Raw genomic sequence first — 72089 nt, forward strand, 5'->3', positions numbered from 1 at the left:
ATGGTGTGTTGATGATGAACTCCTTGCTCTTGTGCTTAAAATGATAGTCTCCCCAACACTCAACTCTCTCTCATAGGATTTGGATTTGGTGGAAAGAAGATTTGAGTGTAAAGCAACTTGGGGAAGGCTAGAGATCAAGATTCATATGGTAGGAATGGAATATCTTGACCTCAACACAAGTGTAGGTGGTTCTCTCTCAGAAAATGTATGTTGGAAGTGTAGGCATCTTCTGATGGCTCTCTCCACGAATGAAGAGTGGGTGGAGGGGGTATATATAGCCTCCACACAAAATCTAACCATTACACACAACTTACCAATCTCGGTGGGACCGAATAGTGAAACTCAGTTGGACCGATTTAGCAAATAATGTGACCGTTAGGATTTTCGGTGGGACCGACATGCAACTCGGTAGGACCAATATGGTTAGGGTTAGGGCATAACCTAATCTCGGTGAAACCGATTACACAAACTTGGTGGGACCGATTTTGGTAATAAGCTAACTAGAGAGTTGGTTAGGCAAACTCGGTGGGACCAATTCGCTCATCTCAGTTGGACCAAAACATTACGAAAGGGAAACAGAGAGTTTGCATTACAATCTCGGTTGGACCGATCGCTCATCTCGGTTGGACCGAAACGTTACGAAGGGAAACAGAGAGATTACAATCCCATCTTGGTGAGACCGAGATCCCTATCGGTGAGACTGATTTGCCTAGGGTTTGTGGCAGTGGCTATGACATCTGAACTCGGTGGCGCCGGATAGGAAGAATCGGTGGGGCCGAGTTTGACTTTTGGTTTAGGTCATATGTGGATATGAGAAAGTAGTTGAGGGCTTTGGAGCATATCACTAAGCATTTTGAGCAAGCAAGCCATTAAGCAACACCTCATCCCCTCTTGATAGTATTGGCTTTTCCTATAGACTCAATGTGATCTTGGATCACTAAAATAGAAAATGTAGAGTCTTGTGCTTTGAGCTTGAGCCAATCCTTTTGTCCTTAGCATTTTGAGGGATCCACTTTTCTCATCCATGCCATGCCAATCATCGAGATTTCCTAAAATATTTATCTTGAAGTAGCATTAGCTCAATGAGATATATGTTGTTAGGAATTACCAAAACCACCCAAGGATAGTTGTACTTTCACCAAGCAATTGCAATTCAACTTATTCAATAGAGTTTAAGTAAGAGCTCCACATACTCAATCATCATATAGTCTTCTATGATTGCTAACACTCACCACATACACATGAGCAAAACATATCAACCGGACACATAGAAGATAGGGGCGTATTGTTTTACCTCCCAACGTATTAACCTCAAGGGTGATGTCAACAATAATAACTCATGCTACCCATATTCAACTGGACATATGTGCCTAGATCTTTCCTCACCACATGATGCTTGCCAAAAGAGAAAAATAAAAAGGAATAGAGAGAAAAACTTTGACTCTTTGCATAAAAGTAAATACTGAAAAGTAAAAGATAGGCCCTTCATAGAGGGAAGCAGAGGTTGCCATGCGCTATTTGTTTTTATGCTCAATCCCTTAGTGCAAAATAATGTCATGTTATATTGCCCCTTATGATGGCAACCTTTATTATGCAGTCCGTCGCTTTTATTGCTTTGCCATCATAAGTTCGTACAACACTCAATTTTCTCTTACACTAAACGATCTAACACTTTTAGAAGCAATTTTTATTGCCTTAGACAACTTACTTGAAAGATCTTGCTCAATCCTTAGGTAGTTATGGTGGACTCTTGACAATAAGATTTGGGTTTAAGGGTTTTTGGATGCACAAGTAGTATCTCCACTTGGTGCGGAATTTTTGGCTAGCAAAGATAGGGGGCAAGCACCACATGTTGAAGGATCTATCACAATATAACTTCTATTTGAATATGAACAAACATAAATCATTACGTTATCTTCCTTGTCCAACGTCAAAATTTTTGGCATATATTATTTCGATGGGGGCTCACAATCAAAAAAGATTTCTAGGATAGTGTATTTGCATGTGAAAGTTCTCTTCCTTATACTAATTATTCGTGAATTGCTTGTATGACCAATATTGTGATTGTCAAGACTCAAAAGATTTCACTTTCTAAACCCAATGTGAAGCTACCACTAGGCATGATATGATTTCAACTTCATGACATTCAATTCATTCAACAATTTACTCATAGGATATAAGTGAAGCAAAAGAGCAAATGACAAGCTACTCCGAAAAGATATAAATGAAGATCATGAGTATAATATTTATTTCTCTCAAATTAATTTAAGTGAAGCAAGAGAGAATTTCTTCAAAAATACTAAAGCACACCATGCTCAAAAAGATTTAAGTTAAGCACTAGAGCAATTCCATAGAAAAGAGCTTCATTGACGGATGTGAGTATCGCTTACCTAGCCTCCCTGGCAACTATTTGAGGACTCTATTTTATTTAAAAACTTTCAGTTTTAAGTATTTTATTAAAACAGCAAGCAAAACAAAATAAAATGACATTCCAAGGATAGCATACATCATGTGAAGAAGCAAAAACTTGGGCCCAACCGATACTAACCGATAATTGTTGAAGAAGAACAGTGGAATGCCTACCGGGGCATCCCCAAGCTTAGATGCTTGAGACTTCTTGAAATATTATCTTGGGATGCCTTGGGCATCCCCAAGCTCGAGCTTTTGTGTCTCCTTAATTATTCTCATATCACAGTTTTCGTAAATCTCAAAAGCTTCATCCACACAAAACTCAACAAGAACTCATGAGATAAGTTAGTATAAACCAATGCAAAAACCTTATCATTCCCTACTGTAGCAAATCACAAAAATTGTTATTCAACATTGCATACTAAATGCCTCTACATATTTAATACTCCTATCCTCAAATAGAATCATTAAAGAAGAAAACATATGCAAGCAATGCAAACATAACAGCAATCTGCCAAAACAGTACAGTCTGTAAAGAATGCAAGAGTATCAATACTTCCCTAACTCCAAAAATTATGAAATTTTACCACAATGTAGAAAATTTATCAGAGATTATTATGCAAAAAGTTTCAACATTATATCACATTCTAACTTTTCTAGGGAATTTTTTTGCAACAATGATAAACTTTCTGTTTTCAAACAGCAACATGTAGACTTGTATAATAAGCAATGTAAAGGCTATCCTTGACATTTTTATTGAAAAGAAAGATGCAAAACATTATTCTAAATAACAGAAAGCAAATATTAACAAAGAAAATGATGCTCCAAGCAAAACACATATCATGTGACGAATGAAAACAAAGCTCCATGTGAGGTTACCGATAAAGTTGGAGACGAAAGAGGGGATGCCTTCCGGGGCATCCCTAAGCTTAGTTGCTTGGATCTTCCTTGGATATTAACTTGGGGTTCCTTGGGAATCCCCAAGCTTAGGGTTTTGTCACCCCCTATTCTTTTCATATCGACATCTCACCCAAAAATTGAAAACTTCAATCACACAAAACTTAACGAAACTTCGTGAGATAAGTTAGTATGATAAAGAGCAAACCACTCATTTTTGGTACTGCCAAATACATGATTCATAATTGTTCTCAAACAATTCCTACTGTACCATATCATTTCCACAATTTATATTGAGCGATATAAGCCATAGAAACTAGGAAACAAGCAAACTATGCATTGAAAACAGAATCTATCAAAAACAGAACAGTCTGTAGTTATCTGTACTCCAACCATACTTCTGCTACTCCAAAAAATTTGAAAAATTAGGAAACCTGAGAAATTTGTATATCTATCACATGCAAAAAATTCAGATCAATAGCACGTTCTAGTGAATTTCCAAATTTCCTGGACTGAGCGCAAAAGTTTCTGTTTTTGCACAGATTCAAGTCAACTATCATCCACACTATCCCAAAGGCTTTACTTGGCACTTTATTGAAACAGAAGCAATAAAACATGATTAATACAGTAGCATAATAATGTGAACACACAAAAACATTAGGTAAAAGTGTTGGGCTGTCTCCCAACATGCGCCTTTCTTTTATGCCTTTTACCTAGGCATGGTGATTTAAATGATGCTCACATAAAAGATAAGAGTTGAAACATAATAAGAGCATCATGAATCACATGGCAAGCACATTTAAGTCTAACACACTTCCTATGCATAGGGATTTTTTGATCAAATAACTTTTGGGAGAAAGAATCAACTAGCATAGGAAGGCAAAACAAACATAACTGCAAGATTTTCAACACATAGAGAGGAAACTTGATATTATTGCAATTCCTACAAGCATATGTTCCTCCCTCATAATAATTTTCAGTGGAACCATGAATGAATTCAACAATGTAACTATCACATAAAGCATTCTTTTCATGATACATAAGCATAGAAATTTTATTACTCCCCACATAAGCAAATTTATTCTCATGAATAGCAGTGGGAGCAAACTCAACAAAGTAACTATCATGGGAGTGAAAATTAAAATCATGATGACAATTTTCATGGTTATCATTATTCTTTATAGCATACATGTCATCACCGTAATCATCATAGATAGCAACTTTGTTCTCATAATCAATTTAAACCTCTTCCAAAATAGTGGATGTATCACTAAATAAAGTCATGACCTCTCCAAATCCACTTTCATCAATATTGTAATAAGATTCAACACCCTCCAAAATAGTGGGATCACTACTACCTAGAGTTGACACTCTTCCAAACCCACTTTCATCATTGTAATCATCATAAATAGGAGGCATGCTATCATCATAATAAATTTTCTTATGGAAAGTAGAAGGAATCAAAGGATCATATTCATTATGCAAAGCATCCCCAAGCTTAGGATAAGTATTATTTCCAGCAAATAAATCTTCAAACATGTCATACTCATTAAACATAGCATCCCCAAGCTTGTGGTTTTCCATATCATCACAATCATTCTTATTAATAGCATGAATGGCACCAATAGTATAGCAAACATTATTATCATATTCTTCCAAGCAAGTGCCAAAAAGATTTCCAAGATTATAAGAAGTATCATTATCTTCCCAATCATAATCATCACAACAAGCAATAGGTATCACAAAATCATACTCAATATCATCATCCTCCATCAACATATTTGATTCACTTTCATGAGGCACAATAGTGGTAGTAACAACATTTTTTGAAAGAGATGACTTTTTACCTCTACTCTTTCTTCTTTTCTTCTTCTTCACCACATCATGTGTGGGTTCAATTTTTTTTAAGCTTCTTGCTGAAGAGATTGATTGGATAGGAAGCTCCTCCTCGTTACCTGATTCATCATAATAAACACTAGGAGGGTAATGGGAAACATTTTCCCTTTCATTAGTACTCTCTTCATATTCCATTTGTTTTCTTGTCTTTAGGTAGTTTGCAATATAAGGATTCTCAATGCAATTTACCGCACAAAACATATAAAATTCTTCTAGATCAAAATCAAGAATTCTCTCAAGATTAAATTTTGGAATACCCTTAGTTATACGTTTCATTTCTTCATACCCCAAAATAAGACGAAGCTCTTTATGATGCTCAAGGGTAATCAAGTTATCACAATTTTTGGACAAGATTTGATCATGAAATAATTTGCATTGGAGATTTAAATGACCACGTGATACGTCTCCAACATATTTATAATTTTTGATTGTTCCATGCTATTATATTACCCGTTTTGGATGTTTATGGGCTTTACTTTACACATTTATATCATTTTTGGGACTAACCTACTAACCGGAGGCCCAGCCCGTATTGTTGTTTTTTTTCCTATTTCATTGTTTCAAAGAAAAGGAATATCAAACGGAGTCCAAACGGAATGGAACCTTCGGGGGCATGATTTTTGGAACGAACGTGATCCAGAGGACTTGGAGTGCAAGTCAAGAAGCAGTCAAGGCGGCCATGAGGGTGGAGGGCACGCCCCCTACTAGGCGTGCCCCCTATCTCGTGGGCCCCTCAGACGGCCATTGACCTACTTCTTCCTCCTATATATACCCACATACCCCGAGAACATCAAAGGCGACCACGAAAAACTATTTCCACCACCATAACCTTCTGTATCCACAAGATCCCATCTTGGAGCCTTTGTCGGCGCTCCGTCGAAGGGGGAATCGACCATGGAGGGCTTCTACATCTACACCATAGCCCCTCCGAGGAGTTGTGAGTAGTTTACCACAGACCTTCGGGTCCATAGTTATTAGCTAGATGGCTTCTTCTCTCTTTTTGGATCTCAATACCATGTTCTCCTCGATCTTCTTGGAGATCTATTCGATGTAACTCTTTTGCGGTGTGTTTGTCGAGATCCGATGAATTGTGGGTTTATGATCAAGTTTATCTATGAGAAATATTTGAATCTCCTTTGAATTCTTTTATGTGTGATTAAGTTATCTTTGCAAGTCTCTTCGAATTATCAGTTTGGTTTGGCCTACTAGATTGATATTTCTTGCAATGGGAGAAGTGATTAGCTTTGGGTTCAATCTTGCGGTGTCCTTTTCCAGTGACAGCAGGGGCAGCAAGGCACGTATTGTATTGTTGCCATCGAGGATACAAAGATGGGGTTTATATCATATTGCATGAGTTTATCCCTCTACATCATGTCATCTTTCTTAATGCGTTGCTCTGTTCTTTATGAACTTAATACTCTAGATGCATGCTGGATAGCGGTCGATGTGTGGAGTAATAGTAGTAGATGCAGGCAGGAGTCGGTCTACTTGTCACGGACGTGATGCCCATATACATGATCATGCCTAGATAATTTCATAATTATTCGCTTTTCTTTCAATTGCTCGACAGTAATTTGTTCACTCACCGTAATACTTATGCTATCTCGAGAGAAGCCACTAGTGAAACCTATGGCCCCGGGTCTAACTTTTATCACATAAGCTTTCAATCTACTTTTATTTGCATCTTTACTTTTCCTATCTATATTATAAAATACCAAAAATATATTTATCTTATCATATATCTCTATCAGATCTCACTTTCGCAAGTGGCCGTGAAGGGATTGACAACCCCTTTATTGCGTTGGTTGCGAGTTCTTTGTTTGTTTGTGTAGGTGCGTGGGACTTTTGAGGAGCCTCCTACTGGATTGATACCTTGGTTCTCAAAAACTGAGGGAAATACTTACGCTACTATTGCTGCATCACCCTTTCCTCTTCAAGGAAAACCAACGCAAGCTCAAGACGTAGCAAGAAGGATTCTGGCGCCGTTAGCGGGGAGGTCTTCTCTCAAGTCAAGACATACCAAGTACCCATCACAAACTCATCTCCCTCGCATTTATATTATTTGCCATTTTCCTCTCGTTTTCCTCTCCCCCACTTCACCCTTGTCGTTTTATTCGCCCTCTCTTTCCCAATCTTCTCCTCTCTCTTTCGTTTGCCTTTTTGTTTGCTTGTGTGTTGGATTACTTGTCGCCATGGCGCAAGATAATACCAAATTGTGTGATTTCTCCAATACCAATAATAATGATTTCCTTAGTACTCCTATTGCTCCTCTTAATGATGTTGAGTCTTGTGAAATCAATACTGCTTTGCTGAATCTTGTTATGAAAGATCAATTCGCCGGCCTTCCTAGTGAAGATGCCGCTACCCATCTAAACAACTTTGTTGATTTGTGTGAGATGCAAAATAAGAAAGATACGGATAATGATATTGTTAAATTGAAGTTATTTCCGTTTTCACTTAGAGATCGTGCTAAAGTTTGGTTTTTGTCTTTGCCTAAAAATAGTATTGATTCATGGAACAAGTGCAAAGATGCTTTTATCTCTAAGTATTTTCCTCCCGCTAGGATCATCACTCTTAGGAACGATATTATGAATTTTAAACAACTTGATCATGAGCATGTTGCCCAATCTTGGGAAAGAATGAAATTGATGATTCGCAATTGCCCTACTCATGGTTTGAATTTATGGATGATCATACAAAAAATTTATGCCGGATTGAATTTTGCTTCTAGAAATCTTTTAGATTCGGCCGCGGGAGGCACGTTTATGGAAATCACTTTAGGAGATGCTACAAAACTCCTTGATAATATTATGGCTAATTATTCTCAATGACACACCGAAAGATCTACTAGTAAAAAAGTGCATGCTATAGAAGAAATCAATGTTTTGAGTGGAAAGATGGATGAACTTATGAAATTGTTTGCTACTAAGAATTCTCCTCTTGATCCCAATGATATGCCTTTGTCTACTTTGATTGAGAATAATAATGAATCTATGGATGTGAATTTTGTTGGTAGGAATAGTTTTGGAAACAATGCTTATAGAGGAAACTTTAATCCTAGACCGTTCCCTAGTAATTCCTCTAATAATTATGGAAATTCCTACAATAATTCTTATGGTAATTTTAATAAGATGCCCTCTGATTTTGAGACTAGTGTGAAATAATTTATGATCTCTCAAAAGAATTTTAATGCTTGCTTGAAGAAAAATTGCTTAAAGTTGATGATTTGGCTAGGAACGTTGATAGACCTTCGCTTGATGTTGATTCTCTGAAACTTAGATCTACTCCTCCTAAGCATGATATCAATGAGTCTCTCAAAGCTATGAGAATTTCCATTGATGAGTGCAAAGAAAGAACCGCTAGATTGCGTGCTAAGAAAGATTGCTTTGTAAAGGCGTGTTCTTCTAGTTTCCATGAAAATAATGATGAAGATCTCAAAGTTATTGATGTATCCCCTATTAGATCTTTGTTTTGCAATATGAATCTTAATAATGATGGGACTGGAGATGAGTCAACTTTAGTAAAAAAGGCGTCCCAATGATTCAGAGTTTTTAGATCTTGATGCTAAATTTGGTAAAAGTGGGATTGGAGAGGTCAAGACTTTAAATAGCATTGAACCCACTATCTTGGATTTCAAGGAATTTAATTATGATAATTGTTCTTTAGAAGGTTGTATTTCCTTGTTGCAATCCATTGTGAATTCTCCTCATGCTTATAGTCAAAATAAAGCTTTTACCAAACATATTGTTGATGCCTTGATGCAATCTTTTGATGAAAAACTTAATTTGGAAGTTTCTATACCTAGAAAACTTAATGATGAGTGGGAACCTACTATAAAGATTAAAATTAAAGATCATGAGTGTTATGCTTTATGTGATTTGGGTGCTAGTGTTTCCACGATTCCGAAAACTTTATGTGATATTCTAGGTTTCCATGATCTTGATGATTGCTCTTTAAATTTGCACCTTGCGGATTCCACCATTAAAAAGCCAATGGGAAGGATCAATGATGTTCTCATTGTTGCAAATAGAAATTTGGTGCCCGTAGATTTTATCGTTCTTGATATAGATTGCAATCTTTCTTGCCCTATTATTCTTGGTAGACCTTTCCTTAGAATGATTGGTGCGACTATTGATATGAAGGAAGGGAATATTAGATTCCAATTTCCATTAAGAAAAGGCATGGAGCACTTTACAAGAAAGAAAGTTAAATTACCTTATGAATCTATCATGCGAGCTACTTATGAATTGAGTGCCAAAGATGGCACTACTTAGATCTATCCTCGCTTTTATGCCTAGCTAGGGGCGTTAAACGATAGCGCTAGTTGGGAGGCAACCCAATTTTATTTGTATTTTTTGTTTTTGTTTCTGTTTAGTAATAAATTTTGCATCTACCTTCTGTTTAGATGTGTTTTTATGTTTTAATTAGTGTTTGTGTCAAGTAGAACCTATAGGATAACCTATGGTGATAGTTAATTTGATTTCGCTGAAAAACAGAAACTTTGCACGCACTCAATTAGTTTTGTTAATTCACAGAAACGTGATTTTGCATTGATTCTTTTTGCTGTAGATCAATAGCCAAATTTCCAAGCACTTCCTATTTTGGTAGGATTTTTAGAGTTCCATAAGTATTCGAGGGTTACAGATTTCTACAGACTGTTCTGTTTTTGACAGATTCTGTTTTCCGTGTGTTGTTTGCTTATTTTGATGCATCTATGGCTAATATTAAGTGGTATGAACCATCGAGAACTTGAAATACAGTAGGTTTAACACCAATATAAATAAAGAATGAGTTCATTACAGTACCTTATGTGGTGGTTTTTCTTTCTTTCACTAACGGAGCTTATGAGATTTCCTGTCGAGTTTTGTGTTCTAAAGTTTTCAAGTTTTGGGTAAAGATTTGATGGAATATGGAATAAGGAGTGGCAAGAGACTAAGATTGGGATGCCCATGGCACCCCAAGATATTCAATAATAGCCAACAGCCTAAGCTTGGGGATGCCCCCGGAAGGCATCCCCTCTTTCGTCTTCGTTTATCGGTAACTTTACTTGGAGCTATATTTTTATTCGCCACATGATATGTGTTTTGCTTAGAGTTTCTTGTATGATATTAGTATTTGCTTTTAGTTTTCCACAGTCATCCTTGATATACACACCTTTTGGTAGAAGCCCGCTTGATTGGAATTTATTAGAATACTCTATGTGCTTCACTTATATCTTTTGAGCTAGATAGTTTTTGCTCTAGTGCTTCACTTATATCTTTTAGAGCACGGCGGTGGCTTAATTTTGTAGAAATTGCTAGTCTATCATGCTTCACTTATATTATTTTGAGAGTCTCTTAGAACAGCATGGTATTTGCTATGGTTATAAAATTGGTCCTAGAATGGTAGGCATCCAAGTTGGGTATAATAAAAACTATCATAGGAAGTGAATTGGATGCTATGATCAGTTTGATACTTGATAATTGTTTTAAGATATGGAGGTAGTGATATTAAAGTCATGCTAGTTGGGTGATTATGAATTTAAAGAATGCTTGTGTTGAAGTTAACAAGTCCTGTAGCATGCACGTATGGTTAAAGTTGTGTAACAAATTTGAAACATGAGGTGTTCTTAGATTGTGCATCCTTATGAGTGCCGGTCGGGGACGAGCGATGGTCTTTTCCTACCAATCTATCCCTCTAGGAGCATGCGCATAGTGCTTGGTTTTTGGTGACTTGTATATTTTTGCAATAAGTATATGAGTTCTTTTGACTAATGTTGAGTCCATGGATTATACGCACTTTCACCCTTCCATCATTGCTAGCCTCTTCGGTACCGTGCATTGCCCTTTCTCACCTTGAGAGTTGGTGCAAACTTCGCCGGTGCATCCAAACCCTGTGATATGATACACTCTATCACACATAAACCTCCTTATATCTTCCTCGAAACAGCCACCATACCTACCTATTATGGCATTTCCATAGCCATTCCGAGATATATTGCCATGCAACTTTACACCGTTCCATTTATCATCATGACACGCATTACTATTGTCATATTGCCTTGCATGATCATGTAGTTGACATCGTGTTTGTGGCAAAGCCACCTTGCATAATTTTTCATACATGTCACTCTTGATTCATTGCCCATCCCAGCACACCGCCGAAGGCATTCATATAGAGTCATATCTTGTTCTAGTTTTGAGTTGTAATTCATGAGTTGTAAATCAATAGAAGTGTGATGGTCATCATTATTAGAGCATTGTCCCCAAAAAAAGGCCAAAGAAAAAGGCCAAAGAAAAAAAGAAAGGCCAAAGAAAAAAAAAAGAAAAAAAGGGGGCAATGTTACTATCTCTTTTTCCACACTTGTGCTTCAAAGTAGCACCATGTTCTTCATATAGTGAGTCTCATATGTTGTCACTTTCATATACTAGTGGGAATTTTTCATTATAGAACTTGGCTTGTATATTCCTACGATGGGCTTCCTCAAAATGCCCTAGGTCTTTTTGAGCAAGCAAGTTGGATGCACACCCACTAGTTTTTCTTTTGTTGAGCTTTCATACATTTATAGCTCTAGTGCATCTGTTGCATGGCAATCCCTACTCCTCATGTTGACATCAATTGATGGGCATCTCCATAGCCCGTTGATTATCCTTGTCAATGTGAGACTTTCTCCTTTTTTGTCTTCTCCACACAATCCCCATCATCATATTCTATTCCACCCATAGTGCTATATCCATGGCTCACGCTCATGTATTGCGTGAAAGTTGAAAAAGTTTGAGATTATTTAAGTACGAAACAATTGCTTGGCTTGTCATCGGGGGTGTATAATTTGGGAGCATTTTTGTTTGACAAAAATGAAGCATAGCCTAACTATATGATTTTTGTAGGGATGAACTTTCTTTAGACATGTTATTTTTAGAAGACATGATTGCTTTGATAAGTATGCTTGAAGTATTACTATTTCTTATGTCAATATGAACTTTTATTTTGAATCATTTGGATCTGAACATTCATGCCACAATAAAGAAAATTACATTGAGAATTATGCTAGGTAGCATTCCACATCAAAAATTCTGTTTTTATCATTTACCTACTCGAGGATGAGCAGGAATTAAGCTTGGGGATGCTTGATATGTCTCCAACGTATCTATAATTTTTGATTTTTCCATGCTATTATATTACCCGTTTTGGATGTTTATGGGCTTTACTTTACACATTTATATCATTTTTGGGACTAACCTACTAATCGGAGGCCCAGCCTGTATTGCTGTTTTTTTGCCTATTTCAGTGTTCCGAAGAAAAGGAATATCAAACGGAGTCCAAGCGGAATGAAACCTTTGGGAGCGTGATTTTTGGAACGAACGTGATCTAGAGGACTTGGAGTGCAAGTCAAGAAGCAGTCGAGGCAGCCACGAGGGTGGAGGGCGCCACCCCCCTACTAGGCGCGCCCCCTATCTTGTGGGCCCCTCAGGCGGCCACCGACCTACTTCTTCCTCCTATATGTACCCACGTACCCCGAGAACATCAAAGGCGACCACGAAAAACTATTTCCACCATTGTAACCTTCTGTATCCGCAAGATCCCATCTTGGAGCCTTCGACGGCGCTCCACTGGAGGGGGGAATCGACCATGGAGGGCTTCTACATCAACACCATAGCCCCTCCTATGAGTTGTGAGTAGTTTACCACAGACCTTCGGGTCCATAGTTATTAGCTAGATGGCTTCTTCTCTCTTTTTGGATCTCAATACCATGTTCTCCTCAATCTTCTTGGAGATCTATTCGATGTAACTCTTTTTGTGGTGTGTTTGTCGAGATCCGATGAATTGTGGGTTTATGATCAAGTTTATCTATGAGAAATATTTGAATCTCCTCTGAATTCTTTTATGTGTGATTAAGTTATCTTTGCAAGTCTCTTCGAATTATCAGTTTGGTTTGGCCTACTAGATTGATCTTTCTTGCAGTGGGAGAAGTGCTTAGCTTTGGGTTCAATCTTGCGGTGTCCTTTCCCAGTGACAGCAGGAGCAGCAAGGCACATATTGTATTGTTGCCATCGAGGATAAAAAGATGGGGTTTATATCATATTGCATGAGTTTATCCCTCTACATCATGTCATCTTTCTTAATGCGTTACTCTGTTCTTTATGAACTTAATACTCTAGATGCATGCTGGATAGCGGTCGATGTGTGGAGTAATAGTAGTAGATGCGGGCAGGAGTCGGTCTACTTGTCACGGACGTGATGCCTATATACATGATCATGCCTAGATAATTTCATAATTATTCGCTTTTCTATCAATTGCTCTACAGTAATTTGTTCACCCACCGTAATACTTATGCTATCTCGAGAGAAGCCACTAGTGAAACCTATGGCGCCTAGGTCTATCTTTTATCATATAAGCTTTCATTCTACTTTTATTTGCATCTTTACTTTTCCTATCTATATTATAAAATACCAAAAATATATTTATCTTATCATATTATCTCTATCAGATCTCACTTTTGCAAGTGGCTGTGAAGGGATTGACAACCCCTTTATTGCGTTGGTTGTGAGTTCTTTGTTTGTTTGTGTAGGTGCGTGGGACTTTTGAGGAGCCTCCTACTGGATTGATACCTTGGTTCATAAAAACTTAGGGAAATACTTATGGTACTATTGCTGTATCACCCTTTCCTCTTCAAGGAAAACCAACGCAAGCTCAAGACGTAGCACCATGTTCATTGCAAAGTTCACAAGGATGGCAAAAAAAATTACATCTTTCAGCACAATCATCTAGCCTCTCTTGCAACATTTTTGTTTCTAAATATTTATGCTTCTTACAAAATCTATCTTCCCTTTTTGGTGTGCAAAGGCACGCCCAATTCAATCCGCAAAAAGTGACATGCTTATAAGAAACATTTTTGTCACGACTTGTGCAATTATCATTAGTATTTTGGATATTCAAAGAATTCACACTAACAACATTGCAATCATGCTCATCATTCAAATATTTTGTGCCAAGCATTTTATTGACTTCTTCTAACATTTGAGCACAATTTTCCGAACCATCATTTTCAAGAAAGACATTATAAATATGATCAATAATATGATGCAACATCAATTCCATTTTTTTGTAGTTTTCTTTTTATAAACCAAACTAGTGATAAAACAAGAAACTAAAAGATTCAATTGCAAGATCTAAAGATATACCTTCAAGCACTCACCTCCCCGGCAACGGCGCCAGAAAATATCTTGATGTCTACTACGCAACTTTATGCTTGTAGACTCGTGTTGGGCCTCCAAGCGCAGAGTTCTGTAGGACAGTAGCAATTTTCCTTCAAGTGGATGACCTAAGGTTTATCAATCCGTGGGAGGTGTAGGATGAAGATGGTCACCCTCAAGCAACCCTGCAACCAAATACAAGAAATCTCTTGTGTCCCCAACACACCCAATACAATGGCAAATTGTATAGGTGCACTAGTTCGGCGAAGAGATGGTGATAAAAGTGTAATATTGATGGTAGAAATATATTTTTATAATCTTAACAAATAAAAACAGCACGGTAGCAAATAGTAAACGGGCACAAAAACGGTATTGCAATACTTAAAAACAAAGCCTAGGTTTGTACTTTCGCTAGTGCAACCCCTCAACAATGCTAACATAGTTGGATCATATGATTATCCCTCAGAGTGCAGTAAAGAATCACTCCCGAGTTTCTATTAGCGGAAAACAAAAGATAGGAATTATTTGTAGGGCACGAAACTACCTCAAAGCTATTCTTCCCGTTCGATCTATTCAAGAGTTCGTACTAAAATAACACAAAAGTATTTTTTCCATTCGATCTATCCTAGAGTTCGTACTAAAATAACACCAAAGCAAATTCATCTATATCTATACTACTATTAACAGAGCAAACATAAACTCCCCTAAAGTCACACAACAAACTGTACACGAGATATCTAGGACCCTCCGATCAAATCAACTTAAACATATCCTACTGTCCACGTTATATCAATGGTCTGCCATCCAGATTAACGACTGAGATCAAATGTTCTGCCGATCAGACGCCGCGGTCTGCCAAATAGTGCCCCGCGTCCCCCGCCCACAACAAGCGGATAGATTCCACCAGCACTCATTGTTCCCCGCCTCCCTCTCCCTCCTCTCCCATCCTCGCCGCTGCCAGGGTTGCTCCCCTCCCTCGAGCAGCATCGACGGTGCGGGATGCAGCGGACTCGGCCTGCATCAGCGTTGCTGGTGTCCCTCTCTATTGTCAAGCAGCGGCGGTAGTGCGGGACGCAGCGGCTCGGCCGCAGCGATGGATTTCTCTGACGTGGCCAGCGGGGGCTCGCCTCGCTGCCCATGTCCTCCTCCTACTCCACCTCAGTGGCACTCCTCAGTGCGGTGGAGCCATCGGGCGCCAAGGGCATGTGGACGGAGGTGGCGCAGATCCAGGGTGGTAACAACGACGGGCGCCCCACATCCCCTTCACGTGCCGAAGTCCAATCCTCCTCTGCCTCCATGGCCTGCAGCAAGGGATCCCAATCATATCTGTGGGTCATCGCATGGTCCATCGTCGCCGTTCCCTTAGCACGCCGCCTGCACTTCCTCTTGGTCGTCGCAATCGTTGGGTCATCGGTTCATCTGTTCGTGCCTAGATTGTCGCCGTTCATCTTTACTTATGTTTCTCTTTGATGATGTCCAGGTGCCGCAGTACCGGCAGCGAAGCTGAAGGCCCCAGTGCAGGAGGAAGCAGGCGGGTGCTCGGCGACATCAGCAACATCGTCCCTGCCCACGTCCTCGAGGGGTAAGAAAATCAGCGCAAGGGTCGAATCCCAGTCCTGCTTTTCTTTCTTCTGTTCTTTTTCCTGAACTGAACCCGGTCTTGTTCATTGCAATAGCAATATCCAGCTACCTACGGGGATCACTCCAATCACCAGGAGCTTCAGAGCTGAGCTCTGAAGAAGGCCTAGGCTGATCCATCCAAGGTGCGGACGCTCTGCGGTATACACCACCTACTATCTCGTCTGTTGGAATTCGTGGCCTGGCACTCCTGTCCTCACAGTGTAGGCAAGTGATCAATTATCCTGAAATCTTTGCCCTATTGTACAGCCCATTCAAGCAGTCACAGAAGCCTCTTTATAAATTACATTAATCCCTAATGTTTGATCAAGAAAAATTGGTACTATTGGTGTCCATCTACCAGCACTACTCATGATCATATCATGCAAATACAGGAGCGAGGGGAACCAACAGGGGTGGTGTCCTGTGTGCATCTCCTACAGCATCCTGAATCCCTGCAGTACACCAGCTTTGCGATGTACCTATAAGCTACATGTGCTTTCAAATTCGATCTCTTGTGTGGCTTAAGACTTTGAAATAAATTTTGATTAGATAAATCTTCAGTAGTTTTAGTTATGCTCTCTATACAATTAGTAATTTTTAGGTGATAATTCCGAACAATGTTAGTGCTAGAGACTTATAGATTATTTTTAACAAGCAGTTTCAGTTCTCCCATCGCCAATTGATACAAATAATCTATGAATTATCAACTATTAGGCTAACTATGCACATATTAGATTCTTTGTTCCAGCTGTCTCCTGCTGCACTGATATAAATTTACGTTTCAGATTATGTAGTCTTCTGCAGGTTATCAGATAAACTCTTCCAGAGATTGAGATCTACACAACTGCTTTGAGTCCTTTACCTTTTATTTTGCAAAATGCAATCAGAAGTAGTTGTCATCTCTAATGTTAATGAATAGATTCTCAGAAAAGGAAATTAATTGGAATGATCTACTCAGCATGTCCCATGACATCAAAAGGAAGAATTTGACTAAATTGAGATGTTGATATGTAGTGTAAAGATAGACAAAATCAAAGACTGGCCTATTGTCCAGTAACTCCCTTAGTCAACACCCAAGAGCATAAGTGGGAGCAAAATCAATGGTAGCACCAAGTATTGAGCAAAAGCACTTCGCATTTTCATGGTACGGTCTGAGCTTAAAAATTGAATTGAACAGTGACAGTTAGTGTTATGCTTATAAGTTGGTAGCCCCCAACACAGTCTGTTGTAGATGGTGCGTATTATTACCTCCTTCAAATTAAAATGCCGTTCTAATAAAAATACAACATGTTCTGGTCAACTCAGGTGCGTTCCACTGGGTGATTTTATTTCTTAATAATTTTTTGGTGGTGCTAAATAACTATAGGCTTAGGATCAATGTTGTACTTGTTATTGCCAATGAGTTATTGCTTTGTATTTTTACATGCCGGCGGTTGGAATGTGATAATAATTTCTGCATGTCTACACATAGTTTATTCATCCCACTAGAAAAAGAACCAAGAATGTTGTGTGCAGAGATGTCTTGGAAGGACAACACATGTTTGTTTTCCGTACATGCCAATCCACCTTATTATATTAGGACATGTTACTCATCTCTAATATTGATTTTTTTCTAATTTATGTGCATATTATGCATACAATGATGAGCTGTTCTGTTAGGATAATTTGAATTAGGGAGCCTTACTAAATAATGTATAAAGATGGTACTGAAGGAGACTATGCAACTAACAAGGTACTCTGTTTATAATCTGACTGATATTTCTTAAAAGATGTATGGCCGTTGTGTTCTCTCAGACAATATAAATCATGGTTCTATATGCTCTGCTAAATTTGCAACTTTCAATGCTTTGTGGGGCCTTTCCCATCAACTCTAGGGATTTTACCTAAAGGTTCTTCTCTGATTTTTTGTGTGTGTGACTCTAGCTATTTTACTTACTGGACGTCTATATCATGCATGTTTAGGGCCTTGTCTCTATATTTTTCATGTGAATCACAGAGTAATATGTGAATAATATTTGCACTGAGCAAGGCAGACTTAGTATAGCATCATTAGTTTCTTTTTTGATATACTAACAAGTTACCCTATGCGAATTCTCAACTGTTTGGAGCCTTGTCTGCGCGCAAGATTATGAGGAGCGCCCTGTGCAATTCCTCGACTGTTTGACACGGCGAGCGTCAAACGGGAGGGCTCCCATGGGAGAGACACGGCGGCCAGGGGCATCTCCTTTGTTTATCCACCGCTTCCCTTCATCACTAGTGAATAGAAATCACGACACCGCATCATTCACTTGCCTACCATAGATTGACCGCTGATGCGGGCGCTCCGCTCCACTACTCCATCTCATGCGGTATATTTTCTCTCTTTATATCTAGATAAAGTATAGCATGTAAATATGTCTAAATTCAGAAATAACGGTTTCCCTTCTATCTTCACTTATACTATTTTGGTTAGTAAAAATGTAACTAAATTCAGTGGATGGTGTTATTTGAAGCCATATTATAGGATTATTCCGCTGGTGTTATTAATGTATTTGGATTAAACTTATGAACATGATTCCTTTATATTATTCCTCTATAATTTGGTATGATGTATAACCACCAGTTCAGTAGATGATTCCTTTATATTATTCCAAAGGCTTGGCAATGAATTTGGATTAAAGTTATGAACATGATTCACTGGAAATTGGAGAAGGACGTCATGAATTTGTAAGTATAGGAAAATGTACTTTCTAGGTTTTTTATGGTCTTGCTTCTAAATTCGATTTTATCTTGGGTGGATCTTCAAAGCAGGCATGGGTATTATCCTTTTTGTATGCCTTCTTTATTGGTAAAGAAACACATTAGATCTATCTGGATTTTTGTTGAGTAAATGAGTATGAGTGCAAATAAATTCAGACACGAAGCAAAAACTTTGACGTTTCATTGATTAGGCAGAAGATTGTCAAGTTAATCACGGAAAACCAAAACAAAAGGGCCAAGCCCACTCTAGAACACTGTAATGCCACAAGAAACGCCAACCACACAAACACACACTAGCTTGATCTCGCTCCACCAAACAAGTCGCTCTTCCATGTCTGAAAGAAATCATGAGGCACTCTCCCGCGGCGATGAAGTGATAAGCATTCCACATGCATGTAGTAGTTGCAACCCACACGACATGAGGTCCATGCCATCGAAGTTGCAAAGCTCTCGGGGCCGCCGCCCCGACGTCCACTGGTTCAACACGCCTTGCGCCCTCAACCGGTAGGGCCATCGCCCCCACATGCCACTGCAGAGACGTGCGTTGCACATGCACGCTTACTAGTATTCATAATAGTCAATCCACACAAAGAACTATAAAGAGACCCCAAAGTTTCCGTCAGAGAAAAACGTGCATCAACCCCTATGCATAGATTACCCCAATATCACCGCGGGAATCCGCGAGTTGAATGCCATAACACATATCAAGTGAATCAATAGGATACCTCATTGTCACCTCAAGTATTCATATTGCAACACATATATCATGTGTTCTCATCTCTGAATATTCAATCCGACAAGACAAAACTTTGAAGGGTAAAGATTCAATTCATCATAACGAGAGTATAGAGGGGAGAAACATCATATGATCCGACTATATTAACAAAACCCATGATATAGATCATGAGAGAGAGATAGATCAAACACATAGCTACTGGTACAAACCCTTAGCCCCGAGGGTAGACTACTCCCTCCTCATCGTGGTGGCCGCCGGGATGATGAAGATGGCCACCGGAGATGATTCCCCCCTTTGGCAGGGTGCCGGAACGGGGTCTAGATTGGATCTCGGTGGCTACAGAGCCTTGCGGTGGCGGAGCTTCTCGTCTAGGGCTACCCCAAAGGGTTTCGGAATATTTGGGAATTTATAGTGCAAAGAGGGGGTGCAGGAGGCCACCGAGGTGGGTACAACCCACCTGGGCGCGCCAGGGGCCCTGGCGCACCCTGGTGGGTTCTGCCCCCCTCGGGGAACCCCCAAGGTGCAGCTCAGGCCCATTGGGTTCCTTCTGGTCCAGAAAAAATCTCCGTAAAGTTTCGTTGCGTTTGGACTCCGTTTGATATTGATTTCCCACGATGTAAAAAACAAGCAAAAAACAGCAACTGGCACTGGGCACTGAGTCAATAGGTTAGTCCCAAAAAATGATATAAAGTTGCTATAAAATGATTGTAAAACACCCAAGAATGATAAAATAACAGCATGAATACTTCATAAATTATAGATACGTTGGAGACGTATCAGTGAGGTGGTGAACGGAGGGAGTACGATACCATTAGTACTACAGTTCTTTTGGAAGGGTTGTAGTAGTCCCTCCCATTCACATGTTCACATTTCAAGCTTAAATAAAAATGTTGCATGCAAGGATTAAGAAAAACCTCATCAATGCATGTACTCCCTCAATCCATATAGGGTCCAAAATGCGTTTTGGAGGCTAACTTTGACCATATGTTAGAGCAGTAATATGACATCCAACTTACACTAATCTTACCATCAAATTCGTAGGTGGTCATTATACTGCTAACACATGCATGTGTTGCAATTAGTATCTACATGATACAGTAGTAAACATTCACTATCTAGTAGTGTAGAGTAATAGTACTCTACACTACTACTACTATGAGGCCATCCAACTGTGTCCCGGCAGAAGACCGCGGACACAGATTATTCATTCTTATTTAAATTTGTTTTCACACAGCAAAATATCAATGAAAACAACAAATGGAAAAATTTCACGGTGAACGAGGGATTTGAGTGTGCTGGAAGGGGTGGGGCTAGAAGGGGCTGTTTGGATCTTGCCCGGGGTAGCCAAAATATTGGCGACCCTTTCCACCCGTGCCTTTGCCACCGATGAACAAGGTAGATCTCGGGTGCTCATGTATCCTCCAGCGCATGTTGGAGACGAGCTCGCACGAGATGTGCTATTTTTGTCCCACCTCGCTGCCCGAGCCGGCCGTAGACCGACCGGCGACCTGCAAATTACGCCATCCAACCGTGTCTGCACACATTCTGACAACAACTCAACCAACCGGATGAAATTCATGCAAACATGGTGATATTTTATATAAACAATGGCAAAATTCATATAAAATACCGGATTTACATATAAACATGACGGATTTCATTACATTTAAATCAACTAAGCGGTGCTACTCCTGAACAACACATGTATAATAATACCTAGCCTAAATGGTCGCCCGTGGATCCATTTGTCAGCAACGGAAGGATCCGGCAAGACACCTGCTGTGTACACCGGCGTCGCCTTGGCGGTGGTCTTCATGGGACCCAAGCAGCGGCGGCCTCCCATGTTCTACTTCTCCTCGATGATGGCAGTGGACGCGGATGCACTGGCCACCGACTCGTCGCTCTCCGTGCACCCGACTATTGTCCCTGCTTGCATGGCGCGGCTATAGGCATGGGAGTCTCGACCACAAACACGGGAGACGCGCTCGCAGACACGGGAGGTGCGGTACGAGGCAGCGGCATGGACGGCAGCGATGACGCACGTGCTCCCCGCCGTGTCGGCGAGGAGCAGCTCGTCGTTCCTCGTCGAGCTGGCCTGGAGCGGCGAGTTGTTGAACCATGCGCCGGCTTGGGGCGGCAACTGGCTCCGTCGGGCGAGGGGAGGAAGGTGGATCAGTGAGCTGCATAGCTCGTATCTGACGGGCTCAGCGGGCCACCCAGCCAACTTGGATGCCGAATAACTAGTCTTCGTAAGCCATTGTAAGAATGGAGAAAATGATGAAGGAGGAGATAGGGGAGCGACGGAGGTGTGCGATTCTTGGCCGGCGTCTGGCCTCGTTTAAATAGGAGATTAAATATACGACGGGGGAGGAGCTCAGCCGGCATTGCGTTGAATGCTGGCCCGGTCATGAACGGACGTGTGGCCAGAGTGGGTTTCTCGGCTTCCACACGGGTTTCGTGGAGGCGTTCGAATGTGATAAGGAGGCGTGTTCAGCCGGGCATGCAACGAGCGGCGCCCTCGACTCTGAAGTACGACACCGCATTGTTCTTCCACTGACATGTGGGCTCATTTGGTACCTGGCCTGCATGTTAGTGACCCAACGCAGGCAGCGCACGGCATGGGAGCTTTTGGTGGGCCAGGGCGGTGAGAAGCGGGCATTTCATAAACCGATGATTGTTCATCGAGTGTGACATCATCTAATTCATGTAGGTTGATAAGCCTACTACATAATGTAAGAGAATTTTAATATTTTCATATATACGTTGATAGCCCATTCAATTCGTTGTGATTCATAAAGACTGCTGCAAACATCAATGTTCTGCTTATTACAGATAATATTGATTAATACCCATAACAATACATGTCCTTAACAAAGGGTGCTTGCATGTATAGGTTGCGTCTGTCTTGCATCGTATGCTATGTGCATGTAGGCGTGCGAGTGTACGTTTCAGTGTTGCATGCATGTGTGCGTGTGTGCGTCTGTTCGTGAGTGCATGTGTGCATGTGTGCGTGTGTTCGTGAGTGCATGTGTGCGTGTGTGCGTGTCAGTGTTGCATGCCTGTATGCATGCATGTGTTCGTGCGAGTGTTGCGTGCGTGCATGTGTACGTGTGAGTATTGCATGCATGCATGCAGGCATCGCGGGCGTGTTTCTGTGCATGTGTGATGTGTTGTATTCACCAGAGTGGCCCGTGCATGCGTGCAATTAAAATGGCCGGCTCAGCATATCATCACAAGGCGACCTTGTCCGCTGTGATTAGGGCGTGCGGGCTGCCAAATAGAGGTCTCACGTTTTCGAATCCCGACCGACCACTAACTTATTACCATTTCTGTCTTTCATATATGCGCTGACGGGTGGGCCCTATGGTAATGTGCGATGGTGAACGTGGACCGTTTGACTGGTTAATTGATCATGTCATCAACAAATTACGGAGCTGTATGGTGAGCCAGTGACCGTATGATCACCATAAAATGTATTTTTATTAACACAGTACAAACACAAGCTACCATTTCTTTCATATACGCGTTGACAGGTGGGCCCCACGGTTACATGCACTGATGGTGCAACACTAGTTGCGCCACGTGGAACATTTGACTGGTCAATTGATCGTGTCATCAACAAATTATGGAGTTGTACGGGTGAGACGGTGACCGTATAATCACGACATGTATTTTTTTAACACAGTACAGACGCAAGCGCTCATATATACGCGCAAACACTCACTGCTATAAGCGCACACCCTATCTGATGTAGGGCGGAACCCTAGGGGCCGATCTTTCACGTTTGTAGTGGATCCTACGGGGAACACGAAGAACGCACGGAAGAACACGAGGGAAAACACGAGGGGGAAACAAGAGAAACACTCAACCATCACGAATATGATCACACAAGTGCTAGATCATCGAGGCACAAAGTAACACGAGATCCAAAGTCAACAAGGGACGATACAAAGGTAGCCGTTCTTCTCCGAGAGGAGGTCTTGATTGTCTTCTCCGGGTGGAGGCCTTGAATCCGAATGGATCTTCTCCGAAGAGGTGCGGTCCCTCACGAGGAGCAGATCTGTGCGGATGAGCAATGCTCTATCTCAAATGAGCTAAACCATTGCTAACCCTAAAACATAGGTGGGGATGGAGTATATATAGTCTAGGGGCGAAGGGGGTACATGGGCCTCGGCCCTTACACTGTTCGCAGACACGGTAGGCCGGATGTCTGGGCGTCGGGCCGGATGTTCGGTGGCTCACGAGGGGCCGGATGTCCGGGCTGAAGGGACGGATGTCCGGGCTGGTGGAGATGACCGTGCTGCTCTCTGGATGGGCGGCGCCGGATGTCCGGGGCTTCAGGAGGAGCCGGATGTCCGGGGTGGCGACCGGATGTCCGGGCTGATGGGGCAACCTTTTGTGATCCCTGGACGCCTTGTCCGGATGTCCGGGCCAGAGGCCAGATTTCCGGTGAGGGGGGGCGGATGTCCGGGCTGGACGCTACATGTCCAGTCCCTGTAGCTTCTTATGCAGGCTCCTGGCCGTGTAGATCTCCAGGGGCCGGATGTCCGGGATCCTGGCCGGATGTCCGGTGCCTGGAGGATGTTCTTGCCTTCTTCCGTTGGTTCTCTTCTTCCGTGGACTTGGGGTCTTGACCATCTTCATGTGCATCCTCGGGAGGGTCCTCTTGGTACCTAATCATGCACAACATTCCTGATTTAGGTAGTAGCCATGTCTTGAGAGGATCATGTGATATATCACTAAGGAGAGAATTCACCTCGGTCTCGAGAGCTCTAGCTCATGCTCTAGCCATGGGTCCTCTTGGTGCTTGGTGAGACGATGGAAGGTCCATGGGGATGACCGAAGGATGCTCCGCATCATCTCCCCCCCCCCTTGGGAAAGATCCGACCTCGGATCGAAATCCTCATCACCATGGTATGGGGAGAGATCGGTGACGTTGAAGATGTCACTCACGCTGTACTTGTCGCGTGGGAGATCGATCTTGTAAGTGTTGTTGTTGTAGTGCGCTAGCACCTTGAAGGGTCCATCGGCTCGAGGTAGAAGTTTGGACTTGCGTTCGTTGGAGAAGCGGTCCTTTCTAAGGTGTAGCCACACGAGATCTCCAATGTTGAATATCATGGGTTGCTTGTTGACGTTGAGCTTGGTCGCGAGTCGTTGTACTTGGCGCTCGATGGTGTGCCTTGTATCCTCATGCATCTTCTTGATGTAGCTTGCGCGGGCACTCGCATCCATGTTGGTGCGCTCTTGTAGAGGGAGAGGTAGAATGTCCAATGGGGACAACGGGTTGAAGCCGTAGACGACCTCGAAGGGGGACTTGCCGGTCGTCGAATGTCTTGCACGGTTGTAGGCGTACTCGGTGATGGGTAGACACTCCTCCCACTCCTGGATGTTCTTCTTGATCAACACCCGAAGTAGAGTGGAGAGTGTATGGTTCGTCACCTCCGTTTGGCCGTTGGTTTGAGGATGGTAAGCGGATGAGAACAAGAGCTTGATTCCGAGCTTGGCGCATAGCGTCTTCCAAAAGTAACTCAACAACTTGACATCGCAGTCGGAGACGATTTTCTTTGGTACTCCATGGAGGCGCAAGACTTCCCTACAAAGAGATTTGCAATGAGTGAAGCATCGTCTATCTTGTTGCAAGGAATGAAATGTGCCATCTTAGAAAATTGGTCCACAACAACAAACACAGAATCCTTTCCATTTCAGGTTCTAGGCAAACCAAGTACAAAATCCATGCTAATGTCTTCCCAAGGTTGATAAGGAATAGGAAGAGGCATGTAAAGACCATGTGATTGAGCTTTGGACTTAGCTTTGCGACATGTAGAGCATCGGTTGGTGAAGCGTGAGACGTCACGGAACATCTTGGGCCAAAAGTAGTTCTTGGAGAGCGTGGAGAATGTCTTATCGCGTCCAAAATGTCCCATGAGTCCACCTCCATGAGCCTCTTGCAAAAGGAGCAAACAAAGAGAAGACTCGGGAATGCATAGTTTGTTAGCTCTCATAAGATAACCATCCTTGATGTAATATTGTTCCCAAGATGTATGCGTCAAACATTTAGCATAAGGAGTAGCAAAAGATGGATCATTAGCATACAAGTCTTTTATGTGCTCAAAGCCAATAACATTCAACTCAAGTTTAGTGACAAGCATGCATATGCGTGAAAGTGCATCCGCAGCTACATTTTCCTTACCCTTAATGTACTTGATCACATAGGTGAAAGATTCAATAAATTCACTCCATTTGGCATGACGCTTGTTCAACTTAGTTTGACCTTTTAAGTACTTAAGCGTTCCATGATCGGTATGGATGACAAACTCATGAGGTCTAAGATAATGTTCCCAAACATGTAGCACACACACTAAAGCATACAATTCTTTGTCATAGATGGGATAGTTAAGTTGAGCACCGGAGAGTTTTTCACTAAAATATGCAATGGCTCGTTTTTCTTGCATCAAAACTCCGCCAATTCCGATACCACCTGCATCACAATGAACCTCAAAAGTTTTGTCAAAATTGGGCAAAGCAAGAGTCAGAGCATGAGTAAGCAAAGATTTGAGCTCATCAAAAGCGGTGGATTGCAAAGATCCCCAAACAAAAGGAGCATTCTTCTTAGTCAAGGCATGCAAAGGAGCGGCAATAGTGCTAAAATCCTTCACAAAGCGACGGTAAAAACCTGCAAGACCAAGAAAGCTACGCACTTGTTGCAAATTGGTGGGTTGGGGCCAAGTTTTAATAGCTTCAATTTTATATTCATCAACATGGACACCCTTGGAAGAAACGACAAAACCCAAGAAAACTAGCTTGTCAACACCAAACGTGCACTTTTTCATGTTGGCATAAAGACGTTCCTTGCGAAGCATTTGCAAAACAGCCCTAACATGATTAAGATGCTCTTTCATGGATTTGCTAAACACAAGAATATCATCAAAGTAAACCACAACAAACACTCCAATATAAGGACGGAGCACATAATGCATAAGTCTCATGAAAGTACCGGGAGCTTCCGATAAACCCATGGGCATAACCAACCACTCGTATAAGCCAAATTTGGTTTTGAAAGCGGTTTTCCACTCATCACCTTCTTGTATGCGGATTTGATAATAGCCACTTTTAAGATCAATTTTTGAGAAAATGGTGGCACCGCTAATTTCATCAAGCATATCATCTAGGCGAGGAATGGGATGCCTATAGTGAATGGTGATGGAATTAATGGGTCTACAATCGGAACACATGTGATAACTTCCATCTTGTTTAGGGACAAGTATAACCGGAACGGCACAAGGGCTTAGGCTTTCACGTACATGACCATTGTCGATTAGTTGTTGGACTTGCTGTTGGATCTCCTTTGTTTCTTCGGGGTTGACGCGGTATGGGGCTTTGTTTGGTAGGGGCGCTCCAGGGATGAGGTCGATTCGATGCCCAATGCCTCGTAGAGGAGGTAGACCCGTAGGTAGCTCATCGGGGAAAACATCTTGGAATTCTCGCAAAAGAGATTGAAACACCAAAGGTAGCTCGTGAGAGGTGTTAGTTTTTGGGTCCCCATCCTTGCACACAAGGGCAAAGTGCATAACACTCGATGGGTTCTCACACACTTCTCTCATCTCACTTTTTGTGGCAAATATGACTAGGTTTTTCTCTCTAGGCAAAGAGGTACTCAAGTTTGGCTTGTGGCTCTCACTCACTTTTTGGTGGATCACTTTCTCACTCTTCTCTCCACAATGGGTGGCTTGCTTGTCGGCTATCACTTGACTAGGAGACATAGGTCGTAGCACATACTCCTTCCCTTTCATCTTGAAGCTATAGTGATTGGTACGCCCGTTGTGGATGACACCACGGTCGAATTGCCAAGGCCTACCAAGAAGGAGGTGGCAAATGGACATCGGGATGGCATCACACTCCAAAGTGTCTTCATATGCACCAATTTTGAAAGATACTTGGACCGTATGCTCAACTCGTATAGTGCCGGAGTCACTTAGCCATTGGACTTTGTATGGGTGCGGGTGCTTCATCTTGACCAATTGAAGCTTGGAGCATAGTTCTTCACTTGCCAAGTTGTGACAACTACCTCCATCGATGATGACCTTGATAGACCTTCCGTTGATGCCGGCCTTTGTGTGGAAGATGTGGCATCTTTGGTATTCTTCTTGTTGATGTTGAAGAGTCAAGACTTTGGAGACAACGAGAGCGGGGCTCAAATCCTCATCACAAAAGACTTGATCATCTTCATCCTCATTCACGCGCCGGTGCATGGCCACTTGGTCAAGGGCTTCAATCTCCTCTTCACTCATGGAGTCATAGGTTCCATCATCGTTGAGGATCATGGTGAGCTTGTTTATGCATTCATAGGACTTGTGTCCTCGGCCGCCGCAAGTGAAACAATTGAAGGAGCTTGTCTTGACGGTCTCATCGGTTGGAGTAGATGATGAAGCATGCGGCTTGAAGTTGCTTGTAGTAGGAGGAAGACGACTTGAGCTTGTCGAAGTTTTCTTGTAACTTGACTTATCGTCGTTGGTTGTAAATGGCTTGGTTGAGGTAGAAGTTGGAGGAGTCATTGAAGCTTGGTTGTTGGAGAAGCCATAGGTCTTGGATGAGTACTTGGCATACTTGAAGTCATCTTGCACTTGACGTTCCGCCTTTGTAGCTTGATGCACGAGCTCAATGAGGTTGGAGTAGGGTTGGAAGTCGGTGATCTTCTTGATGGGATAATTGAGGCCATTCAAGAAGCGTGCCATAGTTTGCTCATCATCTTCCGTGACATTGGCTCGAATCATGTCTATCTCTATTTCCTTGTAGTATTCTTCAACACTCTTTGTTCCTTGCTTGAGGAGTTGGAGCTTCTTGAAGAGATCGCGGTTGTAGTATGTGGGCACAAAACATGCTCGCATGACTTCCTTCATTTGAGCCCAAGTGGTGATTGGTGGTTCACCTCTTGCTTGTCGGCGCTCAAGGATTTGTTCCCACCATATGAGCACATAGTCTTGGAACTCAAGTGATGCCATAAAGATCTTCTTCTCTTCCTCATAGTTGTGCAAACGAAAAAAATTTGTCGACCTTCAATGCCCATGAGAGGTATTCTTCGGGATCATTGCTTCCATTGAACTTGGGCACTATGATTTTTAGCTTGCCGTAGCATTGCTCTTCATTGTGTTGTTGGCGATGGTGATGATGACGCCCTTGACGTGGCGGATAATCATTGTCATGTTGCTCTCGGCGTGGAGGAAGTCCATGATCAAGTTGCTCTTGTTGACCTTGAGGTTGAGGAGGAGCTTGTCGAGCTTGTGGTGGAGCTTGAGGAACTTGACATTGCACTCGCGGTTGGTAGTTCCGCTCTTGGATTTCTTCTCGAAGTGCTTCCTCTTGATTGCGCCGGTCTCGGTTGCGGTTAGCAATGGCTCGACTTGATTCTTGAAGGGCACGTTGCGCCTCAAGAGCTTGGGATTCACGTTGTTGTTGTTGAAGGCGTTGAGCCTAGGCGTCTTGTTCCTCTTGGTGTAGACGCCCTCGTTCTTCCTCTTGGCGACGTTGACGTTGTCATTCTTGAGCTTGAGCAAATGCAACTTGATGTGGTGGAGGACGAAGTTCTTGCTCATCAACTTGCTCTTGTGAATGCTTGTCATGTAGCGGATTGCGAGATGCATGACAGTCTTGACGTGTGGCTCGTCGAAGAGTGTTTGATGTCGGTGTACTTGAGCCGGAGAAGGTGTTGTCGGAGTGTCGACTTGAGTGGCTCTGTCTTGAGTATGAAGATGTAGAAGGAGGACGGTTCACCAACAAGGCGCGGATCTCGTCCATTCTTGCATCGTTCTCTTGCTTGTGAGCGTCGAGCTCGTTGTCGAAGTAGTCCTTGGTACGTTGCTCGGAGAGTCGCAAGTCGGTGGCGAGGTTGTCGATGCAGTCTTTCATAGCTTGTTGCTCTTGATGCAACGCTCGTTGTGCACCAAAGAGGTGGCTCTTGGTGATGTATGATGACATGTCGTCGTCTTGCTCGATGAAGAGTGGATTGGTAGAAGAACTTGGCCTATCCATCATGCCAAACAAAAATGTGAGTGGGAGAAGGAGAAGAACTTATACCAATGTACCTTGACCGATGTTGACGATGAATCAAGTTCACTCAAATGCGAACAATGAAATAGCACTATTGGTACCAATTCTTGTCGGTTCTCACACCTACACAAGTAAAAGCTTATGGTGGAGCTTGGTTAGGATGGTGGCACAAAATTTGATGCAATTGTAAGTGAGCTTCAATAATGTTAGAAAAGATTCACAAATTCGCAACTGCAACAAGTAGACCAAGAAAGTAGTGGTACACGGAAACACACGCGCAAATAGATAAGTGGGATTGTGCAAACCAAAATTGAGCCAAAATGTGGAATCCACGAAAATGCTCTTGTTGCACAATACACGGGAGACGCTAGCACGATTGCACAATAGGCGGATACGGAACTTGTGCACAACCTACTAGGAAAAAATGCAACGATCTCTATCCCAAGTATGCTATATGTATGGTATTTCGGTGCTACGATCCAAGATGATTGGGTATGACAATCTTAATGTAGTATGATGCTATGGTTCTTGCTTATAAGCTCTTTGCTTAAAAGTTTGGTTGGCTCTTTCACTTTTGAGCTCTTTCCTCATGCAAAACTTCACGAACCAAGATAGCGATTGTGTATGCTATGACAACTTTGTGACACAAAAGTTGATGCCAAGATATGTACCACGATGGTATGGTATGTATGCTATGGAGTATGATCACTAATGTGCACAAGTCACGTTGCCAGCAATACTCAATGGCTAGTCTCGATGGGTAAGCTACGCAAATGTAAGGCCATGTGGGTATCAATGCAATTTCAAGGTATGACAAAGATATCGTCGAAGTTACCGTCCTTGGCGATGATGAGTAGTCGATGGAGATGAGCGGTGGTGATGGTGACGACGAACCGTACCTATATAGCCAAAACACAATAGGACACGGGAACCACAACCCAAAATCTCAAAGACCCAAACGTGTCAAAATCGACATAGGAGGTAGCGGTGAGCGGTGGTGGTGCTTGTGGAAAGCGGTGGTGGTATGCGGAAGTAAGCTTGGGCACCGGGGCAAAATTGGGCGAAACTAGGCGGAAATGGACGCGGGGAATGGAGTTGTTGCTGCCAGGGGCCGGATGTCTGGGCTAGCTGCCGGATGTCCGGGACGCCGGATGTCCGGTGGGTACGGGCGGATGTCCGGGCTCTTGTATCGGGGACGAACACGATGAACTCCATAGGAAAAAGGGCAACTTCGGGGCAAAATTCGGACGAATTGGTGGATGGAAATCGCGGGAGAGATGGGGAAAAGCTAGATCCACTCGATGCAAAGCAGAACCGTGGATCAAATCCAACAAAACTTCATCACAAAAAATTTTGGGGCTATTTTTGGTGGGGAATTTTCGGATTTAGGACAAAATCAACAAAATCAAGCTAGAAAACACGGGGTAGGGGCTCCAAAAACGTGATCAACGTGGCTCATGATACCAAGATGATGTAGGGCGGAACCCTAGGGGCCGATCTTTCACATTTGGAGTGGATCCTATGGGGAACACGAAGAACGCGCGGAAGAACATGAGGGAAAACACAAGGGGAAAACAAGAGAAACACTCAACCGACACGAATATGATCACACAAGTGCTAGATCATCGAGGCACAAAGTAACACGAGATCCAAAGTCAACAAGGGACGATACAAAGGAGCCGTTCTTCTTCGAGAGGAGGTCTTGATTGTCTTCTCCGGGTGGAGGCCTTGAATCCAGATGGATCTTCTCCGAAGAGGTGCGGTCCCTCATGAGGAGTAGATCCGTGCGGATGAGCAATGCTCTATCTCAAATGAGCTAAACCAATGCTAACCCTAAAATGTAGGTGAGGATGGAGTTTATATACTCTAGGGGCGAAGGGGGTACATGGGCCTCGGCCCTTACACTGTTTGCAGACAGGGAAGGCCGGATGTCCGGGCGTCGGGCTGGATGTCCGGTGGCTCGCGAGGGGCCGGATGTCCGGGCTGTTGGAGACGGTCATGCTGCTCTCTGGATGGGCGGCGTCGGATGTCCGGCAGAGGGGCCGGATGTCCGGGGCTTCAGGAGGAGCCGGATGCCCGGGGTGGCGACCGAATATCCGGGCTGATGGGGCAACCTTCTGCGCTCCTTGGACGCCTTGTCCGGATGTCCGGGCCAGAGGCCGGATTTCCGGTGAGGGGGGCCGGATGTCCGGGCTGGACGCCGGATGTTCGGTCCCTGTAGCTTCTTCTGGAGGCTCCTGGCCATGTAGATCTCCAGGGGCCGGATGTCCGGGATCCTGGCCGGATGTCCGGTGCCTGGAGGTTGTTCTTGCCTTCTTCCGTTGGTTCTCTTCTTCCGTGGACTTGGGGTCTTGACCATCTTCATGTGCATCCTCGGGAGGGTCCTCTTGGTACCTAATCATGCACAACATTCCTGATTTAGGTAGTAGCCATGTCTCGAGAGGATCATGTGATATATCACTAAGGAGAGAAGTCACCTCGGTCTCGAGAGCTCTAGCTCATGCTCTAGTCATGGGTCCTCTTGGTGCTTGGTGAGACGATGGAAGGTCCATGGGGATGACCGAAGGATTCTTCGCATCACTATCCCTATGAGCACCTTCGAGAGAGTGAGCCAACATATTATCTTGAGATTTTATGAAGTCACCATAGGCGCCTCGTAGTCGAGGGGAACGTCTCCTCCCATGGAACGCACATCACCGGAAAATACTAAAATTAATCCAGGATAAATGCGAGCACTAGGACTTTAACCCTGGTGGGCTGGGAAAACCATTGTCCTCCTAACCATCCAACCACAGGTTGGTTAGCACCACAAAATGTATATGGTGATCTTGATATGAAGTCCAGTGACCATATCGTGCTTTTGCTTCAAATACAATGATCGTAAGTGTCGTCAACAAAATACGGAGCACGCATCAAATACAATGTCCGTCAGTGTCATCAACAAAATACGGAGACGTGTTGTGAGCTAGATACTGTATGATCACCATGCGAATATATACGGTGACCGTAATGAGCATATTCTTTGTGGATACAAATAATAACTGTTTGTCAGTCTCATCACACGAAATTAACTCAAGTGCTTAAAGTCGTAGACGGATCAGCCATAATCTAGACTAGCCTTATACAAGATATGGTCCACTGGTCACCTGTCCATTTGCACAAACACAAACACACCGAGGCAAAGATTGAAGGAGAACATAGGAAATGCCCCTACTCCATTTTTCTCATAGACTACAGTGGAACACCTGGTATGGCTATTGTTCGTATAATGAATTCACACCGAGACATGTTCTAATTTTTCGTATAACGTATATCATTATTAGTTAGGAAGATGCATCAGTACACTTAGTAACTATATAACACGTAGGCTCTACAATTGCTCCAACAGAAAGTTCCATAGTGATGTGAACTTCACCAAAACAAAATTGGTTAGGGTTGGATGGCATAAGCCCAGTGATTGTGAGAAAATGTTTTTTTTGCATGCTACATCTAGCAACATGTTTAACATGTAACTTATCCCAATACCTTCCAAATGGTGAGATAGAGATTAGGGCCAATACTAAATACTAATTCGCAAGGGCAATCCAAAAAGTTCAACATCTCTTGAGATTAGGAACCAAGTTTGTTGTTCATGATGGGTGATCCATAAAATTTTGGTTGGATGTGTGGTGTAATGATAAACCTTTGTGTGATACTTTCCCGTGATTATTTGCAATTTCAAAACATCGCGATGCTTGGGTAGAAAACACATTCAACACCGGGGCATGGTGCCCTACATTCCGCAGGACTTTTGGAGAGAATGAAATGAATGAATGGCATAACCTTAGGGAAAAACTGTATGACTATCGCTTGTCCAATGGGAAGGACGAGATTACTTGGAAACTTGAGCCATCCAGACAATTCTCCATAGACATGCTTTATAAGGAGATTTTTAAAGCAGCCCCGAGAATTAATCTGTCCGGGATTTGGGGCTAGGATACCAACAAATATCAAGATCTTGTGGCAAGTGGCCCGGAATCGGTTCCTATTGGCGATCAAGTCTATAAAGCGTCATGGCCCCATGGACGCTTTATGTGCATGGTGTGGGATGGAAGAGGACTGCAATCATATCCTTTTTACATGTATTACGACGTGGTCCGCATGGAGCTGTGTGAGCGAGGCATCGAGATGCTCGTGGAATCCCGTTGGTTTTGGTGATGTGCTTCGATTACTTAACCATACCCAAGGGAGGGACAATAGAATAGCATGGGCTGGCTTTGCCGCGCTTTCCTGGGCACCTCACATAATAATGTTCTTATAGAGGGTCAAGTGTTCAAGCATCCGGCTGATCCTATCTATAGAAATGTGGTTATGTTACAACTTAGGAGACCCTTAGAGAGGCGCCGGGATCGTGCACAGTTTGGTGCCTTCACTAATTACCGCAAGCCCTCTGGTCGACATTATGTCAAATTGTCGCAAGCTAGGGTGGCGGCTGATCCGTATCATCCTATCCTTATAGCGTTATATCATCATTAGCTTAGTGTTTGCGTTGCTCGATGTGTCATTGTTGGCCTTGTATCAAAACCTTTACTTTTGCACGTCGCTTGTAGCATGTCTCTTTCCGTACCTTTCTTATGTTGAACCTTTCTTATGTTACAATCGCCTTGTTTCTAAAAACATGTAACTTATCCCATTACCAAAGAGAAGAGCCTCTATGTTGAGTGAGGATATTTCAATATGAACTGAACCACCATCACGTCTATTCAACTGTGTGGAGTAATGCACTGATATGTCAGTTGGATGCCATCCTAAAACCTTTAATTTCATCATGCATGAACATATCGAAATCCACTTAAAGATGGGGTCAGCTACAGTGTGATCATGGGCCAAAAAAGAGAAGATCTTGGAACGAGTCGGTATAAGTACGGGTCGCCGGTGGAGGAACCTGGGTTCGATCGGCCGGGAAGGGACCGAAACAGGGGCGTCGTTGCGCTTGTGCTGGGGGCAGGCTGGACCGGGAAATGGGCTAGCAGGCTAGAGCACGAGAGTATAAGGTAGTAGGTTGAGATCCGGCTTGAGTTAAGACAAGAGAAAACGTTGCCGTTGCAAGTAGGTGTAATGATACAAGAAGAATCGTAGGAGATTTGTATTTGAGTCTTTTTTTTACAAAAAACCATGAGTGGGAGGGCGTGGGCGCACAGTCGTGCAACCTATCGCACGGATGGTCGCACACAGTGGCCACAGGCAAACCCCGTTTGGAGATTACATAGCATGCATGATTCATTTAATGGTGACATGAGCAGGGACACACTTAAAAGCAATATAATAGAGATATACGGTGATGCTGTGATATTTATACACAGAAAAAGTTATAGACAGCTGTTGATGAACATTGAATGGTGAGATTCAGTGGAAGAGCATGAGCAAGTTCTTCATAATATTACTCTTGTGTAGCCATGAAACACGAAGTCCCCAACGGTGACAAAGACCTGGCCTTCTCCTTCTTAAGCTCTGGTCACCAAGCCCACCTCCCCTCCCCCCAAGGTGGATTGAAGCACCAGCTCATGTGCTCTCACATCAACCATAAAACGGATAAAATAGGTAAAACATTGATTTTAAAAAAACTATTTTTTAAATGAACATGGACTTGTCTCTAACTTTTTTTGTCGGGTACTTGTCTTCTAACTGCATCCATATTTTTACAGAGAGTTGTGTGCAAGAAAACAAAATTGAGTGATCTAAATTGCTTTTCTTCAACCTGTAAATAAGATTAAAAAAGCTATAAAATTTGTTTTCCTTTAGACCATCATGCATGCTTTTCTCGACGAAAATTTTCGCAAGCAATTAAGGCACCCTAATATCTTCTTTAAGAAAACGACAATGCTATTTTCCTGTCGACTGGTGGTTTGCAACAGGCACCAGTCTCGCACGTGGAAAAGAAAAAAAGGGGCGCTAGCAAGAATTGAACATAGAACCTGTTGGTTGAGGCCATAGCACGCTACCAACTGAGCTAACTCTCTCTTCTGGTTTTACATGAAGATTACATGTTTTTATATCTTATTAAATGAGTGGAAAGAAAAAACAACTCGATCCGTTTCTCTCAGGCGACAAAATTGGGAACTTGTGTGTAAAATAGCATGGTATTTGACGCATGCAGACCTAGTAAATTATGATGCAAAGACCGTGATAACTTATGGGTAAATAGCACGATTATGCATCGTAGATCTGATAATTTATATACAAATACCATTGGTAATTTTGACCCGGAAAAAAAATATTGAAACATATCCTGATAATTTCTGTCTAAACAACAGGATAATATACACATCAATTTTGTGTAAATAACACAGTAATTTACGCACGATCTGACAATATAACAAACAACCGTGGTCACACAATAGAGCCGGTAACTTTTGATTGGGGAAAATTTTAGTGGAAAAACAAACCCCGGCAACTTTTATGTAAATATGATAGTAATATACGCACAATAGAACCGATAACTCACATACAAGCACTACGGTAATTATTTTAACCCCAGAATAAAAGTTTTTGAAAACAATACCCCCTGTAACTTTTGTGCAAATATCATGGTAATATAAGAAAAACAAAGATGATAACTCGCGTACAAGCACCATGGTAACCTTTCTACCAAAAAATGTTAAATAATCTAGTCCGGTAACTTGTATGTAAATAACATGATAATATAGACACAACAAAGTTGATAACTCACTTACAAACACTTTGGTAACCATTTGACCCGAGGAAAAATATTAAAAAACAACCCCTGATAAATTCTGTGTAAATAGGATGATAGTATACACACAACAAAGCTGATAACCCACGTACAAACACCGTGATACCTCCTTTGACCCTAGGATAAAAGTTGTTGGAAATCATACCCCGGTAATTTCTGAGCAAATAACATGATAATATACACACAACATAGCTGATAACTTTGACTTTGAAAATTTCTCTTTGGAAAACATTACTCCGATAACTGTTGTGTAAATGACATGATAATTTATGCACTGCAGCCCTGATAATTTAGATACAAATATGACGGTAATATTTCAACGCGAGGGGTGCTTGAAACGTACACTGATAATTACTATGTAAATGGTATGATAATTTATGTACTGCTGTCATGATAACTTATATATAAACACCACAATAACATTGATCTAGAAAAAAGTTTTTAAAAACATCTCTTGATAATTTTTGTGTAAATATCATGATTTTTACAAACTGCAAAGTATAATAATTTTGTACAACACCCAGCCGTATCTCTGACCCAAGAAAAAATATTTAAAATATTTCCCGGTAACTTATGTATAAAAAGCATGATAAGTTACGTACCAAATGGTTGATAACTTTTGTACCCTCATAAAAAAAATTGTGTACCCTGGCATGCTTTTTACAACGAAGTTACCATGATATGTAAACAATTTTTACTACGTTAAAATTATCATGATGTTGTAAATATTAACAGAGCAGCCGGCCCATCTATATCGGATAAAAAATATAAAAGGAAAGAAAGAAAAATTATTCGTTTCCAGGTCATGCTAAGACTAGTTCAATCTAGACCAGATGGTTGCAAACTACTGTGGTCTACGACCACACAGTCCTTAAGAAAAAGGCAACCTAATGCTTTCATTGTACAAAAAGAAATCTCTTACGTACGATTTATTATGAGTTCTATTCTACTGTTCATAGACAAAAGCAGAGTTCGAACTCCGTACCTCTGGCACGGTGACGAGCAAAAGCATCTCATCTAACCAACCAAGCCACGGACCAACTTTGTCAAAACCCTAGAAAAAACAACTTTAAACATAAGAAGATTTCTTCCCTGCCTATTTAAGTCTTCCGCAGGCGAGCGCCGTTGCCTCTCCCTCCTAGCGCCACCCATCCCGCTCCCACACCCCGCCGGCGGCAACGAATTCCAGCGAAAAGCGAGGCGAGGCCGGACCGATGGCGGCGGCGCGGTGGCAGCAGCAGGGGGTGGAGCAGAAGCTGCGGTGCACCAAGGAGCCGTACGTCGATGACGACGGCACTCACAGGATGTATGTATGCGCTCAAACCAAAAGCATCGATGCTTCTGCTGCTTCATTGCTCGCTTCAATTTCGCTCCCGCCGCCCAAGTTTATTTCACTGACGGATTTTTTTTCCTTCGCTTCTGCTGCTGCTGTTTGTTCGGATGATTTGCGTCTCTTCAGAAAGAGCATGCGGTTCAGCACCTTCTCCGGCGGCGAGGTCCGCAAGTCCGCGGAGGCGCAGGTCTATAACGGCTGGATCTACGACGAGAACCGCAAGCCCGCTCCCGGTGGTTTGCTCGACACGCGGATGGTATGCTGCTGCTCTTTCCGCTACTTGAGGCGTCTGTCTGTGTGTGTGCGTGTGTGTATTTATGTTGCTTCGCACGATGAAGGGCATGCCACCTTTTGTGTCCGTGTACAATGTAGTAGATGCTTTACTGATTGATTAATCCGTGGCATATATGTTACAGCTGTAATTCGAGGACCAGCTCTTGTTATGACATTTCACGCAATATTTTGCAATAAAAGGTCTTCTTTTTTGAAATACGAAATGCTCGCGAGATTTACCCTCAGAAATTTCAGGGAGCTGCAAACAGAGTATATATATGGGGAGTGCCACTGTGGGGTGTTTATGAACAATTCAGTATTATATATACTGCTTCCTGTAAAAGGAATGCCACTGTCGTGTGTGTAAGTGTGTGTGTGTGTGTGTGTGTGCGCGCGCGCGCAATGCATTGTCTTACTGAACAATACTTGTGTGGCATATAGTTGTAATTAGAGGGCTGGGCTCTTGTTATGACATTTCAACAAACTTTTGCCAGCCGATGAATAAAAGTCTTCCTTGTGAAATAAATAAATTAATGGAAGATTTCTGTGATTTATCGTGACAAATTCCAGGGAGCTGCAAACAAGTTTGGGGAGTGCACAACTTGCCACTGTTCATACACCGAGTGCCCGGGCCATTTCGGTTACATCAAGCTTGCGCTTCCGGTTTTCAACGTCGGATTCTTCAACAGTATCGTCAATGTGTTGAAGTGCATCTGCAAGGCAATATTTTTTTTTCCTTATATGTCTGATCATGTTTTAGTTTTTCCTTTCCTTAACCGCTCCTCACGATGCGATGCCTTTGCAGCGCTGCAGCAGGATTCTTCTTTCGGAGAAAGACCGCCAAGAGTTTCTGAAGAGGATGAGGAATCCGAGAGCAGAAGTACTGCACAAAAGCGCCATCCTGAGTAAAGTTAGGGACAAATGCAGGCCATGCCGTTGCCACTGGTGTGGATACATGAATGGCAAGCTTACTTCTAATGCTTCTTTTCTCTATCTTATGTTGCTCATCACTTGAAAAATACTACATAGTAATAAACACCTGACCTGACAGCTTTTAGAACTTAACCTTCTATTTTGGGTTGCATGTACAGGTGTAACTAAGAAGGGGCCAAAGGACAGAGGAGGCTTGGCAATTGTTCATGACTGTAGCAAAACTTTGGACAGAACTACAGAAGAACTTCGGTCTGCTTTATCACACAAGAAAGAAAAACTATCCTTTTCTTCTGTTCACCTGTTAGACCCTCAAACCGTCCTCGCTCTTTTCACAAGAATGACTGATGAGGTAGATGTCGTTTGTCATCTTACAGGAGTACTTGTTACTTTGGGTAGAGTGCCAGAATTTATCAGACATAGGTTTGCTTGATTGGTTTTGTCATACTTCAGGACTGTGAACTGCTGAACCTTGGTGACAGACCCGAGAAACTTATCATTACAGAGATTGCAGTGCCACCTGTGCCCATCCGTCCTTCTGTTTTTGTTGGTGGTAATAAAATGAGGTTTGTTCTCTATAATGGTGTTTCAGCATAGCCATCTGCCATTGAAATGCCACTAATGTCTTTGCTTCTTGCAGCAATGAAGATAGTATTACTTGCATATTGAAGAACATTGTTGCTGCAAATCACATAATTAAAGAGGCCCTTAAAAAAGGCGAATCACCCGTGAATTGCTTTGTAAGATAACTCAGAGCACTTCATTTGTTTTTCCAACATTCTCTTATATTTAGTACCATTTCTCTTTCACCTCTGTGGAGGGCGACTTTTGTGTTCTCTGATTCTTTTTATTGCATTTTAGAAATTAGTCTGCCTCTATATGTTCATGTAATTCCCAAGGCCAGAACCGATTGTTTTGTTGGATAAGGTGATGAGTTCTGCTCCAGACGCAGTATAAATTTTTGTTGGCTTTATGGAAGTGCTGTTCAGGATATAATGATTTAAGGTCGGAATTAAAAATAGATAAAATGTGCCAACAAAATTGAATATTTTGAAGTAATAACTTCAACTGTGACTTATGACTTCCTATTGTTCTTCCTGTATTGGCTGGTGGCTGGTGCATCATCAACTTCATCATTCAAAGGGTTCTGTAATTCTGATATTTTAATTGATAATTTATTCTACACATTCTTAATTAGATTATACAAACTCAGAAATAAATTTGATGTTGTATTTATGCTGCACAATTTGCATTGTGATCATTTTCACTCTGGTAGTACTTATATTTGACTTGTTTGGGACTAAAGGCTTTGTTGTTGTTGTAGTACTTGTCATATTCGACTAATCAAAGTGCCATTTCTGTTGAGATACTCTAACACAATTTTCTTCTTTGTTTCTTTGAAGAATTCCTGGCAAGACCTTCAACTCCAAGTTATTGAATATATCAATAGTGATGCCCCCTCTCTTTCTGATTCACAACATCGTGGCCTTATGCAAAGACTCAAAGGAAAGACAGGTCGATTTCGTGGGAACTTGTCTGGGAAACGTACTGAGTACACTGGGAGGACTGTCATATCTCCTGACCCAAATTTGAGAATAACAGAGGTACTTGTCCATAGGTTACCGATGTTCTTTATTTTCACTCTCCAATTGATTTTTCATGTCATTATTAATTCGAACTTCAGGTGGCTATTCCTGTTTTGATGGCTCGAGTCTTGACTTATCCTGAACGAGTTTCATATCATAACATAGAGAAGCTGCGTCAATGTATACGAAATGGACCAAATAAACATCCAGGGGCAAATTTTATAATACAATCTGATGGAACAAAGCTGTAAGTTGTATTTATCTTTTGAAATTCTGCTTCTTTTCAGCAAGCAGCTCTCATATTTTGCCCTGGACTACATTTAGGCACTTAAAGTACGCTGATAGAAGGATCGCCGCACAGGATTTGAAGTATGGCTGTATAGTCGAAAGGCATTTAGAAGATGGAGACATTGTCCTCTTCAACAGACAACCAAGCTTGCATAGAATGTCAATTATGTCACACAGGGTACAAATTGCTCCATACCACACCATTACTTGCTGTACTAAATAATTTGTCTAACGTTTGATTGCTTTTGTATTTAAATATAGGCAAGGATAATGCCCTGGAGAACATTGCGATTTAATGAGTCTGTTTGTAACCCTTATAATGCTGATTTTGATGGAGATGAGATGAATTTGCATGTCCCACAGACAGAGGAAGCTCGTACTGAAGCATTTATGCTTATGGGGGTAGCACTTGCTAACTCTTCTTTGCTACAGTATAACGTTTTTGTTATGCGTTTTGACGCACAAAACTGATTTGGTAACGAATATTTATTTTTGCAGGTTCAGAATAATCTATGTACCCCTAAGAATGGAGAAATACTGGTTGCTTCCACACAAGACTTTTTGACCTCGTCTTTTCTTGTCACAAGGAAAGATACCTTCTATGACAGGTCTTATTTTACTCTCTTGTGTTCATATCTTGGTGATGCAATGGAAAATATTGATCTCCCAACACCAGCCTTAATTAAGGTAATATTTTTCAACTAGTTTTCTGTGGCTACATGTTATCCTCAATTTAATGTTCCTTGCAAATATAAAATTGGTTCTGTAAAAAGTTGTGTTATTTGTGCTTCTACTGGTATAGTTAATAGGAGATGCATGGTAAATTAGCTAGTACTCCCTCCATTCCCAAATATAAGTCTTTTTAGAGATTTCAATATAAACTACATACGGATGTATATAGACATATTTTAGAGTGTAGATTCACTCATTTTGCTCCGTATGTAGTCTACATTGAAATCTCTAAAAAAGGACTTGTATTTAGGAACGGAGGGACTAGAATATTGTTGAACACTAATATGGGAAATGAGACATCCTTGCTCGTGTTCTCTCTACGTATAATAACTAGTTTGGTCTATTAGACGAGTTACTTATGCCTTTTTCTATGCATAACAAAAGACAACAAATAAAGCATCAATTTTATTTTCCTCTGTGAAATCCTTTTTTTCTGTATGCACGTTTGTCCATGTTAGCCTTCTTACTAAAGTTTTGACCCGTGTATGAATATTGACCATGTTCTTTTTTTGCAGCCTATTGAGCTTTGGACTGGCAAGCAATTATTCAGTGTGTTAGTACGTCCTAACGCGTGTACAAAGGTGTTTCTGAATCTTACCGTTGAAGAGAAAATTTACATGAAACTTAAAGAACGTGACAAAAAGGCGATTACAGTTTTGGAAGAGACAATGTGTCCGAATGATGGTTTTGTCTATTTCCAAAACAGTGAGCTTTTATGTGGGCAAGTTGGCAAGAAAACTTTGGGTGAGAAAACTAGGGATGACTTTGCTAAAAATGCCTTTAATAAGCTTATTTTGATTTCTGATTTCATGATTCATATCAAGAACCATTGCTTGGGGTTAGAAGGCTGAACTTCTATTGTAGTTTTGTATGCATCTTCCTAGTAAACTGTTCAGTTTGTACAGCAGTATTTTTCTTTTTTATTATAATGCTTCGTTTTGTTTTTACATTCCTGAGTAATGAAAATTGTTTATATGATGTTGGAATGGTAGTATTTCATCTTGCCTCATAAAATGAGCTATGCACGTCCCACCTTACCGTGCTCCACTTCTGTAGAAAGTTAAACTTAACTCTGCAATGATAATCTTTTGCCTATTATAAATTAAATTGGGAAATTCTATGCAAAGTTTAGGATGTAATTTGAGAAAGCTTAGGATGTGTCCTTGAACGTTCCAAGATATCTGCTGTCTGAAACAAAAGTATTGCATGATTGTATCTGAGCACCGATTTTATTATGGGTATCCTGTATCCAGGTATTCTAGATTCTAGAACAATGTGTACTGCGTTCTTTCAATGTTTCCTTCTTCTTTAGGATTTTGTTACTCAGCCATAACTCTGACATGTTTTAGTCTCATGAAGCACTCCATAAACCACATATAATAAATGATGTGCCTTTTGTCATCCATGTTTGTAAAAATCACTGTTTGCCTTTGCTAATTTTTGAAATTTCATATTTCTTAACATATTTCGAAGCAAACAAAGTTTTATTGGATTTTTATCTGCAGGTAATGGGAATAACGAGGGCATGTTCTCTGTTCTTATAAGAGATTATAATTCTCATGCTGCAGCGAGCTGTATGAACCGTTTGGCAAAGTTTAGGTGAGGCTTGTTTTATGATTTGCGCAATTCACGTTATCTTTCTTGGTTATTAGTAATTTGGTGCCGTGTCGGTAATTTGCTCCTGTGTGCTTGCTCAGTTGGAGAATGAGAATGGAAGGACATCCTCTTTACTCCCTTTTAGCATGTAAACTTGTCTCTCTTTTTTTTGAAAAGGAGGTTGAAACCCCTGGCCTCTGCATCCAAGGATGCATGCAGCCATCATTATTAAATTATTCAACAGAACCTGACAGAACAAGTAAATGCCATCTTCCCGCTGACCTTTGTTGCTACACCTACAAGCTTGATGATGTGCCTTGACCTGGCACCAACATACACCATCCAACCTGATGGCCTCGCCAAGCCGCCCCACGGAGAGCTGAGAGCACCAACCGGTCTAGCAGTCCCTTAGCATGCACCACATGCACACTCTCTAGAATCCGCCACCATCATCTTCCGCCGTCCCATCTTCAGGAGGGATCAATGAATTGACCTTGCCAGGCCCAACTGCCGTCGACGCCACCGTGACGCCAGACAGCGTCACCACCCTGCGCGCGTACATCCACATGCACCCATCGCCGAGACTCAACTGCGCCACGCCACCAAGACCCACCATTGTCGATGCAGTAGATGCAACACCACACCGCCAAGACCCACCATCGTCGATGCGGTACATGCAACACCACTCCACCTTTGGCCCGTCCAGCCAGCCCCTCCTCCAAAACGATGCCCCCAGGAGGGAAAACGGCATCAAAGGCGCCGACATCATCCGATCCGCGAGACCCAAATCTAGGCTTTCCCCTGGAGCAGCCCGAGCGAGCCGACACAGACTGCAACGATGACGCCTTGACAAGGAAACGATGTCAAAGGCGGCGCCATCGTCCGCCATGGCCGAAGTTGGGATGATTTTCACCGGCATCTGCGCTACCCCGACTCCGCAGCTGACTGGATCCGCGCGGAGCTGCGCCGTGAAGATGCACGCAGCCGCCGAAACGCCGGTAGAGGACCTCCAGCCGCACCTCACCGACCCCTCCACACGCCGCTGGCTGGCCAAGGGCCACACCGCGACGGATCTGAACGGGGGTCAGATCCACGACCACCAACCATCGCTTGAGAGCATGCCGGAGACCGATCCCCATTGACCCTCCGGCCATGGAGGCGACCGCCGCCACCACCCGACCAGGGGACTCCATCCTGGCTGCCGCGCTCGATGGTCCAGCGACGACCACCCGCCTCCCCGGAGAGGATCTCCCCTAGGTGGCCCATGAGACCGCCGGGGATCAGATCCCCGCTGTCCCCATCATGGGCGCCGCGTGGCCTTGTCCGGCAGTGGCCTCCGGGAGCAGCGAGAAGAGAGAGATCGGGAGGAGGGTGGCGGTGGACGGCTAGGGTTGCTGAAAGAGGAGGATCATGGGAGGAAGATGAGATTGGGACTAGGGTGGTGGCGGCCGTCTAGGTTTAAATTGTCTATCCATCTTATGTCTCTCATTTAGGTTTCAGAGATCATGCTTGGTGAAAACTTTGCCCAATTTCTTCATATATCTGTCTGTCGCATTGGATTTTTTCAGGCTCTGAATTATAGTTGCTCACTTGCATCATGTTGCCAAATTGTTGTGTGAAATTAGTACGTGAAATTTTTTCCGCTAAAAGAAGTGCATGAAATATTGTTCTGATCCATGTTGCATACTTTTGATCTGCAGTGCAAGATTTATAGGGAATCATGGTTTCTCAATTGGTGTGGATGATGTCCAACCAGGAGAAAGTTTAAATCAGAAAAAGAAAATAACAATAGATGAAGGGTATCAAAAATGTCATGAGCTTATTGCCCTATATTCCAAAGGTGACCTCATACCGCAACCTGGTTGCAACAGAGCTCAAACACTGGAGTCTCAGATATCTTGCGTTCTAAATAAGTTAAGAGAAACGGCCGGAGATGTAAGTTAACCAATTAGCTTGTGAATTATCTCTAATCTGAATCTGATCCTTCTTGTTGTATTGCATATAGTATACAAGTTCAAAATATAGTGTCAGTGAAGGATGACCACCTTTCAGTCTTATATTTGTTATTATTTTTTTTGGAAATTATCACAACTTTGCACATGCCAGACCTGAAATGCAAACCTCCCTTTTTTATGTGAAAACCTCTTCTCTGTTTCTCTTTTTTATTAGCTAGGCAGTTTTGTTTTTCCTTGCTTGCTTTTTAGCTTCTATATTAGGTTGCAGTCACTTGGGTGGCTTTGTGTACTTGTCGCCTTATTTAGCGGTTTCTCTAATACAAGGTAACACACTTTAGGTGCGTTTTAGAGATAAATCATCACAACTATGCAGTGCTACTGAGTTAAATTCTCTTGTATGGATGTTCTCATCACTAGCCTAATTTTAAGTGAGGTTTTAGTGAAAAAATTGATGGATGCATTAATTCAGTCCAGTGACTAACCCAGTATGTCCATTTTGACTTCACCATATTTGTGTATTTAATGACTTGAGTTGGAACTTATTTTTCAGGATTGTATGAGTACGCTTCACTGGAGGAACAGCCCATTGATTATGTCTCAGTGTGGATCTAAAGGTTCTCCAATCAATATTAGTCAGATGGTCGTATGTGTTGGACAACAATCAGTTGGAGGACGCCGTGCCCCAAACGGTTTTATAGATCGAACACTTCCCCACTTTCCTATTAATTCAAAGACCCCTGCGGTAAGAACAGGTCTTAAAAATATGATTTGCTCAGGCAACCATTTCTTGTGTTGGTGCTATCCCTAATTCTGTTCCAATAAAAGAAGTTCTGCAAATGTTATGAACATACTGAAACCACACATTGCCATCTTATGATGTTTTGTAACTTCCTAACTGAGCACTCCTTAATTGATATCAGCTCCTTTTCATATGCCATATACTACGACACCTAAAACTTTGCTGAATGGTGAGGCAAAAGTTTGCTTGTTGAGGATGGTCCGTCAATTCTATTGCGTGATATCTTGTAGAAAGGGGACTTTCAGGTCAAGATTAACTCAGTACCATCACTAAGATGCATAAATTTAATTATCCCATTGACTTTGAGGATGATTTGTATGGCGTGTACATTGGATGATATTTTCGAACATTGTGTTCTCTCGGTGATATTGATAAATGTTGCCATTTCTTTTGCAGTACTGGTAGTATTTTCCATATGCTATTACATGATAGGACATTTTTAGTCTGGATTATTCTACATGTATATTTATCTCTGTTGCAGTAACTTTTTACCTTCTACTCGTGGCAACTGCCATTTTATTTGTATTCAGTGCATGAAATCAGCATATTTTTACGGTGCAAATGTATGTTCTCTTCGAGTAAGTTATTATTTTGTCATTCATTGGCAGGCGAAAGGTTTTGTTGCTAATTCCTTCTATACGGGTTTGACTGCCACTGAGTTTTTCTTCCATACGATGGGTGGACGAGAAGGTCTTGTTGACACAGCGGTATGTCTAAACTTAGACCATCTTTTGGTTCCATACTTGCATGTCTCCATATTTGTACTATATCTCAGCTTCTTTTGTTATGGTTGCTTAAATTTGTACTTTGCTGTGTATGCTACCCAGTTCAATCAACGGTGTTTCTATTTTTTTTAGAAAAGGGGTTTTACCCCAGCCTCTGCATCAGAAAGATGCATACGGCTCATATTATTAAAAATAATCCAGTAACAAAGTCTCCAAGTCTCAAAGTAAGAAATAAAACAAAACGCTCATAAGAGCCAGATTGAAAGCCACAACCGGCTGGCAAATAAAATAGGAGCACTACATGCCTATCCTATTACATGACCGCCATCCAAACCGGTTGAAAATAACCCGAGCTACCATCTCCCATCGGGTAGACGCAGTAGCCCAACGCCCCCTGGCCTCCGTCGGAGTGAGTAGCGACCACATACGGATCAATGTTGTGGCCCTGAAGATAACCTGCAAAAAGTGAATGTTCGATGTTCTGTTAAAAACCAAATCATTTCTACAGTTCCATACTGCCCATAATAATGCACAAGCTCCAACACGGATGTGCCTCGCTATATCTGAGTCAACCCCATCAAGCCACGTTCCAAATAACATGTTGATGGAGGAAGGTGGAGTAATATTAAAAGCAATATGAATCGAACGCCAAAGAATCTTAGCCAGCGGACAATCTAGAAAGAGGTGTCTGATAGTTTCGTTATGATCACAAAAACTACACCTAGCAGAACCCACCCAATTGCGTTTTGCCAGATTATCCTTTGTCAAGATGACTTGTTTATGTACGAACCACATAAACACTTCGATTCGCAAAGGCACCTTTGATTTCCAGACATGCTTCGAAGAGGGAATGACACTAGAGTTTATGACATCTAGGTACATGGATTTGACCGAAAACACACCGTCCTTAGTCAGTTTCCAATACAACCTATCTGGCTGTTGAGACAACTGGACATCCATCAACCTTCTTACGAGATGAAGCCAAGCCTCCCAACGATCACCAACTAGCATCCTCCGAAAACTAATATTGAGCCAGCCTAGTAGCTTGGCTTGCGCAAGTTAAACAAGACCAGAGCATAACCCTTCAGCATACTAGTTATTTCTGTAAGGCCTTGTTCCGTTGAGGAGGTCTGGCAGGGATTAAGAGGGATTAGCAGGGAATATAGCTCAATTCCCTGCCAATCACTCTTAATCCATGGCAATCCCTGCCAAACCAAACAAGGCCGAAAGGGAAAGAGCAATCCCAGGCTCCCAGCCCCCTCAAAAGGCAAGGTGGAGCTAAGAAGATAAAACATCAAAGTACTGACACCTAGAGTAGCATATGCATCAACACATTGTTTTCAATATCAGCAACCTACCAACTACAACAGACTTCAACAACTACTTGATAGCTCTATAGACTACCAATGTGAAATTATAATACTATACAAATTTGAGGGCCTATTTACAGACATGGATGAACTACAACATGTTCTATTTTATACTAACTTGGTGTGGATCCACTATGACATGTCTTATTTTGTCTTGACTGAGGTGGAAACGGTTGGGCACTGCCAGTTGACTCCATGTGCCTACTGGATATTCGAATCATTTTTGGATTTAATTTTTAGTAGGTATCTGATATATTTTTGTTCCTTCCATTTGAACTTGTAATCATAGGTCAAAACAGCAGAAACTGGATATATGTCCCGCAGACTAATGAAGGGTCTTGAAGATCTCTCAGTTTTCTATGATCAGACTGTCCGTAACGCTAGCGGCGGTATTGTTCAGTTTGTCTATGGAGATGATGGTTTGGATCCTGTAAAGATGGAAGGAAAAGGTGGCCATCCCTTAAATTTGGACCAATTGTTTATGAAAGTCATGGTTAGTTTTTACATGCATGAATACTTTTCTTAGGTTGACGAAGATAAGGGTTCCTTGTGCCCTGAGCATTGATTAGTGACGATTTAACTTTGTAGGCCACATGTCCGCAAAGGGGACATGACATGTTATCTCCAGAGTTAATCTTGCAAATGTTTAATGATAAGCTCTCCGGACAAGATGCCTCATCTGGTGGTTGCAGCAATAAGTTCAAGGAGATGTTAACAAAATTCTTTGAGGACCGCATCAAAATGCTTAGAAGCACAAGGAGAGCACTTCAACTAGATGAAGATCGTGTGGGAAAGAGGGACTCTAGCATTGAAGAACGCGTTGCTGCTGATATTTCTGGCATATCCGCGAAACAACTGCAGGTGTGTATAAAATCTTGCATGTACTAAATCATCATTATTTTACCAAACTACTGTAATCTTAGGCACCTCGTCTATGAGTGTGTATCTGCAAGATGAAACTAGATTTTGTGCAGTAAAATGTTCCATCAAGTAGATCATTGTGGTAACGTTATATTGTTGTGGTTATTTAGTGACTGCATTTCTAAAAACATCAAAGCCCTTCGAAAGTCGGCCTGTGGGTAGAAACAGTGTCATTTTAGTAAGGTCATGGTCTATAGTTATCTGGACATCTGCAACCTTTAGGACTATCTCATTCTAGTCCACCAAATGCTGACCCGTGAGAGCCCTACAAAAGTTGGCCTGTGGGTAGAAACAGTGGGATTCTTGTGACGAACAATTTTAAATAACAGGGGGTACAAGGATTTTTTTATCAGTTTGTTTGTGCATTTTGTTCTTCTGTGGTTCTGTTATATGATTATTATATCCTTTTTCCTGGCACAGGTTTTCTTGGACACTTGCTTATCTCGTTATCACTCAAAAATAATCGAAGCAGGAGCATCAATTGGGGCAATTGGGGCACAGAGTATTGGAGAGCCTGGGACCCAAATGACATTGAAAACCTTCCATTTTGCAGGAGTAGCTAGCATGAGTATCCTTCCTTTACTTTGTATTTAAATAAAATGGTATAGTTATTGTGGCATGTTAATGATGCGGAAGTGGGAGCTTTACTTTATTTTCTGAAACTTACCATTAGGGGGTTACTACGATTTATTATCTAATGAGTATTATAAAAACTTTCAACAATACATACAAAGAAGTTTTATGGTTACTGTTGATATAGTAGGGCTCTATGGCATGCAAAATGCAGAAATATATAAATATAGGATGTTGAATCTACTACAGTTAAATATCCTTCGAAGATTTGTTTCCTTAAGACCAACAAAGATGTTACTCTTGGAGTTCCCCGCATTAAGGAAATCATCAATGCTGTTAAAAAGATAAGCACACCAATTATCACTACAGAACTTTTGTCTGAGAAGGATGAGTTGTTTGCAGCCAAAGTGAAATGTTCTATTGAGAAAGTAGTGCTGGGTGAGGTAAGTTATTCAGATAATTATATTCTTTTGAATTTGTATATGCACTTAAAGGAAGTTTGTCTGCTTGCATTCTGCTCTGGGTATTGTTAAACATGTCACATAAATTTAGTGCATTCATAGTTACAAAGAATTGTCATTTGACATTCTCCCAGGCATTAAATATACATGCACTTCATCAATCTTTGGGCTTTGCTATGGATGCAAAATCTTTGATTTGTTGTTTGGCTGTCTAGCAAATATATTATAGAAATATTCGTGTATATGTTTTATGAGCTATGTTAGATATTGTTTACAATTTGTTAGTGTAATATAACAAGTCTTGCATTATTATGTGTGAATTTGCATATGTTGGTTTGAGCCGAGATTGTTGAATGTTTTAGTTTGTGTAGTCATGTGTTTTTGCATCTATATCTATACCAATATAAAAAGACCCAAAGGGGCAGATCCAAACCATCTCGACCGTCAAATCATGTTATCTAGCGGTTCAAATTGCTCCAATGTTGAGCACCAAACACGTTTAACGCTCTAATTACCCACCACTACCATTGGTTATAAACACGTTTGACTCAACGCTATCCCATAAAATCTGCCATGTAATTGATATCCTACCATTCCCGCGAAAAAGGTAATTGATATCTTACCAAATACCAACGTGCAACAGATATATCTTACTTGATATAACATGCAACTAATATCCTACCTAATATAAACGTGCATTCCACGTACATTATTACTAGTGAACTCAAAATGAAGAAAAAGATCTGAGCATGCTATCTGTCCAGTGCATTTTTTTCTTTAGGAGGTTGAAACCCCGGCATAACAGATAACTTTTGTAAGGAAGCACTCAACTTGACGAGAAACCTTGTTATGTTCAACAGGTGGCAGCATCCATAAAGATTGTCTTAAAATCAAACCAGCCATATTTGGTTGTTGAACTCGATATGCAGCGCACAGAAGGGTACATGGGAATCTCTTCTGACACTGTGCATCTGTCAATACTAAATGATCCAAAAATAAAGTTAAAGTCTGAGGTATGAACAAAGCTTTGTGGTTGCGTAATGTGCCCAACATTTTCTCTGCAATATTATTTATGATATATCATTTTTACAGCATGTTCGTGTCATCGATGAAGCCAAGTTGAGAATATATCCAACTGGAACAGATAAGTCCAAACTTCAGCTTGAGCTGCACAATCTCAAATCGATGCTTCCAAAACTGATTGTGAAGGTAAATGAAGTATGCTGTAAATTTTCTTCCATTATGATGGTGTAGCTGACCTTCCTATTGATCAATTCAGGGCATTCCAACTGTTGAAAGAGCTGTTGTCAACCCTATTTTAAGACGCGATGGAACTTTCGACAGATACAACCTGTTGGTTGAAGGGTAAGGATTCTTATTTATTGCTTTTGTAAATTGTTTATAAGCCTCACTGTGACTTCTTCAATGCTAGTCTGAGATGAAATATGCCAATCAAACAATTTTTTATTGCAGAACAAACCTCATGAAAGTTTTGGGTACTCCTGGAGTTGATGCTAAGAGAACAAAAAGTAACCACATCTTGGAAGTGAACAAAACACTTGGAATTGAAGCTGCAAGAAGATCTATCATTGATGAAATTCGGTATACCTTTGAAAATAACAACATGATGATTGATCTGAGACATATGATGCTTCTGGCAGACCTGATGACATACAAGGTTTGTAGAGTCATCTTACACTGATCACCATTTTAATCATCCATCCATCTGCCTCGAGGCTGATTAACAACTGTGCATGTGCTGCCGGTTTCGCAGGGCGAAATTTTGGGCATCACGGCTGGCGGCATCGCGAAGATGAAAAGCAGCGTGCTGATGCTGTCTTCATTCGAGAGAGCTTCGGAGCATCTCTTCAACGCTTCGTACGCTGGACGCGAGGATCAGATAGAGGGAGTTAGTGAATGCATCATCATGGGCATACCCATGCAACTCGGCACTGGTATCCTCAAAGTCAGGCAAAGGTACGTGTAATGTATTGCCCTCAACTTTAAAAAAGGGCAACCTGGTGCATGTAGCTCCCGCTTGCGCAGGGTCCAGGGAAGGGTCCGACCACTTTGGGTCTATAGTACGCAGCCTTTCCATACATTTCTGTAAGAGGCTGTTTCCAGGACTTGAACCCATGACATCATGGTCACAAGACAGCAGCTTTACCACTGCGCCAAGGCTCCCCTTCTATTGTTGCAAAACAACACCTGTCTAAATTTAATTACTCCCTCTGTTTCATAATGTAAGACGTTTTTTGACACTACTATTTTATTGTTCTAAACCTGTTTTGGACGGCACTGTATTTTCATTGTTATGTGATGCAATCCTTAATGAAACAGACAATTAAACACATGATTAAATGGGTGGCATTTATTTTCCTTGCAGGCTCCAGGATTTGCCTGAATTCAAGTACCAGCCTGATCCAATTATACTGTGAGATCGAAGAAGCTCGGATTTGGTGATGCATGACGTAGGACTCACTTTCTTTACAACTCGTTTGGCACCCCTCATTTCATGTGGTAGAAATGAAATGAAATCTATGTTAGGATTTCATTTGGTTGAAATGGAAATCCAATTGCAAAAAACTTCTTTGGCTGCTACAAGGATTTGTAAATTGCAATGACTCCCATATCATGATGTTTGACTGTCATTTTGGCAAGAATTGATAAACCCACACATAGTTTGGCTTCAAAAATGAGATGTATCAAGTTGCAGCACACAATCTTTCATATAAGAAGCAGCTCCATAAAGCACAAATCCACATGCTCAAATTCAATTACAACTGCAATGTCCATCTCCATAAAGCACAAAATGAAGTCTTATAGAAGAAAAACAAAGGTTCAAGACTTCAAAGTTAGTACTAAGCAAGGTTTAGAAGACAAAATACTAGAGTACAACTTGTCATCACAAGTGTATTTTTTCGATAAATGGTGGATTTTATTGGCTCAAAAAGGACCATCAAGAGGAACAAACCCTAAGCGCACACACTCCGGCCTCTGCATAGCTAGAATGCACATAGCCAACATCAATGCATGCACACAAAAAATACGCCTGCAATAGGAAGTCATACAAGACCAAAGCTATGCATCGTCGTTACCGAATCCAACCATCAAGGCTAGAATCTAGATTTTGACCCTAAAGAATGAATCCGAGCATATTCAAGCAATGCCTTCAACAAGGTAACAACATAAAAACATCACCATTGCCAGGTATAACCAGCTCGGGCCAGACCTAGGCTTTCACCTCGGACCCGCGACCTAATGCTCGAGTAGCACCACCATCGAAGTCATCAAGTGTTGTCGCTGCTGCACCCTCCCATCTGGCCAGGAACCCGACCTCCCACCTCCTCGCTCACAAGCCAGAGAGCTAGGCCATCCCTGCCTCCAAGTGCCAGCCGAAGGAATGCCCGACCGCTACCGCCGTCACCGGAACCTGTCGAGCTTCGCTGACTAGCGCCTCTAGCGGCGGCAAGACGGGTGGAAGGAGTGGAGGAAAGAGGGGCGGCACGAGGATTTCGCCCCCCGAGCCGCCAGGAAGGGCGACGCGGGTGGTACATTCCTTTTTTCCACGTATGAGAGCAACTACTACTACATCCGGGCTCATACGCCCGGGCGGGCTGCCCGGTCATTGTCTCGTCGTAAATTTTTAACTCGGATGGGTGCGTCAAACATGCCTCAAAACGCCCGGGCTGACCGACACCTCTCATATTCAGCTCAAATATAGAGTGGGTATGAGGGCGCCCGGGCACGTCCCTCATGTCGGACTCATGAGGGGGTCCCCCGCGGATTAGTCTGGAAACGCGGCGGTCTGACGGACGCCGCGGTGTGAACGCCACGTGGCGCCGCTCCGGCTTGCTGCTTGAGACCAAATCCGCCTATTTAAGCGGGTCGGCATCCCTCAACCCTAGCCCATCCACCTCCTTCCTCTCCGCGCCACCAGTCCGAGCCCATCCACCTCCTTCCTCTCCCCGCTCCGGTGCTCTTCCCATGCTCCGACGCTCCGCCATGGTCCGGAGAAAAATCACCTACTACGCAATGCTCATGTCGGGGCGCCGGTACGAGATCCAGTAGGAGATTCGGTCGAGACAAGCAGCACGCATTACCAGCATCTCTGTCGGGCTGCCTCCGGACTCGCTGGAGCCGGAGGAGGAGGAGGAGGAGCAGACGGGAAGGAGGAGGGAGAGGAGTTGGCTCCGATGGAGGTGGAGAAGGCGGAGCTGCCGGAGCAGGTGCTGCCGGGTTTCAACATGGAGTAGGCGGAGGTGGAGTTCGCCGTCGCTCAGTTGGAGGAGATGGCGGAGCAGCAGGCCATCCTGGAGTCCATCCAGGATGAGGCCTATGTGGAGGCCAACCGGGCGTTCCTCCGACAGGAGCAGGTGGTGTCCGACGCGCTCTTCGCCGAACTCGAGGCGAAGATAGAAGAGGAGGAGACCAGAGTTGCAGCTGCCGCCCATACTGCCGGAGCATGGCATGGAGATCATAGACATCTCCGATGAGGAGTAGCTAGGTAATCGACGTAGTACATAGGTTTATTCCGTTTGCATGTCTTTGTATGGATTTAAGAATCTAGTATGAGATGTCCAGATGCAACTCATGAAATTTGAGGCGTGGCCGATCACTGCCCATGGACGGGCGCGTCCGTGAATGTTTGAGGAGCCATATTTGACATATACGACCGTAGATGCTCTCACAAATGCATTAAGGCCGATTATTTTATTAATAGTAACTAGCAATGCAGCAATTCCAAAACTAATAATGGTTGGGCCGAAATTTGATGAATAGGAAGGACGCTATGGACAGCGGCGTCTAGGCTGGTTACGAATGATGTCCACGGCTGGACGCTATGATAAACAACGTTGAGTTATGTGATTCGGTCAGGTGCTCTTATTTAACTATACTTAGAGTATTTACTCTAATATTTTTTTTTCGATAAAGGGAATATACAATATCACGAACATACAAATTACAACTAGCCTCTACAACAACGAAATGTCCTAGAGACATTACGGATGCACACAACCCATAAACAAAAAGAAGAAGATGGAAAAACAAAAGATCCCGCTATAGTGATCAATTCTTAGTGTAGCACGAACCATCACCAAGACAGCACCCCGAAGTTCAAATTCTTCAAAAACAACGCCTTGAAATAGCGAATTCATGTGAGGCAAGACATCCGGGTGTGGCCGCCTTTAAATAGAGGATTTCGGTGAGGCAAGACGTCCAGGTGCATCAATGTGCGACGCGGAAGTGGGTTTCTCAGCCGACGAGCCTGCTTAATGGCAGCATACGGATTGACGGGGCATTGAACGGGCGTGATAGATATTTGTCCCGTCCCGTACAGTAACACATCGTCGGCATTGAACAGGCGCGTACACCGGGGGACGCAATGCAGGCAGCACCCTTCGCTGGCACAACAATTCAATGGCGAAGCCAGTGAGAGGCTGCATCTGCCCTGAGCCGGCTTCAGTGTAGAGCAACTGCTCTATAGCGGAATGAATGCGGGCAACTGGCACCGGGAGGGAACGCATGCGGACGAGGAAGGAGGGGGTTTGGGTGGCCCGAGGTGGTCAGCAACGGGCTTGGGTGATGTCCGGACGCCTGCAAAGCCTCCCCACATTTGTCTTTAGTTTGCGAGAGAAAGTATGTCTGAACCGTCTAGCGGACAGATACATGACCGTGTTGGATGGCACAACATGTCTGCACTGAACGGTCCGGACGGATGCGGGTGGTTTGAGGGTCGGCGTTGAAGATGCCCTAAGGAGGTCCAACTCCTGCTAAACTAGCAATGTGGGACTAAACTTTAGTCCCACCTCTTACCTTGCATGAATGGGCTAAATGAGCCTCTAGAATTTATTAGAAATTCTGTAAATGATTATTGGGCTGGGCAAAAAATAGATCCAATTCCAGCATTGAGTCGTATGATCATTGCTAATCGGGGCGCGCGTCTTTTTTTAAGAAAACAAGTTGAGTTCACGACAACATGCACATATATTCACGCATGGATTCGAAACACATACACTCACACGGTTGCGTGTGGCTAGTGTAGGAGAGCGAGAAGGGTGGAGTGAGGGCTCACGATGACGTGGTCGTAGTTAGCATGGCTAAGATGGCTCCGAGCGAAATAGTGAAGAGGTTGGCGCGGTCCTTACTGAGGAGGATATGAATGCCGAAGCTGGGCAGCTGTGGTGCCGGTGACAAGGGGGTTCAGCAGATCACCATTGCGAGAGAGGCACGACGATGGGAATCGGCAAAAAGGGATAACAACTAGCGAAAGGAGGATGGTACATTGCTAAAGCGCCATTTTCGGTGTGCTAGAGGTGGCGGAGTCTAGCTTTGGCCATGCGGAGGTGGCCGAGGGTACAAGTTGAAGGCCGGAGGTAGCCAGTCAGGATCTGGTCAAATCAGACAGTTGACGTTGTTTATAAGAGTGTCCAACCTTGGACGTTGTTGGTACTCGCGTCTGGATGTTGTTATTCCTAGCGCCCTTCCTAGTTTTCAAATTTCTCATTGATGTTTATTATTTTTAGAGTTACTGGAATATTAATTATCAATAATAAAAATTTCGGCATTAGGGCAATGAAAACTAAAATTTTACATCCAAGTAAGATCATATGGCTTGACTTCCATCTGGTAAGGCATGAAGAGACTTGATCTCGATGTGGCACTACAGCCTGTCAGCCATCATAGCAAGGTGTGTGGCAGAGTCATGGACTGCTTGTTGGTGACCCAACCAAGGTTTTTGACTTCGCTTTGAAAAAAAAGAACCTTGGAAACAGCAGGAGAGGCTCCTATTGATCAGAAAACAACAGTACACTAGTAGAACGCCCGTGCGTTGCTACGGGCTACAATGCATATGAATGAATCAATAAATGATTAATGTTGTCTCCAAGATCAAAGGTCATTTCTCCCTCATACATTCAGGTGTATTCGGACATTAGATGGGCGCCGAACGGGCTCCCAAATCCCGCCCATGTGTGAAGGAGAAACCTGGTTGTCCAGACTATCCATCATGTTGCCTTCAACGACGCACCCTTTGTCGTGGTTCTAAGTCTGACAGTAGAATAGGGGGTAGGTATGGAGAGGCAAGATCCTAGCTATGGAGTAGTCGTACACATGAGTGTTTTACGAGTTCAGACCCTTCTCGGAGGAAGTAATAGCCCTACGTCTCGGAGCCCGGAGGCGGTCGACTGGTTTATGTGTATATGAGTTACAGGGGTGCGAACCCTTCTACCAGTGGAGGGGGTGGCTTATATAGAGGACGCCAGGACCCCAGCCAGCCCACGTAGCAGAGGGTTAAAGTACATTAAGGCCTGGCGTTACTGGTAACGCCCTACATAAAGTGTCATCATGACCATTAAGACTACTTAATTACAGACCGTTTGGATACAGAATAGATCCTGAATTCCTGATGGTCGAGTGCGTCTTCATGGTCGAGTGTCTTCAGATTCGTTGAGTGTCTTCTAGTCCGTCGAGTGGAGTTCCTCTTGGTCGACTGAAAGACGGCTTCTTCTAAGAGATGTCCTTGGGGAGGGTACCTTGGACAGGTCCGTAACCCTACCCTAGGTACATGGCTTCATCAGTAGCCCCCGAATGGATCGAGGTTTGAGTGGGGACGGAGTTGGCAATCTTTCCAACTTGCTTTCTGGTACTGTAAAAGCGTTTTCGCTCAGGATCAATGACTTTTAAGTGAGGGCGTCAACTTTCTCCACTCGCCTTGATCCATTCTTTATATCTGTCGAGTGAACTTTATGAACTTGGAGATTTCCGAGCGACGGATCGCAGGAGATCTTCCGTCTAACAAGTTGCCCTGTTGGTTAGCGGATTTGGTGGGATCCGAATTTTGGGAAGCGCGCGAAGCAGAGAACGCCGCGGTACTCCGACGGGATAAGGCAGGGACGCCTCGATCTTTGCGCCGCCTTTTTCGCCACGTATCGCGCGCGCGACTGTTTCGGGATTTGACATGATTGCCTGGGCCTACCTGTCGGCCACTCGGAGGTGACCCCATATAAGGAACCAGGCGGAGGTTTTCCGAACAGTGCTTCCTCATTCTCTCCTCCTTCGTCTCTAGATTCATTTGCTGCGCTCGTCAACTGCCCAGCGCCGCAGCCCCATTCCAGCTTCGTCGGCGACAATGGTGAAGGAGAAGACGGCGGCTTTGGAGTGGGCAAAGAAGGCGATGGCGCAAGCGAAGGGGAGAGCGTCCAGTCGGGGTGGATCCTCATCGCGGTCTCGCCTGCCGCAGGGTTGGATCCAAGGAGATTGGATCCGCTCGACCATCACCCAGAAGGACCTCGATGACCTAGCCAATGAGGGGCTGATCGAGCACGGAGCAGCGAGGCTTCCGGGGACGGAGTGTAAACCGCAACCTCAGGAGGGTGAGTGCGTCCTCTTGGCGACTCATGTAGATCGAGGGTTTTCTTTGCCGCCGCATCTTTTCTTCCGAGGATTTCTGAATTTCTTCGGAGCTCAGCTTCACCATTTCACTCCAAATTCCATCGCCTATCTCTCTGCTTTTGTATCTCTGTGTGAGAATTTCTTGGGTTGCCGGCCGCACTGGGGCCTCTTCAAACATATATTCACCTGTTGTTCCTAGACGGTGAAAAAGGCCAGCCCCAATGACGAGAGAACCCAGGTGATCCAGATGTGTGGGGGTCTCGGGGTCCAGATGAGGAGTAAGAGCGCTTTCCCTACTATGACCCTTCCCGAGTCGGTCAGAGGGTGGCAGTCGACCTGGTTCTACTGCCAAGACCGGTCGACGCCAGGGCAGTCGACCAGGCTCCCTCCCTTCTCTATGAGTCGAGTGAGCAAGCCCTCCTCCCTGAAAGTAGTTCCGGAGGAGAAGGCTCAGGTGAAAATGTTGATGGAGCGGGTAGTTCAGTTGATTCGTGACGGTGTGACCGGCATGGATCTTCTGGAGGTTTTCCTTCGGCGGCGCATCCAACCACTCCAGTACCGGGGCCACCCGATGTGGCTGTATTCTGGTACTGAAGACACCAGTCGGGTCCTCGACGATGCTACAATGGAGAGGTGGATGACTGCCATCACTGGGAACAAGGACAACCCTCGGGGAGCTAGGAGGATTGTTCCACTCGACCAATCTTATGAGGTGGACAAGGTGCGACTATTTTCCTTCGATTGTTCCGTCCATTCTGTTTCATCGTAAATTGGTCGATTAACCTTTGTCTTGCTTGCTATCTATCAGGAGACCACTGAGCTGTACTCGATGCCCAACGAGGCGCAGGCGCAGGCCGAAGAGGAGGAAGGAAGCGGAGGCGAAAGCCAATAGGAGTGGGAGTCGGACATCGATGAGGGTGAGGAAGACGCAGGTTCTGACGAGGAGGAAGAGGAGGAGGAAGAGGAGGAGGAAGTTGCGCCTCCTCGTTCCGAAAGGAGGTTCAAACTCACTCACGACCCTGCGGCTGATCGTGGCAAGGGAGTCGCGCCTGCTGGGCAGTCGACTAAACGTCCTCGGACAACTTCACCGGCGCCGACTGAAAAGGCGTCGAAGCAACCCCGAGCGGCCCCGTCAAAACCGGCGAAGGCCCTACCGAAGATGAGGATGGAGATTCTGACTGTCTCTGGGTAATGATCGTAACTCATGTTTTCCACTCCCGGTCGACTCAATTGCTGACCGACTGATATTTTGTAAATCGCAGCGCTGCTACTTCTGAGACTTCAGCCAGGCATGAGGATCAAGAAATGGAAGATGCTGCGACTTCTCAACCTGGTATGATCTGCGCGGTTTCGCTTTTGGTTGATTGAATCTCCATTTTTGATTTTGAACTTCTTCTGCAGCTCCACCTAACATTTTCATCAATCTTTCTGACGATGACGACGAAGCGCCGCTGAGGCAGAGGAGGAGCAGAAAGGCGACTGTTGGCAAGGCCGCGCAGGTTACGTCAGCACCTGGACCACAGATTCCCGAGGGAGCAACGTCGCTCGGGCTACCGTGTCCTTTGCGGAGCCGTTGACGGTTGCCCGCCCCTCGTCATCAAGTGCTGACCCGCCTTCCCTCTTCTCCACCTACCACGTCCCGGAGGACCAAGCAAGCGCTGCCAAGGAAGCTATACGCCAGGCCGGGATTATGATGGAGCAGGTGAAGGCGATCCGAACTGCCAGCCAAGCAGCTTATGATGCGAGCTCAGCTCTCCAGAGCAATGTCCAGGTAATTGAACACCGACTGGAAATCTTGATTTTTGTCATGCACCCACTGGGTGTGTCGATTCTACAGTGGACTGCTGGCAGTCGACTATAGTTTTTGTATCTTGAGATTTCTCACTTTGCTTGTTCCACTCGACCATGGTCAAGTGGAATCAATGAAACTGGTGGGGGCACGCTGAGTGCACCCACTGGGTGTAGTCCCCGAGACCGTGGTCGATTGCTGGCAATCGGCTATGGTCTGAATATATTATTTTTTTATTGCTGATAGTTAACTGCTTCCGGTCGACTGATCAACTCTGAGTCTGGCTGGTAGAACTAGTGGGGGCACGCTGAGTGCACCCACTGGGTGTAGTCCCCGAGACTACAGTTGAATGTTTTAGATTCACCTGTAGTCTTAGAAATAGTATGATTTTTCCTTTTAGTCACTCGGAAGTGATCTGTCATTGATGTCTGTCGATTGAACTTTCGCAGAAATCTTGTGACCTTGTTTCTCGTTACACCGAGCTGGAGAACAGGTATATCCAGCTTGAGCTTGATCAAAAGCTTGTTCAAGAGAACTTCACGAAGGCGAAGGAGGAGGCAAAAGGTATGTTTGGTGAGAATCTTGACGACTGTCCTTGCTTCTTGCCTGTCTCCGAATCTGATCTTACTGTGATTTTCGCAGAAAAAATGAAGGATGCTCTGAAGAAGAAGGACCTCGACCTTGCCAAGGCGCAGAAAAGGGCTGCAGACAAGACCAGGCTTGCAGAAGAGAAGTTGGCTTCCGTCAACAAACTCGAAGAAGATAACACTCGACTGAAAGCCGCTCTTGACGTGGCCAACCAAGAAGTCACTCGACTGAGGAATGCCAACATGGTCCTAGACGACAAAGCTGGTGAACTGGCAGGAAAGAAAAATGACTTGGAGCTTTATCTGGGAGGACTCGCCAAGAAGTTATTCCTCATGCTCGAAGGTAACCTCTCATCTCCGATTGGTAGTTACTGACTTGCTGTAAGGGTGTTAGCTTATCCTTGAATCATGTCCACAGAATTCTGCCAAAACTTTGAAGAGGAGACTAGTCGAGTGGAGACTGGCTTGGACCCCATCAACTCTCCAGTGAAGGATGAAACTGCTATGAACGTGCTCCGCCTCGAGTCTCGTATTGCTGCAGTGGTCGATTACCTTGCAAGACTGAAGGCCGCTACATCACGCATCGACACATCGCTCTGGCCAGAAGAAACGCTTCAGAATGACCTTGAGTCACTGATGACTCGACTGAACGAGATTCCGAGTCGAGTTCAAGAGTGGAAGAAGTCTTCTGCCCGGTGCGATGCTGACGTCGCTCTGTCCTTGGTCCACGTCCATTGCAAAGAAGCGAGAGAGGACAAGCTGGTGTCTCTCAAGGTGGACAATACTAGGAAGCATGACTTCCGTTCTTTCATGGAGACCTTCATCGCGGCCGCTACTCGGATTGCAGATGGGATCGATCTGGACGAGTTCGTTGCACCTTCCAGCCCTCCGCGGGAGGGGTAAAAAACTGTTATGCTTGATGATTTGAATTTGCCTCGGAATGCCGAGTGATTTTTGTAACCACCAAATTTTAACAGGCTTGATGCCTGAGCACTTCCGGGTCCGTAGGACGTTATCCGAACTTGATTTGCCGTTGAAATACGTTTGCTTCCTTTGGACAACTATCTCCTTTGGGTTGGAATATATGTTAGCATCTGAAATGCTCTTTTGCAGGTAGGAGTGAAGCACAAATTGCAGTCAACTTGTGCTCGTCATGTTTGGGCGAGTGCTTGGTTGCAACCAAGCCTCCGAGTGAGAAACTTATTCTCCACTCGGAAAGATTTATAAAAACTTAGGCGAGCACTGGGCTGCATCTAAGCTCCCGAGTGGAAGGCTGGCTTACCACTCGGTAGGATTTTGTTTACTTAGGCGAGTACTTGGACTACAACTAAGCCTCCGAGTGGGAGGTTTGCTCTCCACTCGGCAGGATTTTTTAGAAATTTAGGCGAGCACTGGGCTGCAGCTAAGCCCCCGAGTGGGAGGTTTGCTCTCCACTCGGTAGGATTTTTTAGAAACTTAGGCGAGCGCTAGGCTGCAGCTAAGCCCCCGAGTGGGAGGTTTGCTCTCCACTCGGTAGAATTTTTAGAAACTTAGGCGAGCGCTGGGCTGCAGCTAAGCCCCCGAGTGGGAGGATTGCTCTCCACTCGGTAGGATTTTCAGAAACCTAAGCGAGCACTGGGCTGCAGCTAAGCCCCCGAGTGGGAGGTTTGCTCTCCACTCGGTAGGATTTTCAGAAACTTAGGCGAGCACTGGGCTGCAGCTAAGCCCCCGAGTGGGAGGTTTGCTCTCCACTCGGTAGGATTTTCAGAAACTTGGGCGAGCACTGGGCTGCAGCTAAGCCTCCGAGTGGGAGGCTGGCTCCTCACTCGGTAGGATTTTCAAAAACTTAGGCGAGCACTGGGCTGCAGCTAAGCCCCCGAGTGGGAGGCTGGCTCATCACTCGGTAGGATTTTCAAAAACTTAGGCGAGCACTGGGCTGCAGCTAAGCCCCCGAGTGGAAGGTTGGCTTACCACTCGATAGGATTTTGTTTTCTTAGACGAGTACTTGGACTGCAGCTAAGCCTCTGAGTGGGAGGCTGGCTCATCACTCTATAGGATTTTCAAAAAATTAGGCGAGCACTGGGCTGCAGCTAAGCCCCGAGTGGAAGGTTGGCTTACCACTCGGTAGGATTTTGTTTTAACTTAGGCGAAACGGATTCGCAGCTAAGCCTCCGAGTGGAAGGCTGGCTTACCACTCGGTAGGATTTTTACAAGCTTAGGCGAAACGGGTTCGCAGCTAGGCCAACCACTGGGGGACAGATTTATGAGAACAAAAACAACAACAATCACTAAAATTATGAAACTCTTTGTCTTTGATGAATATACTACAGGAGTACTTTTTATTACAACTCATCCGAGTGAAAAACTTAAGTATAAAAGGGGTGGAGTAAGTCCGTGTTCCATGCTCTGGGCTCGTCAATCTGGTGCTCGACATTGTAAAGGCGGTATGCCCCATTATGGAGAACTTTGGTGACGATGAAGGGACCTACCCAAGTAGGAGCAAGCTTGTGTGGTTTTTGCTGATCCACTTAGAGAACTAAATCTCCTTCCTGGAAAGCTCGACTCTTCACATTTCTGGCATGGAAGCGACGCAAGTCCTGCTGGTAAATGGTCGATCGGATCAAGGCCATCTCTCTTTCTTCTTCTAGAAGATCGATTGTGTCCTGTCGGGCCTACTCTGCTTCGACTTCGGTGTAAAGTTTGACTCGGGGCGCGTCGTGAAGCAGGTCACTCGGCAAGACTGCTTCGGCTCCGTAGACCAAGAAGAACGGAGTCCTCCCAGTCGACCGATTCGGCGTGGTCCTCAACCCCCAAAGTACCGATGGAAGTTTGTCGACCCACGCACCAGCTGCGTGTTTGAGGTCGCGCCAGTCGGGGTTTCAGTCCTTTGAGAATTAAGCCATTTGCTCGCTCTGCTTGTCCATTCGACTAGGGGTGAGCGAATGAAGCATAGTCGACTCGCGTACCCTGAGATGCGCAGAAGGCTCTGAACTCTTCGGAGTCAAAGTTTGACCCATTATCCGTGATGATACTGTGGGGAACTCCATATCTGAACACCAACTCCCTGATGAAGCTGACGGCGGTGCCGGCGTCCAAATTCTTGATGGGTTTAGCCTCGATCCACTTAGTGAACTTGTCGACTGCTACCAACACATGGGTGTAGCCATTTCTGCCTGTCCTTAGAGGTCCAACCATATCCAGTCCCCACACAGCAAAAGGCCAGATGAGTGGAATGGTCTTCAAGGCCGAGGCGGGTTTGTGCGACATATTGGAGTAAAATTGACATCCTTCACATTTGTCGACTATCTCTTTCGCCATCTCATTTGCTCTGGGCCAATAAAAACCAGCTCGGTATGCTTTAGCCATGATGGTCCGAGAAGACGCATGATGGCCACAGGTCCGCGAGTGGATGTCGTTGAGAATCATTCGACCTTCCTCTGGTGTTATGCATTTCTGGCTGACTCCAGTCGCACTTTCTCTGTATAACTGTCCCCTCATGACGGTGAAGGCTTTGGGATGATCTCCCGAGCCTCTTCTTCATTCTCGGGGAGCTCTTTTCTCAAGATATAGGCGATATAGGGTACTGTCCAATCGGGAGTGATGACCAAAACTTCCATGATCAAGTCGACCACAGCTGGGACCTCGACTTCAGTCGGATCTGTGGCGCTTTTGGGCTGCAGGACTTCCTTAGTGAAAAGATCTTCTTGAACCGATGGTGTGTGAACATGCTCCAAAAACACACCACTTGGAATGGCTTCCCTCTTGGAACCTATCTTCGCCAAGTCATCGGCTGCTTGATTTTTCAGTCGGGGAACATGATGGAGCTCTAATCCCTCGAATTTCTTCTCCAGCTTTCTGACTGCATTGCAGTATCCAGTCATGGCCGGGCTTCTGACGTCCCACTCCTTCATCACTTGGTTAACCACTAAGTCCGAGTCGCCGTAGACCATGAGGCAAGGACACCGAGTGAAATGGCCATACGCAACCCGTACAAGAGTGTCTCGTATTCTGCTTCATTGTTGGAGGAATCAAAGTGAATCTGGAGTACATATCTGAGCTTATCTCCTCGGGGGGAAACCAAGACCACTCCGGCACCGGAACCATTCAACATTTTGGAGCCATCGAAGAACATAGTCCAGTGCTCCGAGTGAACTTGGGTCGGCAACTGCTGTTCAGTCCACTCGGCAAGGAAATCTGCTATTGCTTGGGACTTGATAGCTTTCTTTGCCTCAAATCTGATATCAAGGGGAAGAAGTTCAATCGCCCATTTTGCCACTCGACCAGTTGCGTCTCTGTTGTGCAGAATCTCTGATAAGGGGGCGTCGGTGACGACTGTGATAATGTGGTCAGAGAAGTAATGGGCAACTTTCTTCATAGTCATGTAAATTCCATACACAAGCTTCTGATAATGAGGGTATCGTTGCTTGGACGGGGTCAGGACTTTGGAAATGTAATACACTGGGCACTGAACTTTGAAGGCTTTTCCTTCCTCTTCCCGCTCGACCATAAGTACAGTACTGACGACTTGTCCTGTGGCTGCAATGTAAATCAGCAAAGGCTCTTTGCTGATTGGGGCAGCGAGCACCGGCTGGGTGGAAAGCAGGGTTTTTAACTCTACAAACGCTGCATCAGCTTCTTGAGTCCACTCGAACTTGTCTGACTTCTTCATCAGTCGATAAAGAGGCAATGCCTTTTCACCGAGGCGAGAAATGAATCGACTTAATGCGGCCAAGCATCCAACAAGTTTCTGGACATCGTGCACACGCACGGGGCGTTTCATTCGGAGTATAGTGCCAACTTTTTCTGGGTTAGCATCGATTCCCTGTTCGGAAACGAGAAAACCGAGCAACTTTCCGCCAGGAACTCCGAATGTGCATTTTGATGGATTAAGCTTGATATCGTACCTCCTGAGGTTTGCAAATGTTTCAGCTAGGTCAGTCAGCAGGTCAGAACCTTTCCGTGACTTGACCACATTGTCATCCATGTATGCTTCCACATTCCGACTGATTTGAGTGAGAAAACACTTCTGAATCATCCTCATGAACGTGGCTCCGGCATTCTTGAGTCCGAATGGCATGGTGACATAACAGAAGCACCCAAATGGGGTGATGAAAGCCGTTTTGATATCATCGGGTCCAAACAGACGGATCTGATGGTACCCGGAATAAGCGTCCAAGAAAGAAAGTCGCTCACATCCTGCAGTTGAGTCGACTATTTGGTCGATGCGGGGAAGAGGAAAATGATCTTTCGGGCAGGCCCGATTGATATGCTTGAAATCAATGCACATGCGAAGAGAATTGTCCTTTTTTGGGACCATGACAACATTGGCGAGCCACTCGGAGTGGTAAATCTCTCGGATAAACTCTGTTGCTAGGAGCCGAGCCACTTCTTCGCCAATGGCCTTTCTTTTCTGGATGGCGGACTGTCGCAGATGTTCCTTCACAGGATTTGCCTTCGAGTCGACTCGTAAACGATGCTCAGCCAGCCCCCTGGGTACACCCGGCATGTCAGAAGGTTTCCATGCGAAGATGTCCCAGTTCTCATGGAGGAATTGGATGAGCGCTTCTTCCTATTTGGGGTCGAGTGTTGTGGAGATATGAGTCGGAGCAGCGTTTGGGTCGGTCGGGTGGATGTGAATGGGTTTTGTCTCACCGGACGACTGAAACACTGATTCTGTGGCAGGCTTCTTGGCTCGCAACAAATCACTCGGGTCTGTGTTCCTTTGGTGTTCCTGCCACTCTTCTGCCACCATCTGAGCATCGGCGATCTTTGAGCCCTTCTGGAAGCACTCTTCTGCCTTCTTGCGGTTACCGGTGACAGTGATCACGCCTTTAGGGCCTGGCATCTTCAGTTTGAGGTACACGTAACAAGGTCGAGCCATAAAACGTGCATATGCTGGCCTACCCAAAATTGCATGATAGGCACTCTGGAAATCCACAACCTCAAATGTCAGCTTCTCTTTGCGGAAATTCTTCGAATCACCAAAAACTACATCGAGAGCAATCTGACCGAGTGACGCGGCCTTCTTGCCAGGAATGACTCCATAAAAGCTCATATTGCTCGTGCTCAGTCTGGACATCGGAATGCCCATCCCTTTCAGTGTCTCAGCATACAGTATATTCAAACTACTGCCGCCATCCATCAACACTTTGGTCAGTCGAGTGCCCTCAACGACCGGGTCGACCAGCAACGCTTGCCTCCCAGGGGTGGCTATGTGTGTAGGGTGATCAGATTGATCGAATGTAATGGCAGTCTGAGACCACTTCAGGTAATTGGGTGTTGACGGAGCAGCCATGTTTACCTCTCTGTTTATAACTTTCAGTCGGTGTTTGCTCTCAACATCGGCAAAAATCATCAAGGTGGAATTGACCTGCGGGTATTCTCCATCACTATCCTCCTTGTCCTCAACTTTGTCCAACTCTTTTTCTTTGTCCTTGGGCTGCTTCCCTTGGAACTGCTGAATCAGGAGTCGACATTGCCGAGTGGTGTGCTTCGGGTAGATGAAATTACCCTCTTCGTCTTTCTTAGTGTGGATGTGACATGGCAAATCCAACACGTCATTTCCTTCCTTATCTTTTACCTTCTTGGGGTTCCAAGGCCCCTTGGGTTTCCCCTTGAATTTTCCTTGGTTCAGGGCCAAGGCTTCTCCAGGTGCGGCTGCCTCAGCTTTGCGCTTTTGCTTCCGACTGGAATTTCCACCTCCGGTGTCCTGGGCGACTGACTTGTGTTTGCCGCTCCGGAGACGATCCTCTTCCTCACGTTGGCATATTTGGTGGCTATTTCCATCATTCGACTCAGAGACATGTCTCCGGTTCGACCGAATTTCAGGCTTAGCTCTCTGTTCTTTACGCCCTCTTTGAAGGCGCAGACTGCCTGATGATCGGACACATTTTCCACTGTATGATGCAGTGTGATCCATCTCTGGATGTAATCCCTCAGAGTCTCATTCGACTTCTGTACACAAGATTGCATCTCTATCAATCCTGCTGGCCGCTTGCACGTTCCTTCGAATGTCCTGACAAACACTCGAGAGAGGTCCTCCCACGTGTAGATGTTGCTGGGCATCAACTGATTCAACCATGCCCTGGCTGTGTAGATGCTGCTGGGCATCAACTAATTCAACCATGCCCTGGCTGACCCTTCCAACATAAGAGGCAGATGCTTCATGGCCACCTCGTCATTTCCACCGCCGATCTAAACAACCACTCGCTAGTCCTCAAGCCAAGTGTCGGGCTTGGACTCACCGTTGAACTTGCTGACTCCAGTTGCCAACCTGAAGTTGGGAGGAATCACCGTGGCTCTGATGGCTCTGCTGAAGCACTCCGGTCCGGAGACATGTACTCGGCTGCTGGTGGGCATGTCTCTGTCATTACCCTCTCTGTGGGCTCTGTTCCGGTCGACCAGACCCTGAATGATGATGGATCTCGCGTCAAAGCCTGGTTCTCTAGGGTCGACTGGAATTCTTCGTCCGCCACTATACTGGCGTCTATCATCTTGCTGCCGAGGCATATATGATCCACCCCTCCGGGGAGGAGTGGGCACTCGACGTCGATCGTTGCGATCGACTCTGTTGTCATCCTGCTCATAGTTCCTGTACTGATCGTGTCGGTCACCACGCCCTTCACGTCTAGGGGGCGATCTGGGGCTATGAGCCGACTGGACTGTATTCGCCGCCACGGACCTGCTATGATCCTGTTCCGCGACTACGACACAACTGAATTCTGATCTCCAGCTGCCCGGAGCAAATCCCTGATCTGCATCAAGCCTCTGCCAGCCTCTGACTGGGAAGGCTGAATCGACTCTGCTATACGTGTTGCAGCTGCTAAATTCTAGATTGGAGTGCGGTATACCTGAGTCGGAGGTTTAAAGAGTTGGCGTCGACTGGAGTCTGGAATCCGTTGTCGCGCGCGCTCATCGAGTGCCCGCTGAAGGTTCTCCAGTCGAGTGTGCTCAGCCAGGTTGGCCAAGCGCGAGTCCTCTAAGGCGCGAGCCTCAGGGGTTTCTCCAACGATCGGAATATGAAGTGCATCCATGTTCCGGCGGTGAAGCTCTTCCCTCTGCTATGAGTTGAGGGGCTCGAGACGGTACTCCTCATGGTCGTGCGACGGGTCGCCTCCGTCGTTGCCTCCCTTGGTGCCAGGAAAACCGGGGGGCACGTGCGGTCCATTGACCATCAGGACCTCCGCCGCCGGATCACTGTTGTCGCATTCGGATGCAGTCTCTGTGGAGCCAGTCGACAGGTCGAACAAGCCGTAGAGAGATTCGTCGGGCTCGATTGCCGCGACTTGGGCAGTGGTCGACTGGCGAGCCACTGCGTGCCTCACCCACCGCTGAAGCCTCGACCGACCAGAGCGCTTACACCGGCGGGAAGCTGGGAGGGAGGATGACACAAAAACCGGCCGATACTGAGTCGACGGTTGCCGCAGAAGGACGCCGCGGTCGCACGCTCGAAAATGCGTAGCTCCGCGGACCGGGAGCGCATCCGCATCGAGCGGGGCCTCCTGCAGCCAGGCAGAGTTATCGGCGATGAATGTGAGCGCGCCGAGACGGATCTCGCGGCCCTCAACCAAAACTCCACCTGAAACCATGATGATGGGAATCGAAAAGATTGCAACTTCTCCAACAAGTCGCTAAGACACCTGCCCCACGGTGGGCGCCAACTGTCGTGGTTCTAAGTCTGACAGTAGAATGGGGGTAGGTATGGAGAGGCAAGATCCTAGCTATGGTGTAGTCATACACACGAGTGTTTTATGAGTTCAGGCCCTTCTCGGAGGAAGTAATAGCCCTACATCTCAGAGCCCGGAGGCGGTTGACTGGTTTATGTGTATATGAGTTACAGGGGTGCGAACCCTTCTACCAATGGAGGGGGGTGGCTTATATAGAGGACGCCAGGACCCCAGCCAGCCCACGTAGCAGAGGGTTAAAGTACATTAAGGCCTGGCGTTACTGGTAACGCCCTACATAAAGTGTCATCATGACCATTAAGACTACTTAATTACAGACCATTTGGATACAGAATAGATCATGAATTCCTGATGGTCGAGTGAGTCTTCATGGTCGAGTGTCTTCAGGTTTGTCGAGTGTCTTCTAGTCCGTCGAGTGGAGTTCCTCTTGGTCGACTGAAAGACGGCTTATTCTAAGAGATGTCCTTGGAGAGGGTACCTTGGACAGGTCCGTAACCCTACCCTAGGTACATGGCTTCATCACCCTTCCCATTTCCGATCGGACTCTTCCCTTCCCAATCAATTTCCCGCTGTAGCGAGCCATTTCTCGCTGGAGCCCTCTCCTTTAAAACCGGATGACGCCCACCTCACCTTCGTCATGACATCATCTCTCCTTCACATCGTACTTCCCCACAAGCCGTCAAGGAGGAGTTCCTCGCCAACCGCATGAGCCCCCTCCACTCTTGTTGACGTCGATCCACCAAAGACATCGCGCGAGTGGGGCGTAGTGTGGGGGGGGGGGGGATGGGGGCGTGCACTGCCCTTGACGCCCCCGGTCCAAGAAGGCATGTCCATTGTCTGCTTATCCATTGCCACATTATAACTTACGGTTGAATGTCTTACCGCGTGGCAAAAATATGATGTCCGTTGTTGGACATGCAACTGATACGCCATCATGTCCATTATTAACTCCTGAAGCAACCAACCAATGCACTTACCCTTTGATTCTAACAAAACAATTGTACGCCTTAATGAAAAAATATAAAGCGGCACCTCATGCAATTCAAATCCATCTTTAATGAAATGCAAGTTGCCACATTTTATGAAGTAGGGAATTATTCTGCTAAGATAGACGTAACCAACCCCAACCCCCAACCCCCATGCCACTCACTCCCAACCCTCACTCTTATCACAAAATCCACTAACTGGTGTTATGAGTGAGCTAGTGATCGATGTCGGCGTGGCAGGCCAGCAACAAGGGAGAAGGACGACAACCACCTTCACATCTTAGTGTTAGTACCTCCTGGTTCTATACTGGATTACTCAAAAGTATAGATGTTTGACATAGTCACACTAAATACTATCATACAATATTTTGGAGCTATACTTTTGCCAACCTTACATTTTTTTGCCATGTTGTACTATAAAGGATCACTCAGATCGGTCATCATAGCAATATGTATGATAAGTGATGTCTACTACACAACCTTCTTCTTGTAGACGTTGTTGGGCCTGCAAGTGCACAGGTTTGTAGGACAGTAGCAAATTTCCCTCAAGTGGATGACCTAAGGTTTATCAATCCATAGGAGGCGTAGGATGAAGATGGTCTCTCTCAAGCAACCCTGCAACCAAATAACAAAGAGTCTCTTGTGTCCCCAACACACCCAATACAATGGTAAATTGTATAGGTGCACTAGTTCGGCGAAGAGATGAAGATACAAGTGCAAAATAGATAGTAGATAAAGGTTTTTGTAATCTGAAATTATAAAAACAGCAAGGTAACAAGTGGTAAAAGTGAGCGTAAACGGTATTGCAATGATAGGAGACAAGGCCTAGGGATCATACTTTCACTAGTGCAAGTTCTCTCAACAATAATAACATAGATAGATCATATAACAAGCCCTCAACATGCAACAAAGAGTCACTCCAAAGCCACTAATAGCGGAGAACAAACGTAGAGATTATGGTAGGGTACGAAACCACCTCAAAGTTATTCTTTCGGATCGATCTATAAAAGAGTTCGTACTAGAATAACACCTTAAGACACAAATCAACCAAAACCCTAATGACACCTAGATACTCCATTGTCACCTCAAGTATCCGTGGGCGTGATTATGCGATATGCATCACACAATCTCAGATTCATCTATTCAACCAACACAAAGTACTTCAAAGATTGTCCCAAAGTTTCTACCAGAGAGTCAAGAACGTGTGCCAACCCCTATGCATAGGTTCATGGGCGGAACCCGCAAGTTGGTCACCAAAACATACATCAAGAGGCACATGATATCCCATTGTCACCACAGATAAACACGTCAAGACATACATCAAGTGCTCTCATAAAAGACTCAATCCGACAAGATAACTTCAAAGGGGAAACTCAATTCATCACAAGAGAGTAGAGGGGGAGAAACATCATAAGATCCAACTACATTAGCAAAGCTCGGGATACATCAAGATCATGCCATAGAGGGAACACGAGAGAGAACACGAGAGAGAGAGAGAGAGAGAGAGAGAGAGAGAGAGATCAAACACATAGCTACTGGTACATACCCTCAGCCCCGAGGGTGAACTACTCCCTCCTCGTCATGGATAGCGCCGGGATGATGAAGATGGCCACCGGTGATGGGTTCCCCCTCCGGCAGGGTGCCGGAACGGGCTCCCGAGAGGTTTTTGGTGGCTACAGAGGCTTCTAGTGGCGGAACTCCCGATCTATCTTCTTCGTGGATGTTTTTAGGGTACGTGGGACTATATAGGCGAAAGAAGTTGGTTGGGGGGTGCTTGAGGGGCCCACGGGACAGGGGGGCGCGCCCAGTAGGGGGGCGCCATCCTATCTTGTGGCCTCCTCGAGGATCTTCTGACGTGGACTCCAAGTCTCCAGGATCAT

General features: G+C 44.2%; 1 protein-coding gene across 2 annotated transcripts; it reads left to right on the forward strand.

Moving 5' to 3' along the window:
- Positions 1 to 37370: 37370 nt before the first annotated feature.
- Positions 37371 to 52441, forward strand: LOC123114416 (DNA-directed RNA polymerase III subunit 1). 2 transcript variants are annotated; one of them, XR_006456536.1, is made up of 27 exons: positions 37371 to 37554; positions 37708 to 37837; positions 38425 to 38574; positions 38660 to 38816; positions 38946 to 39136; positions 39238 to 39350; positions 39425 to 39524; positions 40188 to 40388; positions 40469 to 40617; positions 40695 to 40836; positions 40920 to 41060; positions 41157 to 41345; positions 41906 to 42134; positions 42896 to 42989; positions 44687 to 44921; positions 45492 to 45683; positions 46349 to 46447; positions 48125 to 48328; positions 48424 to 48696; positions 49177 to 49324; positions 49621 to 49772; positions 50651 to 50803; positions 50883 to 50999; positions 51070 to 51155; positions 51264 to 51468; positions 51565 to 52033; positions 52177 to 52441. XR_006456536.1 is itself a non-coding variant. In XM_044535880.1 (27 exons), the coding sequence occupies exons 1-27, from the start codon at positions 37463 to 37465 to the stop codon at positions 52226 to 52228; spliced, it is 4197 nt and encodes a 1398-aa protein (XP_044391815.1). In that variant the 5' UTR covers positions 37372 to 37462; the 3' UTR covers positions 52229 to 52441. The 2 variants fall into 2 exon arrangements, 1 of the variants encoding a protein (XP_044391815.1); XM_044535880.1 differs by having other exon boundaries at positions 37372 to 37554; positions 51565 to 51767.
- Positions 52442 to 72089: the final 19648 nt, after the last annotated feature.

The sequence above is a fragment of the Triticum aestivum genome, chromosome 1B (genome assembly GCF_018294505.1).
Source record: "Triticum aestivum cultivar Chinese Spring chromosome 1B, IWGSC CS RefSeq v2.1, whole genome shotgun sequence".
In the NCBI taxonomy this organism is placed as follows: domain Eukaryota; kingdom Viridiplantae; phylum Streptophyta; class Magnoliopsida; order Poales; family Poaceae; genus Triticum; species Triticum aestivum.

Coding starts and splice junctions, on each gene's coding strand:
- LOC123114416 (XM_044535880.1), top strand. CDS start 37,463: ATGGCGGCGGCGCGGTGGCAGCAGCAGGGGGTGGAGCAGAAGCTGCGG. Junction 40,837..40,919: donor TGTCAATTATGTCACACAGG/GTACAAATTGCT, acceptor ATTTAAATATAG/GCAAGGATAATGCCCTGGAG. Junction 49,773..50,650: donor AGAAAGTAGTGCTGGGTGAG/GTAAGTTATTCA, acceptor TATGTTCAACAG/GTGGCAGCATCCATAAAGAT.